The following is a 72,089-nucleotide window of genomic DNA, read 5'->3' as shown; positions in this document are numbered from 1 at the left end:
GACAATGATGAAGGAAGGCTTTGCTCAGAGACAAGTGGCTGAGAAGTCAATCGAGGAGAAGAAACTGACATCTCGAAAGGTTGCTGCTAAGAAGAAATCATTAGATAGGAAAGCGAACAAGGAAGAGAAGAAAGCTGTGGAGACCTGGGAGGCAGAAGCTTGACTCCCGGGAGAGGGCGACATAGGAGAAAATAACCATGTCTCATGTGGAGGAGCTTGACCTCACATCCCTATCAGCCCAAGGAATTTGCAGACCATAAACCTGTTATCCTTACCGGCACTAAGGAAGGGATTCCAGAGTTTAGTCAGGAAACACTCGTCCTCCCCGAAGCTGACTGTTTGCGGGCTATATCTGTCAAGTCCTTCGGCGACCCAGGAAACGTTTTCCTAGATGGGGTTTCCACCGATGGAGTTCGGCAGGTGAAGAGACCGACTTCCCTGGCTGAGCATGCTCAACTTCCCAGGCTCACAAGGTGAAGCTGTAGATAAGAAATAGGTTGAGCACTACACGCCATGAACCTGGACTTCCAACATAAATTTTTCGATAGCACTACATGCACCTTCTCGGTAAGCCGTATTCCATTATACTTCATTTACATTTTCATCCAAATTTTTTTTAGCTTTCTTGTTTATGTGGGGCATCAAAATGCTGATAGATGCATACTATGAGACAGTTTCCCTAGCCAGACAAGAAATAGGTTGAGCACTACACGCCATGAACCTTCATGACAAGGTCAGGAGCGAACTAGACAGGGTCCGACAAATGCACGAGCAAATAGTTGATGGGATGAGGACGAACTCGGAAGTGTCTTATCGGCAACCGAATGTAGCCCAAGCTGACCTAGAGTAGGCTAGAGCAGAAGCGGGAGATCTCAAGGTGAACCCGAAGGCAGAAGAGACCGAACTCGAGGTTGTCCAAGCCCAATTTCGGGAAGCTGTAGATAAGGCCAACACATGCAAAACTTGGGCCATGCTGCGGTGACTGCCTTAGAGGTCTGGTTCAAGTACAATGAAGAATGGCGAGCTTCCTTCTTTTGTCCTCGGAGTTTAAACAAGCCATGGACGGTAACGTCTACTCCTACTTCCAGACTGTTTTCCAAAAATGTCGGGAGCAGTTTGAGGAAGCTGGTCTCCTAGCGATGGACATGGAAAACTTTCTAGAATTTGACAACGCAATTGACTCTCTTCACGACGAGGAAGCCTAGGAAGCAAGGGAGAAAAATGTCGATGATACCGATCCTGAGGACACAAAGAAAATGTATTAGGTTTTTTAATCTGGGTCTCAAGTCCTTCTTTGTCATTGCTTCTATTATCAATAAAATATAATTTCTTCATAGTTGGTACCCTTTTCTCTTGATTTTTCTAAAGTTTACCTGATTGACCAAATTGTATACGAGAAATCTTCTACGTGTTAGGATACAATCGGATCCTCTGGGATGGATGATATAACCCGGGTTAATAACCTTAAAAACTGTAAAAATGCATAAGTGTTAAAAAGTAACTGGACCTTCTAGGTCCTGGCTGATATAACCCAAACAAATAAATTTAAAAACGTAAAAATTTATAAATGTTGAAAATTAACCGGACCTTCTAGGACGAGCTGATATAACACATGCACCTGATCAATGATTGAGTATTCCAATAATATGAAAAAATTTAGAACATTTAGTGGCCATTGATTACAAAAGTAACATGCATGACCCTACCATATAGAACTCTGGGGACCTGGACTTATTACAAAGATGGATCTGAAGATGATTTTTATAATTGAGTCTGGAACCGAAAACTATGTCTCAAATTTGGAATCTTGATATTAGATAAACTACAAGTAATCGACTACAAATGACATCTTTTAGAATTCAAGAACTGGATTTTTCTAGCGAAAAATTAAATATTTTTTATAGCTGAATATATGAAATTATTATTAGTTATTAGTTGCAATAACCAATATTCATATCATTACAAATTATCCAATAATATTTATAATTTTAATTTAATTCATCAAAAATTGCCATACCTAAAAAATTCAACTATACTTTACCTATGCTTAAAACTCATTCTATAGTTTTTTATGTAAAAAAGATTCTAAAATACCATATAATATAATATTTATTCTTCAAATTATTTCAATCATATATTATTTGTCTATTTAAATGTGTTATCCCCGATGCACGCTGTTGAACAAAAGGCAGTAAATTTCACTCTAAAGTATTGTTAACATTAGAATTTGAGTTTAACTTTATTTCAAAAACTAGCTTAATGAGAGTATTGTTCAAATTCATATATTAGATATAAAATTTCATACTTTTTAATTTTTTGCGGAAACTTTTCATGTAACGTATCGTACTTTTACTACTCAAAATTTGCGGAAAAATTAAAAATTTTCTTTTAAACTAAAAGGAATGCGGAAATGAAATCAAATACGATCGTCACTACATCCTTCATCAATAAAAACGTTTGAAATCGACATCACCAATAAAATTTGCTAAAAAGAAACACTTGCTCCAAAAGTCTTGAAATGAAACATAACATCAGAGTATTTTGAACTTGCATAAAAATCGTAAAATAACATGGGCGTAAAAACATAAACTTTGCGGTCCTCGGGTTAGCCTCCCGCTCAGTCCAAGCCTGCCCCTTGGTCGCCACCTCCTGTCTCCTCATCAACATACTCACCTGCATCGATCAAGTCTAGTGAGTCTAAAGACTCAACACGTATAAACTGGAATAACGAGTACTACATAATAAAATCACATTCAACTTTAAAATAGGACATACATAACTTGAACTTGAACTTGCGTATTAAAACTTGAACATACGTACATACATACTTCGACGTGCCATAACTTAAACTTTCATAAACATACTGCATACGTAAACATACATAACTTCATCATTTTGCGTAGAGGATGTTTCAAAGCAAGTGACCCATAACGTAAAAGAGCCTGATCAGACTATACCACAGTACTGGGCTGACAGGGACGTATCCACTGCCGCATACATAAGATCCCCGTTCATAATTTAACGGGCTGGTTGGTCCCCGTTCATAATTTAACGCTTTCCAACCACGATCTAACCCGTTCATAATTTAACGGGCGGATTGGTCCCCGTTCATAATTTAACGCTTTCCAATCCTAACATAATTTGGTCACAAGACATTTAGCATACCTCAAAAACTTAAAATACTTTCTTGCACGTCAACATACTTACTTGGCGTTGAGGGATTCGTTGGACTTTGACTGGGGCCGTTGCTGCAACATACTAACATAAACTTGTATACTTAACTCACATAACTTAACGTAGAAATCATACTTACTCTCGAGCTCGATCATTACTTAGGACGTTCTAAAATTTCCATGACACGACCTTGATAATCCTTGCACTAAATCATGACATCAACCTCAAAACAAACTATAATATTTTTCCCAAAAATAGAAGAACACGGACCCCGTACCTACATCCGTGTAGGGGTCCGTGTAGGTACTGGAAGTAGACACCGAAAGGAAGCAAAGGCACGGACCCCGTGTCAGGGTCCGGGTAAGGGTCCGTGTAGGCACTGGAAAAGACACTAAGTGAAACCCAAAGGCACGGACCCCGTGCCCTCATCCGTGTAGGGGTCCGTGTAGATACTGGAAAAAGACGTCGAGGAGAAAACAAAGGCACGGACCCCGTGTCAGGGTCCGTGTACGGGTCCGTGTACCCACTGTGATCGCGAACCTACGAAAATTCTGAACACCCAATGCTTATCCTTCTAGACTCGATTAGACGGACCAAGCACCGACACCTCGAGACTCATCCTAGCATTCCATAACATAAATCCAAATTGTACAAGCGTTTCAAAACAACAGTGTTCGCTCTACGACACACACGACCCAAAATATGGCAATTGACATCAAACTGTTTCCTACGACTTCTAATTAGCTCGAGTGCCTATCGACATGAAACGTAACCTCAAAAACACTCTTAACATCATTACTAACATACCCGTACGCAGCAACAATCGCCCGTCGATTTCCAACGAAGCCTGCAACTTAAAACTTCAAGAAACGTATCAATAACATAATTTTCTGAAAATTTCAGTTTGCGCAGTCGCACGGAAAATATCATAACTCACTCAATTTTCGTCCAAAAATTTCGAATCATATATCAAATCGAAGGTGTCGAAAAGTTCTACGTTTTTGCCGTTGAAAGTTTTCCCAAAATATGAACAGAAAAATCGCAGTATTTGAAAAGACAGCAAAAACGAGTTTTAGATCTAAAATTTTACCCTCGAAATTGATCCGATCTATAATCTGCTCAAACTACTAACGTGATACATAACTTTTACGCATAAAAACAATGCAATACAATATATGACTTGATCGACACAGCAAGAACAGATTATACGTGCCTTTTGATGATAAACTTTACCGAAACGGCGATACCGATGCGGGAACGGAGCGAGGCTTGATCCGGGACGAACGTGGCACTAAATTCTTGCAATAAAACTCACGAAAATTGCTGGGAGACTCGAAGAGAAGGGGACGGCTGCTGAATGCTATGGAACCCTAGGTTTCTCTCTTTTTAAAATAATAAAAAAAATCTGATTTTTAAAGCTTGTGTGTGTGTTGTGTGTTTTAGTGTGTGTAAAAATGTGTAAGTGTGTGTTAGTGTGTTTAACGTGTGTGTGGGTCATTAATTAGGAGATAATTTTGCTAAATCAACTAATAAAAATGCTAATAAAAGTTTGACCCACACAAATTTATCAATTAAATTGATACACTCCACTAAACTCTCCTTTTAACCAAAATACATGTACCACCCACTTTAAAAGATTTAAACTCCTAAAATTATTAAGTAACTAATTTAGGCTTTAAAATACTAACTCTTTACAAACTAATTTAAAATGTCTCAAACTCAACTTAAAAATAAAATACCACATTTTTAATTGCTAAAAATCGTCACCGGTCTTTTCCTCGATCCCGCCTCGAATAATCGCCTGAACATAAAACTCAAGAAAAACGTTTAAACATGAATCAACTAAACATATTATAATTTGAAACAATGCAAATTCACAAATCATGAATTAAAACTCAATTTAATGAAATAAACATGCATTAAAATCATTTAATAAAATACATAAAGAATTTAATAACTTGCACGCACGTGGTTCATGTAGACCTCAAATTTTCGGGACGTCACAATCTATCCCCCTTAATTTGAATTTCGTCCCCGAAATTCGCTTATCCTCGATAATCCAAAAATTAGATTCTTAATTCTAGTATCCCAACGATCCACGCTACCGCTGCGCTACTCTGAATAAAATTAAGTCTTATGTTGTCCTTACGTCTCTTCAATCCTAATTAAATTACCTACCAAAAACCTCGTTTACGAATCACAACTTAAAACGACTTATGGCGTCTTAGTTTTACTTTTCTATGAACTCGAATTCTGACTTTTCTCACAATTCCCAATATTAGGATTAGAGGTTCAAACTTATCGTATCTTACTTTCTCATATCATACCCCTAATGCTCATCGAACTATTACATACGCATTTATTCAGTCCAACCTAAGAGGTCTTAGCACCAACGGTTACTGATCAACTTCCATCCTCAGCAATACACTTAAAAGTTAAATCTTATCTTAATCCCCATATGTTAATATTGGCCTACAATCCTTGAATCGAATATTTACCTTATGATACAAACTTATATAACTTAGCTATTCACGAGTACATCCCAAATATAAAATTGCTTCCAACCTTTAATTTCGAGTAACATAAATCCGTAAAACCCCAAAATATATAATATCGATCCTCTCCTTAAATAATAAAAACTTTCTAGCATCAATCACAAGCTTAAACTATTTTCTTCACGATTACAATATAGTTAAAGCCTAAGACCCTTGAGCCTTCCTCATTGGAACGAATGTCCCACTTAGACGTATCCCCAATACTCAATTAATTCTAGCGTATAAAACTTAATAAGCTTCCTTTATTAATAATGGACTAACTCTAATGAATCAACTCCACTTATAACCCATAGAATTCTAGAATCCCCATAACAAGCCTTTAGATTTCTTACTCAATAAAAATCTTAATATTCCTTCATTGATAACTCATGTTGAACACCACTAATTCCCTTTTGTTTTTATTTCACCCAAAAATTCCGTATGAACAAATGTCCCCATAAATTTGAAATTCACCCTTACTCAACCCAAATAGTTTTGGATAACATAATTCCAACACACATATTCACTTACTCCCAAGTTTCTTAATAACTTACAAAAATTTCTCAAGACAAGATGTCTACCTCAATTCTTACATTAGCATATCGATTAACCTAACCATCAAACATACCCAACTTTCTAGAAAATCAAATTCCAACAAAGGTACAAGCTTAACTGTTACAATCAAGACTAAAACTTATGACACATCGACTTAAGTTCCCAAAAAAAATTTCGCTAACTCAATGTCTACTCTTATGACTTAGCTAAACGATCAACTTTACCTCAAATCATTATCATCCTGAATTTTAAATTTGCCGCACATTAATTTCACTAGCGCTTAACTTTTCGAGCCCAATGTCGATTCATCTTACAATCCCCTTGATTACCATTTCTTATAATATTATAACTCAGATACTTCAAGGTTCTAATGATCCCTTCGAGCTTAAATCGTCGAAAATTCCTATCATTTAAACCATTCAATTCTCACTTACTGCTAAACTAGTCCCCCAAATTCCTTAAAATTGTAGCATCAATTCATTATTTCCTCAAAATTATCCAGTTTGTCCTAAATTTCGGAAATTCCACATTTACCCATAAGTTCTTGGTGTTCCTAATTCTATGGTGTAAGTTCCTCGCAACATAAAATTCAAAAATTTTAAGCTTATTAGACCCAAATTCAATTCTCATAGCCTCGAAATTTATTGATTTAACCCAAGTGTTTCTCAAAAATTCGAATTTAATCCCCAAAATTTTCTGAATTTGCAATTTGACCCTTAAAGTTCTCGAACTTACATTTTTGGCCATACAACTCTTCAAAATTTGCATTTCCGGTCCCCAATAAAATCTTCGATTTTAGTCTCATTAAACCTTAAAATCCTCGAAACTCGGAATTTAATCCCAAACGATAACTTCGAAACTATTCCCTTAGGATTTTTATCTTTGCACTTAGGTCCTGGAACTATGGGTCATTACCACTAGGTCCTTAAAATTCTCAATTCGTGCAATTAAATCCTTAAATCCAACTAGGGGGAGCATGCATCCTAAATAAATTCTATTCTTGTATACTTCCAAATATCGTCGTAGTCTCAAATAAATAAATCCTTACATGGAGTTCTCAAAAAGCAACTCAGCTAGCAACCACAAACCATCAGTAATTTCTTAGAAAATCTACAAGTCCCAAAAGCATTCGTATTTTTCAAGTTTAACTTATTACTCACTAGTCTAACATCAGTACTACTATCCAAAAATTAATATAGAAAAATCATTTACAACTTTTTCTAAGGCCCAAAAGCAAAATTCTTACTCATGTCCAATTCCACCACACCAGCGTGCAAGAAAATTAAATAGTTTTTCATTTCATGTCGTAACATGCATAAAAATTTTAAAGATCCATTCTCAACTCATAACGACATGCAAACCCGTACTCCAAAACGTATGTCATATAAACATACAGGTGATAGAATTAAAACATGCACATGCCGAAATCATGACTTCATGCTTACTACTTAAAAGACTTTAAAACTTTAAAACTTACAGACTTGAGGTGTGACTTCGAGAGCTTCTTGCGACTGGCAGTAGGCATAACCCTTTACAAGAACCTGGCTCTGATACCAACTGTAACGTACCGTACTTTTACTACTCAAAATTTGCGGAAAAATTAAAAATTTTCTTTTAAACTAAAAGGAATGCGGAAATGAAATCAAATACGGTCGTCACTACATCCTTCATCAATAAAAACGTTTGAAATCGACATCACCAATAAAATTTGCTAAAAAGAAACACTTGCTCCAAAAGTCTTGAAATGAAACATAACATCAGAGTATTTTGAACTTGCATAAAAATCGTAAAATAACATGGGCGTAAAAACATAAACTTTGCGGTCCTCGGGTTAGCCTCCCGCTCAGTCCAAGCGTGCCCCTTGGTCGCCACCTCCTGTCTCCTCATCAACATACTCACCTGCATCGATCAAGTCTAGTGAGTCTAAAGACTCAACACGTATAAACTGGAATAACGAGTACTACATAATAAAATCACATTCAACTTTAAAATAGGACATACATAACTTGAACTTGAACTTGCGTATTAAAACTTGAACATACGTACATACATACTTCGACGTGCCATAACTTAAACTTTCATAAACATACTGCATACGTAAACATCTTCATCATTTTGCGTAGAGGATGTTTCAAAGCAAGTGACCCATAACGTAAAAGAGCCTGATCAGACTATACCACAGTACTGGGCTGACAGGGACGTATCCACTGCCGCATACATAAGATCCCCGTTCATAATTTAACGGGCTGGTTGGTCCCCGTTCATAATTTAACGCTTTCCAACCACGATCTAACCCGTTCATAATTTAACGGGCGGATTGGTCCCCGTTCATAATTTAACGCTTTCCAATCCTAACATAATTTGGTCACAAGACATTTAGCATACCTCAAAAACTTAAAATACTTTCTTGCACGTCAACATACTTACTTGGCGTTGAGGGATTCGTTGGACTTTGACTGGGGCCGTTGCTGCAACATACTAACATAAACTTGTATACTTAACTCACATAACTTAACGTAGAAATCATACTTACTCTCGAGCTCGATCATTACTTAAGACGTTCTAAAATTTCCAATGACACGACCTTGATAATCCTTGCACTAAATCATGACATCAACCTCAAAACAAACTATAATATTTTTCCCAAAAATAGAAGAACACGGACCCCGTACCTACATCCGTGTAGGGGTCCGTGTAGGTACTGGAAGTAGACACCGAAAGGAAGCAAAGGCACGGACCCCGTGTCAGGGTCCGGGTAAGGGTCCGTGTAGGCACTGGAAAAGACACTAAGTGAAACCCAAAGGCACGGACCCCGTGCCCTCATCCGTGTAGGGGTCCGTGTAGATACTGGAAAAAGACGTCGAGGAGAAAACAAAGGCACGGACCCCGTGTCAGGGTCCGTGTACGGGTCCGTGTACCCACTGTGATCGCGAACCTACGAAAATTCTGAACACCCAATGCTTATCCTTCTAGACTCGATTAGACGGACCAAGCACCGACACCTCGAGACTCATCCTAGCATTCCATAACATAAATCCAAATTGTACAAGCGTTTCAAAACAACAGTGTTCGCTCTACGACACACACGACCCAAAATATGGCAATTGACATCAAACTGTTTCCTACGACTTCTAATTAGCTCGAGTGCCTATCGACATGAAACGTAACCTCAAAAACACTCTTAACATCATTACTAACATACCCGTACGCAGCAACAATCGCCCGTCGATTTCCAACGAAGCCTGCAACTTAAAACTTCAAGAAACGTATCAATAACATAATTTTCTGAAAATTTCAGTTTGCGCAGTCGCACGGAAAATATCATAACTCACTCAATTTTCGTCCAAAAATTTCGAATCATATATCAAATCGAAGGTGTCGAAAAGTTCTACGTTTTTGCCGTTGAAAGTTTTCCCAAAATATGAACAGAAAAATCGCAGTATTTGAAAAGACAGCAAAAACGAGTTTTAGATCTAAAATTTTACCCTCGAAATTGATCCGATCTATAATCTGCTCAAACTACTAACGTGATACATAACTTTTACGCATAAAAACAATGCAATACAATATATGACTTGATCGACACAGCAAGAACAGATTATACGTGCCTTTTGATGATAAACTTTACCGAAACGGCGATACCGATGCGGGAACGGAGCGAGGCTTGATCCGGGACGAACGTGGCACTAAATTCTTGCAATAAAACTCACGAAAATTGCTGGGAGACTCGAAGAGAAGGGGACGGCTGCTGAATGCTATGGAACCCTAGGTTTCTCTCTTTTTAAAATAATAAAAAAAATCTGATTTTTAAAGCTTGTGTGTGTGTTGTGTGTTTTAGTGTGTGTAAAAACGTGTAAGTGTGTGTTAGTGTGTTTAACGTGTGTGTGGGTCATTAATTAGGAGATAATTTTGCTAAATCAACTAATAAAAATGCTAATAAAAGTTTGACCCACACAAATTTATCAATTAAATTGATACACTCCACTAAACTCTCCTTTTAACCAAAATACATGTACCACCCACTTTAAAAGATTTAAACTCCTAAAATTATTAAGTAACTAATTTAGGCTTTAAAATACTAACTCTTTACAAACTAATTTAAAATGTCCCAAACTCAACTTAAAAATAAAATACCACATTTTTAATTGCTAAAAATCGTCACCGGTCTTTTCCTCGATCCCGCCTCGAATAATCGCCTGAACATAAAACTCAAGAAAAACGTTTAAACATGAATCAACTAAACATATTATAATTTGAAATAATGCAAATTCACAAATCATGAATTAAAACTCAATTTAATGAAATAAACATGCATTAAAATCATTTAATAAAATACATAAAGAATTTAATAACTTGCACGCACGTGGTTCATGTAGACCTCAAATTTTCGGGACGTCACATTTCAAGTATGATAAAAACTATGATTTATATATATGTGTGTGTGCGTATATGTGTATTGATAAATATTTTATTTTTTATGTTATTTAAGTAAAAAAAACCAAAAATTGAAGATAATAAAATCTATCTCACCGTGCCAAAAATTCATCGGCTTGATGATAAGAATATAAATTAACCAAATTACTCATTGGTTATTCGAAACTGGATTCAAGCTTGTTGAATGAGGTTCGTTAAGATAAATGAACCAAGCTCAAACTTTACAATATTTGGCTTGTGAACATATTTGTTGGTAGACTCATGAGTCAGCATTTGGAAGAAAAATAATATTTTTGATGTTTGATTTATAGATTTTACGCTTTAATTATGAAAAATATAGAAAAATATATTTTATTTATTAAAAAATTAAATTTTAATAAGAATATTATATTTTTCTCTAAAATATAATTTAATTTTTAATGGATATTTAAATTTATACTTGTTAAGCTCGTTAGGCACTATAAAGTTCGACTCAATTATAAACAAGTCAAACTCAAACATTCAAAAATTCGTATAGGCTCGATTACTTATCATGACGACATGTACTCTCCCACTTAAGAGGTGGTAGAATTACGAATCCCCAACCCTATATACATGTTAAAAATAAAAATATGTCTCGCCATAAAATATGATAATTTTATTATATTGCAAATTAGTATTTTCTAAACTACCATATACTTTTACCAACTATAACCATTCAATATGATTTGGTTATACGTGAACAAATTACTAAAATATTATTAATTTAATATTTTTTAAAGCATTTTTCGAATTTGTTTTCTTAATAAAGAGTCCTATTTTTGTGAGACGGTCTCACGAATCTTTATCTGTGAGATGAGTCAACTCTACCAATATTCACAATAAAAAGTAATACTTTCAGCATAAAAAGTGATATTTTTACCTTCTCTTTTTTAAGGTTTTAACTATTATTTTTATAAAATGGTTGACTTATTAATTCTTTTCTAAACGTTTCATATGCTGACGACTAAATAGATAGTCCCATAATATATATAATTTTTAAATTTAAAAAACTAATCATTGATTGGCAAGCATAGGCATAACTGGGCTTATATGATAGAAATATTGAAAGATATTTTAATTTTAATTTTTTAAATTAAATAAGTCAGACCCGAGATAATGTAAAAATGTTGAATCTTATTATCAACGGTGTGTCAATTTTTTTATTGTATTTTATAATATCATGATAGATATAACAAAATTTTACCCGACATAAATAACCAGACAAAAACTTGTGTGAGACGGTCTCATGAGTCGTATTTTGTTAGACAAATCTCTTATTTGGGTTATCCATGAAAAATAATACTTTTTATTGTGAATTCGATATGATTGACTCGTTTCACATATAAAGATTCGTGAGATCGTCCCACAAGAGACCTACTTAAATAACTGTTATAATTAATTATCAAAAAATCTCAAAAAAATTCTCTAAAATTTTATATTTTAATATAATCTTTAATTTTTGTAACAAAAATAATATATTATAAAAAAAATATTAAAGCATAGTTTGGTACATGAGATAAGAGAGTGATTGATAAATAATCTTCCTTATCCCATGTTTGATACCTTTTTAATGATAAATAATTTTTTAGAATGATAAAATGTCCCTTCTATTAGGTGTGATAATTTTTATTTAATGATAAAATATACGAAAAATGACTTAATTACCCTCAATTTATAAATGATTTTTATAAATATATGCTTAGAAATTAAAATCAAATAAATATTTTTATTTATTTTTATATATTATATATATGATAATTATATAAATGAATTTGAGATAATTATATAAATAATTTTTATAAATCTCTGTAAAATTATTAGTATCACTCGATTAACCTTAAAAATTGATATTTGACTTGACTCACAAAATCAAGAGCTCAGTTATCATATTATATAATATATAAAATTAGGTAAAAATAAATAAATCATGCAAGCACTATCGGTACATGTACAAATAAAAAATATGAACTTAAGCAACAACTTTGAAATTATAAAATTTATTATGATGATGTTTATTTTATCATTACAATCTAATATATAAATTTAATCACTCTTATCAAAATCATACCAAACATTAGATATAATATCCTACATCTTATTTATCTTTAATTTTATCCTTATATTATATATCACATGTTTATCTTATCATGTATACCAAACTATGTATGAAAAGATAATGTATATGCAGAGGATTACTAGTTGATTAATGATTTAATAAGTGTGGGTTTTATAATTGACTAAAAAATAGAAATATTATAAATTTAAAATGTTTGGCAAAAACTTGTGTGGACGGTCTCACGGGTCATATTTTGTGAGACGGATCTTTATTTGGATAATCCATGAAAAAGTATTATTTTTTATGCTAAGAGTATTACTTTTTATTGTGAATATGAGTAGGGTTGACCCGTCTCACAGATTGTGATCTGTGAGACGATCTCACATGATATCTACTCAAAATGTTTTTATTCCACTAAATGTAATAATAAAAAAAGAAGACATTTGAACAAAAGAAAGGTTTTTTTTTTTTTTACGACAAAGTCGCCATTATAGACCCGCAATTTGGTCACATTTTTCTTTCCGGCAAGAACATTCATCTCTGCGAGAAGAAAATATTACCAGAATCTACTTTCTTGCCGCCGTTTTGCGATCATCCTTCGTGATCTGTAAGAAATTCGTCTGTAGTAATCGATTTGTGGCATAATTTCATTCAATTATTGTTTTTCTTGCCTATGAATTCGTTTATGAATCTCGATCGTTCATGATTTGGTTGTTTAATTCTGTAAAAATAAAAATATTAATTAATCATTTTGAATTTTATTGTACAATTCTTGATTCTTTATTATATCATAAACTGAAAATTTGTGTTATTATTTCTACTTTCTTATTGGTTATAGATTTGGCTTTAGGGTTTGACTTGAGTTTTCCTCCAGTTGACTGTATCGTGATCGAGTTGCCATTAAAAATATTTATGCTGTCTTCTGAGGTATAGGTTGTTTATGCGTCACTATAATGTGATATTTCATTTTTTAGAACTCTTACTTTCTGTGCAGTTGTGTGATCGCTGGCTGATATTTCAGAATTCCTCTTTTCTGTTTACCACTGAAAATTTTAGTTTTGATGTACTTATGCTCCTGTGTTATTTTAAGTTTTGCGGGTTTTTGGAAATTTGAAAACCGATGTACTCCGTTATCATGTTGTTCTTTGTGGTGGAGAATGTTTGAAAGTAGATGATTAGTATATCGATAATTCCTATCTCTACCAGTGAAGAAAGCATCGATTCCCTATCCATTCCTTCATTTTTTGGATTTGAGTTGAATTGACCCTTTGATTTGAGCGTGGCTCTGACTTTATAACAACCTTATAGATGCCCTTACCATTGGTCTCTAGAAAACTCTTGCTTTGGTCTGTTTTCTTCAGAAGCTCCATCAAATTTCTTTCATACCTGGTCAGTGTGTACTGATTGTTTGTGTTTTAATACTCGGCTTCAGTTCTTGTCTGATATATATCAGTTACCTCCCATGGACTGGAGCACATCCAATTGTAGTTGATACATATCTGGCTACATAGATTGGTTATAGGCCTACTTGGTCTCTTTGATTGAGTATTGAAAAATTTCTTCTGGTTTCACTCGACATAGAACCATAGGGTGTATAACATCCTCAGACTATTCCTTTGAGTAATATGCATTTGTTTGAATGTGCTTAATGTTCTTGGGAGTCTTGAATGTTCTGCATTTTGTAAAGGCTCTTTAGGCTTTGTATCAGTTTCTGATAGTTCTCTGTTACACTTATTGTGCAGGACCAATTGTTGCAGCCAAGATATCTCTGTGTTAATTTGAACTGATGTTTTTGTGGATCGCAGAATTTAATCTGGATTCTGTACCTGCGGTCTGTTGAATTCTATGTTTGGTATTGCTGGTCAAGGATAATGCTAAGTTTGCTCTCATGGTAATTTTGGGTTTTCGTGGAAGATCTGTATATATTTCCCATGGGTGTGAAATTACTGTCCGCTTCCGTTGTTTGCACCTTTTTGAGCATTGTTGGGCTTCAGTATTGGACAGACGCGTCCTTGGAAAAGTACAACTCAGATAGCTTGATTGTAAATGATCTTATTAATTCTGAGGATGCAAGCAGTGCCTTGGAGCTACTTTTGGGTTCATACACCACTCTCGTGCTGGTGTCCAGTTTTGCACTAAATTTGTTTATCACAGTAATGGTGGGCCTAAAGGTAACTTCTCCTTATGTGGTTGTATTAATAGTATGGCTTTACAGCTTACTTCTCCTACCTGTTTCTCAAGGAAATAACATACCCTTTGCGAATGAAACTGGCGTATATAAATTTCATTCTGTTAGATCTAAGCTTAGCTGATAGTATTTTTATATGGCATTAAAATATTAGTTAATATGCATGAGGAATATTGTGAAGAGTATCAATTTTTAATTGAAGGTCTTTTTTAACATCAATGAGTTGTGGTTTGGGTCCCTGTTGTGATTGGTAGGGAAAGAATAAGAACATTTACCTTTTTGGCATTTTTCTTCTCCTTTTGTGCAGATGTTATTTTTCTCGGAGCTGTCATCATCTGAACTTCGAAAACTGCTTGAGCGTCTTGTTAATTACATTATTTACAAGGTAAGTTCTTAAGCAACTGACATCACACATTCTCTTCTGCTGCAATTGTACAGACATTAGGTTTACGATTTTATGCCTTGCTTTTGGCCTTTTTTCTATTGGCACACAGTTAAATTTTACTGTGTGATGAGAAGATATTGTGGTCTAAGCTTTATCATATGCATAATCTATGACGAAGTTCACTGCATAACAATGCAGTGTTAAGTGAATGGTATCAGATAGTTGAACCTTTGGAACTTATTATTAATTTAGATTCTCTTGTGACTGTTCTTCAGAAGATTTTCATTTGCTAATTACTTTGTTGTGGAATTGGAAATATAGAAATATAGACTATGCAATATTGTAAAGTAAAAACCAGATTAGTTACTATTTTCCTATAGTGAATTCTACTGTACTTGTTTGTGTGTGTTGAAATGCTGTGCCTAATGTGCTTTTGACAGGGGACATTTCTTCCATTAGTAGTTCCCCCAACAATATTTCAAGCTGGTCTATGGTCAACTTGGTTAGCTGTGCTTTGTTTCTTAAAGGTATTTAGTATTTTCTAAGCCCCGGCAGTTAACTGAGAGGTGATGGCTTATACTTTTTTAAAGTAACATGCATATTATGCAGATGTTTCAAGCAATAGCTAGGGATCGACTTGAACGCTTGAATGCTTCTCCTTCTGCTACTCCAGGGACATATTTCCGTGTGTATTCGGCGTTGTTACTTGTTTTCATTCTTGACGTTCTCTGGTATTTTCTAACGCCTTGCTTCGTGCTTATATCTAAAAATGTACTTTTCATCAAGCAACACGAGGATCGTTCAAGCACTATTATCCTTTAAATGTTTGTCCAGTGTTGAAGAAAATGAAAAACTTACCGACTTACTTTAGCTTATTAACCTGCTTTAAGGTTTATGACTTTTTGGAAGCATCCTGAAAACAAATATCTCGCACTGGCATTAAGGTTGTACATTTTCATGTCGTCTCCAGTGTTGAAGAAAATGAAAAACTTACCCACTTACTTTAGCTTCTTAACCTGCTTTAAGGTTTATGACTTATTGAAAGCATCCTGAAAACAAATATCTTGTACTTGGATTAAGGTTTTACCTTTTCATGTCATCTTATTGTCTACCGCTCATTGTGTGGAAAGAAATGTGTGATTTGCTAGTCATCTACCATGGGAATGATACTCTAGTAGTGTCTTTCTCTAGATTGGTTGCACTCCCGTAACTTTGTTTTTAAGGGAGAAAAGTGGTGGGTTCACCTTTCGAGAGTTGCGACAGGGAACCTTTCAGCAAATTCAGTGTCGCCGACAATTTGGTCAGCTGTCTAATAAAGGCCATTGAACTCCTGTACTCAAAACCATTTTTTGGTATTCTTCTAGTCTTTCTTCCCTTTGACCTCGTTTTCTCTAGAAGGGTAATATATTACTGTTGCGCCTGTTAAATTCCCTCCAGCTTGCTGTTTTAACCTCATTGCTACCTTTGCATTTTGTACAATGCCTTGAACCATTGAGCACTTAACATTCTGCATCGTTCTGATTCATTTGCAACATCTACTGTGACTTTTGACCGTGTTATTGTTGCACAATTGCTTACCGTAAGTGTACGGTATCAGGTTTTAGTATTGGATAAAGTACGGATATTGTTCCTATACTTAAAATTATATTAAAAAATAATTAAAACAGGTGAACTTTATTTAAAGAATTTAAGAAGAATTTTTATTATGGACTAACGACTAAAATAAAGTCAAGCGCACAAACAATGAAAAATCAATGGGAGAAAAAATTGAGAGGTGTGAGTTCACTTGGTCTCCACTCTATATAATATTATTGACATCTATATATATTCATAAGTTCAACCCGTTCACTAACCAAGAATTCTTAATTCTTCCTGCTCTCAACCCGTTCACTAACCAAGTGGATGAGCCATCCACGAAATACGACATCTACCTACAACAATTAATCGTTCAACATAAAATGTAACACCACTCCCTCTCAAGATCCAAAATGAGATAATTCCGAAACATTGGTAATCTAATCGTCCACGTCGCCACCCTGAATCTAATCTTTTCCCATACAACTTCTCCTGATTCTTCTGTGTCGTTGAAAATTCTGTTGTTGCGTTCCATCCAAAGCGACCAAAAAACACAGTGAATTATTATGCACCAGAATTCTTTAAACCCCTTTCCTGTGAGAGATCCATGTTCCAAAATAAACATGTCTCTTGATGATGCTGGAAATATCCACTCGAATCCCAAGTGCTGCATTACCTTAACCCAGATGCTCGTTGTGAAAGCACAGTGAAGCAAAATATGATCCTGACTCTCCTCGTTTTTCTTGCACAAGTTACACCACTGTGGGCGCAAAACATGATTAGGCATTCTTCTCTGTAAATTGTCACAAGTTGGCAATTTTCCCAAAGCTACTATCCAAGAGAATACTTTCACTTTTTGTGGGATAGGTACTTTCCAAATGTTATGATAAGAAGGAAAAATAGGGTTAGTACTAATCGGAAAGAATGATGAGTAGAAAGAACTGACAGAGAAAACACCGGATGAGTCTCCTAACCAAACCTTGACATCCCCAGACCCTACACTCAGAGTTACTGAATCTAATACCCCCAAAAGAGCAGTGTATTCTCCCAACTCGATTTCCCGAACATCCCACGAAATGACTTCATTACCTTGAGTACTCGACACCGCGAAGAAATGAGAAACAGGTTTATTTTTGAATGAAGATAGTAAGTAAATTTGGGGAAAAACAATATTGAATGGCAATAAACCCACCCACCTATCTTCCCAAAACCTAATTAGATTCCCCCCCTTAAGCAATGTACCAATGAGTAAATGACAAGTCGAATGGGATCGAGAAATAAACTTCCAAGGGCTTCTGAAAGTCGTGTTCCTTGCCACCTTGACGTCCCAACCATTTTCATGAAATCCATAGATGCTACCCACAACACTTTTCCAAAGAGAGTTTTCTTCCACGGCGCATCTCCACCACCATTTCCCTAACATTAACAATGTATTTTCATATGATCCTATTCAAAATCTCCTCTCTCGAGTAATAAATTTCGAATAAATATAACGATTCAATTATTGATCAATTAATGCAAATAAAAAATAAGCAATTTTTGAATATATAAATCAACGATTCAAAAATGTAGTTTCGACTAAGTTATGTCGTTCTCTAGACAAATGAATTAGTTCATGACAAAATAATATGCAAAACTAGACATGTTTTTCCACATTGAACTAAGGAAATATAATAATAAGTGTGGTTATTTAGGGCGTAAGGCGTACTAAAGCGCTAGGGTGCTCTTGTTTAGGGCGCAAGGCGCACTAAAGCGCTAGAGTACCCTGGAGCGTGACGCGCAAGATGAAACACACGCTTTATCGAATTAAAATGCATTTGGTATAAATTTTAAAATTCAATATATGTAAAGTGATTTATATTATAATATTACATAAATTAAATATTTTTCACAAAGATAGCAAACAATATATATAAAAATTTATTAATAGATAATGTAGCATAAATCATAAGTAGAAAAAACGTTAATCATATAAAATTCATTAGTTAGTCATAAATTCATAGTATATTAAGAAAAAAAACTTCAAATATCTAAATCATATCATCATCTTCCACAACAATAGTGAGTCATGAGTGTAGAAGAAATTAGATCATTGAATGACAAGAACTTACCTTGTGATGGAAAACATATTTGTGTCACAGTTACCCAGTATCATTGGCATATCCTTCTTCAAAATTGTCTGCATCACTCCATGTTTTTTCTATTTTAGTTCTCCTTTTCTTTTTAACAAAAAAAACATTATTTGATTTATAATGATGATACTGTAAGAAGATGAAACATTGTAGATAATCATATTCAATAGAATGACTGACAATAGGGGAAGATTACAACAAAAGTTTGCATAGAGAACATCTAAACTTTCTGATAAAAAAGTCTTGTATAAATGAGTGACGATAGGATTTTTTTCATTAAATAGCTATGGACTTTGCTAATTGAGCTTAAAAATTGGTCGGGCTTGAGTTCATTTTTATTTAACTACAAAACATCATCTCAATTCTTTAAAGCACACGCTTCTTTTGTGCTTATTGGATGTCTCGCGTCTAGGCTGAGGCGCGCTTTAAACGCATTTGTTTCAAGTGCTGAGCCTAGGTTATTACTCAGGCGCACTAGCGCTTTTAATAAATATGATAATAAGAAAAGAATAAGAAAGAATGAAAGATTGAAGCTGAATTAGCGTCTCCGTCTCTGGAATATGCGTTCTTCGCCTTCATTCTTCAAGATCTTTGTCTTCGTTCTTCAAGTTTATCGCTCTCCTCTCGTCTCAGAGTTTGTGCGTGTGTGCGGCTCTCAATAATAACCCCCAAACCTAGGGTTGCATCTCTTTATACTCGAGGAAATCCAAAGAATCCGTATTCTGCACATCGGGGCGCATCGGAGCGCATTGGGAACGTGTGGATGCACGCTTACTTCTGTCCGGGGTGTTGGTGTGGCATCTCGGACGCGCGGGCGCACGTCAAGTTTTGTCCTGAGAAGATGTTTTGTGTCTCAGGAGTGTGGGGGCGCGCTGAAAATGTGCGGGTGCACTCTGGAGCGCGCGGGGGTGCTCTGAAAACGTGTGGTGCACGTGAACTTCTGCCTCGACATTTATATCTTCACTTCTCCTTAGCAACTTGTTCCATTCCTCATCGTCCTTTGCCCCAAATTGCATGTATCACTATTCACTGATATCCCTGCAAACGACACTAAAAACAACCAGAAACACGTAATTCTGCTCTGAAACGATGACGTAAGTACGCATAAAAACAGTGATATAAATGCAATTGTTGCACTTATCAGTTATGCCCTTAATCCTGCAACTGAGAGGTCAAATTTATATTTACTAGTTACACAGTGCGAGCAATTGAAGTATTGTATATATCATATACATTTTTTGATAAGAAATTTTTATATGACTTAAAATAGGATTTAAAATTTCTTGGTTGATAGCCAGATTTTGTAAAAATTTGACTTGTATGATTTTTGGAAAATGGAATATATATATATTTGAAGAAATTGGAGGCTATTTTGGTCCAAATTAGCTTGGCAATCAAGATAGTTGTTAAAAGCCTCTCACACTTAGCAAATAGTGGTAGATCTACCAAAGCGTGCTTTTTAAAGGTCTGGCTCAATCCATGGTCAAACCAGATACTTACCAACTTGAGATGCAATATGTTGGACAGTGGATAATATTTTCTAGTTATGGGTGAAAATTGTAGTGCAGTGCATCTCTTACTTTGCTGTGACTCATGTTGGTAGCTTTTTGTTTTCCTGAATTTAGTGATTCAATGATGAACTGCGAAGTGAAGATATTTAACCACAGTCTCTTGTAACTAATTGAATAAAGCAAAACAATTCTAGCTATTATTTGCATTGTTTAACCACAGTCTCTTGTTCCAGGATATTGCTGTGTCTGACACTATACAGTGTAACCAGTTCATCCATATCTTTGTTATTGTTTTTTGAGCCTTCTAGCATTGGTTTTGAGACATTACAGGTAGCCTTCACTTTTATGGTTGAAATCGTTGAAATATGGAACACTTGATTTTAGCTTACAGTTAAGTTACTTTTATCTGTAGGCTATTGTGGTTCATGGGTTTCAGTTGCTTGAGATATGGCTGCATCACGCTGCAGGAGATGGTGCTAATTGTCGATTATCTAAAATTTTTGATATATCCCCCACGGGTTGGTTGAAAGTGCTTTTTAATTACCTTTTATTTTGGTAATTTGTCTTTCTTTTGATTAAGGATTTTTTAGCATGTCAGTTTATAAGTTCAGACTGACATATAAACTGACATACTTATGAACTGACATGTCCAAATACAAGACAATCTCTGATCGTTGAGCTTGCACTGAACGACATCAATTAGGATTGTGTTTATGCTATTTTTAAGATATTAAAATGCCTCTAGTTGCATGTGTTAACTCAAATGAGATCACACGAGTCCATGTTTCTCTTTTGTTATTGATTTTTGAGAAAAAGTGTATTTTTTCTGTGTGCTCAAGTATGAACTGAATTTATTTTATCATAAATTTTTTTTATTGTCATTTATATTCTGACATTGTGTTGTGCTCTTAGGTTCGTTGGAGGAATGGAAAGGCATGCTCATCCGGAATTTGGGTTTTTTCCTGGACATAATGACTTTGTTAATGGCTCTTGCTCATTATCTGTATATTTGGTGGCTTCATGGCATGGCATTTCATCTTGTAGATGCTATTCTTTGCCTGAATATCCGTGTAAATTTTTCTTTTAAATTTTACCGCAATTAGATCTCCACGTAGTCTATGTATTCAAATTGGTATAGCTGTTATTGATTTGGGTGCTACTTCATTTTTCTACTCCTGTTGTCTGCATTTATATTCTCTTGTATTGGTCTTAGGCCCTTTTAAGTGCAACTGTGAAACGTGTCAGAGGTTTCATAAAACTGCGAATAGCTTTGGGAACCCTTCACGGAGCACTTCCTGATGCAACATCGGAAGATCTTCGAGCATATGATGATGAGTGTGCTATTTGTAGGGTAATTATTATAACCCATGATACTTCTCCTATCTTAGTTATGTCTCTAATGTCCACATATATGATTCATCAATAATTTACAGGAACCAATGGCAAAAGCTAAGAAGCTGCCTTGTGGTCATCTTTTCCATCTTGCATGCTTGAGATCATGGTATGCTTTTAAAGGATGCTACAAAATGCTTATGTCTCATGTGTAACTTTGTGATGTAGCATTTGATTGACTTGTTGATGACAGGTTGGACCAAGGTTTAAGTGAGAGTTATTCATGCCCCACTTGTCGTAAGCCACTTTTTACAGGCAGAGCTGAAAGTGGGATAAATACCAGAACTCCAGACATGTCACGAGACGAGGAGCTTGCTCGTCAAATGAGTACTGGAATTGATAGGCCAAATCCTCCCGGTCATAACATGCACCCTGGAGTCTTTCCAAACCAGTCTCAGAATGCCGAGACTGGTGATTGGAGGTGTGGGTTCTCTTGATTTTTGAGTGATTATCAGCATTATATACGGGTGGTTTTTTCTGGGAAAGAACAGAGTAGCCTATTGTTGATGTAAATGGTAGGTAGACGACGGATAGCATTGTGGTTAGAGATGGGCCGGCCCGCCCTGCCATGTAAAATAGATGGGTTGAGTTTCGCATTTCCCAACCCACCGCCAAAATGGCGGGCCGGCTTATGCATGGTTCTATTTCAGTTGTTTACGCTAGTGTCTGTTTAAATTGAAGGTAATTATTTTCAAGGCTTTTTGTTTCAACCCTTTTTTCCTACCAGTGGGACAGGAATTGGTCCAAGTTGGTTGGGTTTAGACGGAACTAGCCCATCTGGATTTGGCCGAGTTCAGATGGTAATGAGGCAACTTGCAGCTGTAGGAGAAACTTATGCTCAGACTGCCCTTGAAGATGCTACATGGAATTTGTTTCCCCCGAATTCCTCTCAGGCTGGTACGTCCCGGTCAGCCCTTTCTACTGGTTCCGCAAGATATCCTCGAGGTTCTGATGGTTTGCATTTGAGGTCAACGTCACTTGGTACAAATGACAATTTAGTAAACATAATTGCCATGGCCGAGACAGTTAGGGAAGTTCTGCCACACATCCCTGATGACATAATCTTCCAGGTAAAAAGACTTCCAATATTTTGAATTGTTTAAATCGATTTCTTGTGAGTAGTTGACATAGAAATTTAGTTGATGGGAGGACTTTATATATGTTGGGTACGAAATCTACTATTTTAGAAAAAATTACATATTTTAAAGAAACTTGAGTTTGGGAGAACTTCCAGCACTCATGCCTAATGGCTTCATCTCCGAGTTAAATTTGCTACCTTCCCCCAAATATTGAACCTCCATCCTGGTCATTAGGAGAGTCGAGGTTATCATGGAATTTTAACTTCTGTTGATGAAATTTCCACGACTCAGTACACAGTTGATGAAGTATTTCTTGAACAGAAAAAAAAAAACATACGATTTTTTTACATATTGTCCCTGAAACATTTTGGGCTTAGTGATCGAAGATGCAATTGATGAGATAAAACAATAGGAGCCAAGGGATTCTGTCATCAACACCGACTCTTGCAAATTGCTCAGACGCGCGTCCGTTTAGTCGAAACTAAAAATGCTTTATGATACGATGATATGCATCCTAAGTTAGCTTCTCTATGTTGCTTTGTCTCTAAAGTTTATCTAATCTTCAATATTCTGGTCTGGAACATGCACGCAGGATTTGCAGCGGACAAATTCTGCCACAGTGACTGTGAATAATCTTCTGCAAATGTGACATTAGTTTGTTCCTTTACCTCCACAATTTTCTTCTTCAAGGCCTTAGTAATGGGTGAGTTTATCTGGTTTTGCACCAAATATTTTCAAGGTTCATTGTGTTGTATATAGAAAATGGTTTAGTAAAAACTTTGCTCTAAGTACAATCTGTAAACGTTAACTTTTATATGAAAATAAGCAGTTTCAATAAAGGTTAGCCTCTGCTTCACTTGAACTCATCGCGGATCGATACGAAGAAATCAGGCTAATGTTATGATGGAGGATGAATCGAGAAATGTAGAGTTTGGTAACAAATATTTGATTATTATTCACTTGCATCTAACAACAATCTTGTTCTGAAACGAAGAATGAGTCAAAAAATTAAATAGGGGATATTGCCACTAAATAATACATTTTAAGCTGTATTTTGAAGAGTATATATGCATAAATTCAATTAAACTTTTTGTTCTTTAAATGCTAGTCACCATGATCTCTTTTGGGGTGTCAAAATCCGACACGATCCACCAACCCGACACGGTTCAACCCGAAAAAAATAAGATTTAGGTTTCGGTATGGGTTGGACCCGATAGCTGACCCGAAAAAAATGATCGGGTTGGGTTCGAGTTGACTCGAAATTTAAATTTTTTTAAAAATTATATAATTAATAAATATTGCATACATTTTTTATATATTTTATGTTTAAAAAAAAATTTATTGTATATTTATATCATAAATTTTCATAATTTGATACTTATTTTGAACATTTTTTATTTTTTAAATAATTGTTTATTTGATTTAGTAAATATATTTTATTTTTCGATGACTAAACTTTCAAATTTAAATAATAAATACGAGGGAGATTTTGTTATTATGTGTTTAAATTAAAATATTATTATTATTATTTGATTTTTTTTATTTTTTTAAAAAAAATCAAAATCGAGTTATACGAGTTGATCGGGTTGATTCAGGTTCATATTTGGGTTGAGAGTTTTCGAGTTGGCTCGGGTTCGGGTTGAATAGTATTATTGCTCAACTCGATCCAACCCGCTCGAATTGACACTCATTATTTCTCTGCAATCTCAATTATTATTTATACGAAAAATAATTGTTTTCAGAATAAGAATAATTAACAAATAATAATTCTTATGAATTACACATTATGCATTTTTACAACCTTGTCTACTTCTCAACTATTTAATTTTATTTTATTTTATTAATAGGAAACCATAGGTTGTGCATAATTTACCTCGTTCTTTCAACCGCGTTGAAATACATAAGACGAGTTGATAATCTAATCTTTGCAATCGATCACCAAACATATCGGGAAATGTTTAAGCATCTATTGATATTTCGTTTGGATCGATGAATTTTAAACTTACGGATTTCATTTGTATTTTTATTTTTTAGAAAAGTAAGAAATACATATCTAACATTTTCATATATTATTATATGTTATTTCACGTTAATTAAGATATATTTCAAGTTCACTCTATTACAGTGTCATTTGAAATTCTTTCTATTTCGTAAAAAATAATTTATAAACAAGTAAGACAGATTTAATATTTGATCTATTGTTTCAATGTTAAAAATAAAACTATAATCTGATTTCAAATTCATATCTTCAAATACAACTTCAAATTATTCCAACTAACAATTGTGATGCATACATTTATATAGAAACTTATTATAAGGATTATCTATTATTTGATTATTTTTTTTAGAGATCTTAAATATTAAGATTATAAAAACATATCCTTAAAAAATAGAAACATATGTGTGTACAGAAAATTCAAAATGATTAAAAAATATAATGAATTTATATTTTATAGACGGAGCTTTTGCCCGTTTAATTAATTAATTAATGTTTCCCTCCATTTTTATGGATTAATTTTTATTTTTTTTTAAAAAAAATTAATCTTAACCGCCGCGATGGATAACTCAAAAGTGGCAAAGAATAACTGTGTAATCAAAATTAACTGACCAAAAAACTTCGAACTTTCAGAAATTGCTGGAGAAAAATGGCTCTGAAATCCGCAATTTTGCAGAAGAAACTGCGCGAACTCGAATCGGAACTTGCTGATGTGTACCGCATCCCGCTGGATCCACTCCCCGGGCCGCGCCACTGGATCAGCTTCGACGACGTCGCAAAGCGGATCGAATTCCTGAAGAATCTTCTGTCGTATGAAGAAGTCATCTCTCAGCCGCAGAATTCCGACCAACTGCAAGACATCGCGGACAAAATCGCCGCGCTGGAGGCCGCGTTCTATGAGTGGAGTGAATCTCGAACTTCTGCTCCCAGTAATTTCGATGACACGCAGTCGATATGCTCCGACTGCGCTCACACGATTCCGAACGACGGCGCGGACTCGGTGCATGAGTCGGAGACTCCTGTTTCGGCGCCGGAAAATATCGACGGCGAGAAGTGGCCGGAGAAGTGCTTCGAGGAGGCAGAGAAACCCGAAACTGCGAAATCTCGGGAAGAAGCGCGAACAACTTGGGGGAAAATTTGGAATTATTGTGGGATTTTTGGGAGTGGAGTGATTGTTGGGGCGATTTGCACGGTGGAGCTTCCTTCCATTGTTAGCATGATACATGCTGAAGCTTTTCTTCATTCTCCAACGTAAGAAAAAATTGTCGATTATTTTAAGGTATTTTTTTAGTTCAATATTGTATGTAACTTTATATTTATATTTTCTAATTTGTAGTGTACCTGCAATTATTGTGATTATATATCAATATGGGTTTCAATTTGTATTCCAAATACTTTTTTAGGCAAACAATTATCATTTATTATCATCGATGCGACGGTGATAAAATTATAATTATCGTTTCAGGGTAAAATTGGATTAGTTTAATCCCGACCCATTGGTCATCTTTGAATGGAGTCTCACTTTGTTTTGAAGTGGTCTCTTTCGATCTTACGACCGAGTCTGACTCGGGTTCGTCTTCTTTTATCGTGTACAATATATGATATTTTTACCAATGTAGTGTGCGTGTATATATATATATATATACAGTTTTGTTATCCTGCAAACCCACCGTGCACACCTCTGTGAGCACCGATGAGGTGTCACTCACCCATTGGATGAGGTATGCACGGTAGGTGTGCAAGATATCAAAACTATATATATATATATATATATATATATATATATATATAACCACTTGTAGATCCAATATTAATATGAAATGTGTTACTACAAGTCAAGTAAGAGAGTGAGTCTCATATTAGACCGTCTCACGGATCTTAATTTATGAGACGGGTTAACTCTACTCATATTCACAATAAAAATAATACTCTTAGCATAAAAAAAGTAATACTTTTTTATAGATGATCCAAATAAGATATCTGTTTCACAAATTCGACCCGTGAGATCGTCTCACGTAAATTTTTGTCCAAATAAGAAATGTTTGTAGTTATATAAACAGGACAACATGGAATTGGCTGTAGAGCACGTTGCTTTTCTGACTTCCACTGACTTTCACCATATAAATATCTCCAAATTTGAATTTTTTTTTTATTATATTAAGATTATTTTTTACTATGTAAGATATAGATGACTAAATTAAGAGGGTGTGTGAAATGATTCAAAAGTAAGTGATTTTCCATTTTTTATTTTTTAAAAATATAATTTTTAGTGTTTTTTTATCATGTTCTAAAAATCGTCGTCTAGATACTAGCAGTGACTGACTGCTTAAAAAAAATATTAGTCGACCAGCCTAGTTATTTTAAAAAATGTAGTTTTTTAGTGTTTTTTTGTCTCTCTATCGGAATCTGATTGAAGACAAAGTGTTTTGACACAAAATATATGAAGATTTGCCTAGATTATTTAGCCAGACAAATATATTTCATAACATAGTCCAAAAGATAATGAGAAAAAATCCTAGCCTACAGAGATATCAAAGATTATCTGCAGGTCAGGTAGAAAAGTTCTTGGAAAATATTAGCCTAAGAACATAAAGTGACGTCTAATGTATAAGGTTTTTAGAAGAGAATTGACAATTCTTATGGAACTTGCAGAAAATCGGATGAAGATTCAATTAATTCCTTTTGAAGAATAAAAAATGAATCACAAAATTTCAAGTCAGAAATAGCAGGTATCATGTCTTGAATTCATATTGGAGCAGTTCAGATCATGATCAAAGTTAATTGTGAAGAGGGAATAGATTCACCAATTGGTATTGCGATATGTGATAAACTAACGAGTATTCTTCAAAACTCAGTATTGGGAACCATATCAGGAAATCTCTGTGCAAGACAAATTGTAAGAGTAATTTATCTAAATATTACCTACAACCTAGCAGATCGAGACTTCAATCGAATCTTGATGTTGCATCAAAACCTCAAGGACAAAAGACTGATGAAAGAAGGTAATAGACCACATTCTATTACTTATTAAATTTCATATGCTCTATATAATACATATTATTTAGATTTTTTTAATTAGATATGAGTTTATAGAAATCCAGAAATATTGAAAAAGTTGCCCAGACAATCTATTCAGAAAAAATTGAGTTTTTTTTAATATATGAGACATATATCCAAATCCAAGACAACACAATTCTACAAATGAATTAAATCTTATATTGGAAACAAAAAGGCTATCTTTCCAAAGATATATGATTACAAGTTATCGATGAGAAAAAAACACTTGTCCAGAAAATCCAACTGATAAAAAAAAATTTAAAAATATTAAATATTAGATGTCCAGAAAAATATAGGAAAGCAAAAATAATATTTGATATTATAAGACAAAGAAAAAAAAATTCTGGTAATATCATATAATATTGGAACAATAGGATTGGAACTTACCAAAGGATTATGAACATAGGTGAATTGGAAGTTCAAAAAAATGAATTCCAGGAAAAGAATTTGATCAATTGGTTTTTGACTAAAGTTTCTCGATGAACACAAATCTTAGAAACGTTCAGAGAATGAAATGGGACTCATGATAGAAGAAAGGATATGGAAAATTCAATGTCACGAGTCCATTTTCGATATATATTCGAGTACGGATGTTATATGAAGTATGAACAATATAAAGTAGAATATTTAGCCACTTATATTGATTGAAAAGCTGGAATTTGTACAACAAAACATGGAGTTTTTTTTAAAAAAAAAATAGAAGAAGAATTAACTCAAATAGTTGGACGAGATTTCTCAACACGAATCTTGATCTTATGCAAATGGATTAAGAAAACATGAATCTGAATCGGAGGAGTAAGACAAACACCTCGGTACTAGGTAAAAACACTACAGGTTTACTTTCGTGACACAATAACAGACGTGTTGTTAGGAAATAACTTTCTACAAATGTTTAATCATATACACAAGTAGATGAGACCTAGAATACTATTGCTCACAACACCATGTGATCACAGGGTCATGGTCCAGAGACTAAGAGAAACATTTTTCAGAAAAATGTCGATTTAGTTTCACAGTAAGCCTGATGATGAAGGAAAACTTCTAAACCTGGAAATGAAATATTCTAGATGATTTTGGGAAACAATGCTACAATTAAGAGTTGTGAAAAATCTTCAACCAGAAGAAATAGAATTCTTAAAGATAGTTTTACACCAGAAAGATATAGATTTTGAATAAAATTCTCCCTAGAAAATATCGAGAGGATGATTAGAGAAAACTACAATGGAGATACCTGGCATGGTAAGAAAAAACCAACTCAAAGCCACCTTTAAAATAAAGGTAGGCAAGGAATATGAGTTCTTCAGATGCAAGCCCATCCCGATAAACATTTTCGATCAAAAGGATATGCAAATTATTATAAGGAACATTTGAACATTGGTTTAATCAAAGCATGAATATCACATATATCATTCTATATTTTATGGTAAAAAAATCATGGTAAGACAGAAAAATAATACCTACCAGAGATCATTTGATTAGTTGTATATTCAAAACTAAAATGTTCTTTAAATTTGATTGCAAGTTTGAATTATATCAAATTCGGATGAAGAAAGAAAGAAAGAAATTCACAGATTTCTCAATACCACAAGGATATTATATTTTGGAAGTATTACATATGGGGTTAGGTCATGCTCCTCGGATATTACAAGGAAAGATGGATAATATGTTTAAAGATTATTTCATTTTTATGTTTATATATATTGATGATATTTTGATAATATCTAAAAATATGAATGAACATGTTAAACATTTAACGGTTTTCTCTAAAACGTGTAAACAAGAAGAACTGGTCCTATCTCAAAATAAGGCAGTCATTAATTACTACAACAAAGATTTAATTTCTCGGAGTAGAAATTGACGAGTCATGAATAATTATGTTGGAACATATTGAGCAAAAAGTGCAAATTTGTTAGATAAACTCGAAGATATGAAACGATTTCAATTTTTTTAGGAGTTAATAATTTTGTTGTGATGTTTATTAAATATATAGCAAAACATAGAAATTTTTTCATTCTATTACTAAAGAAAAATGCAAGATTCATATAGACAGAAGAATAAGCTAAAGGATTTATCCAACTAAAAGATATTTGAAAAAAATCGTCCAAAATGGTTATTCATCAAGACGAAGATAAGATGATATTATATACAGATGTTAGTGATCATTGGTGCACAACAGTTTTTACGAAACCACAATAGCATGAGAACAAACATGCATATATTGCAATAGATTATTCTCATATGTAGAAGACATAAGATGGAACATCAACGAAAAGGAATTCTATGTGGTAAAAATGGCTGTTGAGAAATGACCATCATTTTATTTGCTAAGAAATTTACTTCGAAAGTTTATAATACATAAGTCAATGCTTCTTGAAAATATAATTGAATATAAATTCGAGAAGATAAGATTATTAAAATGACAAGCTTTATGTCAAAAATATATTTTTGATATTGTTAGTATTAAATATCATTACAATATTATTGTGGATTTCTTAACATGAGATGAAAGCATTAATGTCGATGTCATCATGAAAATGTAGAGACATTTGAGGAAATACCTTAAAATACTTCAAAACGAGTTCAACATGCTTGCCCTAAATATAGAAGTTGTGGGTAGGCTACAACAAACCGATATGATAATTTTCTCTGATCGAATTACAAGATGTTTATATGTTTATACTCAGTTATAATATATAATGTGAAGGCCTATCGTTCAGGCTACTGAGAAGCCACTAGTTTCCTAAATGGGGAGTTTTTGAGTACATGGCTCTATACCTAGAGCAGGAGATTTCAATTACCTTTAGCACAATTGATAAGTTAAGATCATATCTAAATGAGTCGGCTCAAAGAAAATTGAGACTCCGGATTCTGAACTCGATTCATCAAGTCAACCCTTCACCTCGTGAATTGAAGAGAAAGAGATCAACCTTAGACATCAAACTGACAAGGAAAAACTAAGGTTGTTAATAACGAGTTTACAGTTTATCTATTGAGTGGGTTCATGTGAGACCGTCTCACGGATCTTAATCTGTGAGACAGATCAACCCTACTCATATTCATATTCACAATAAAAAGTAATACTCTTAGCATAAAAAGTAATATTTTTTCATGGATGACCCAAATAAGAGATTCGTCTCACGAATACGACCCGTGAAACCGTCTCACACAAGTTTTTGTCTTATCTATTTCACGTATATCAATAGACTTGGGAGAAATTAAAAATAAGAATAAGAATTAACTCAATCACAAATCAAGTTGATATAGCAGGAAAATATCATAGACATGGATGAAACCAAATTCATATCCTAAAGAGGTCAAGATGTGGTATGAATTTGGGCATTTTGCCTTTATACTACATCAATAATCTTCTCAGAAACTTCAGCATACCTAAGTGGATCTAGGAAGCTATTCACGAAATATGGGCAAACAATTATTTTTTGTCCAGTTAAGATATTATGAACTTTACTTTTTTATTGAAGCACCAGAACCAACTGAACAAAAAAATTTCTATTTAAATTTTATCAAAACTCGGTAAATGGATCTTTTCTGTTAAACATCGTGATAGGATAAAAACTGCAAGTTTTGCAGAAGACATGTTTGAAAATAAAATAAATCTTTTGTGGAACAACAAACTATGGCTCATGTTAGAAGATGGTTAGAAAGCATTTGCCCATAATGCTCAGACTATAAAAAGCCAGAATTCGGCAAAGGTTTTCAGCCAAGATATGACTGAAAGCATACAACAGATACAAGTTCAAGAGGTGAAGTACCACACAAGTCACGATTCTCCGGAGACCATATATAAGTAAAAGATTCCCCAACAAAGTTAAAAAATCCATGTGTTTCAACCATTCTATTAGTGAAGGATGAACCACTCAACCACCACAACGTGACAAACCACTAACTAGTGGTACACCAACCAAAAGATGTCGACCACAACTAACAAAGAACTTTACAAGTCTAAAATCTAAGTTTCAAATCTGATGAAGCTTTCATAAATACAAGTCATAAGGAAGTTGAGATTATCAAATATTTCTTCAATTTCTTCTTTCAATAAAATTGTAAAAATTCTCATAATTTATGTTTTTGTAATTACATCTATTATAAGTAGCTAAACAAGTTTCTCCTCTTCTATGAGAACTTACTATGTAATAATATTATGTATATTTGAATAAAAGAACCAAGGTTTTCTAATCCCTCTCATGTATTATTTTCAAATTAAATCTATTTAATATATATCCTAGGGTAGGAAACGATACAATATTGTGTTAAGTGCTTTCTGTTGTGATTGTATAGTTAGGCTGTGAGAAGTAGTATGTAAAATAGGACGGTATTCTGGTCAAATAGCTACAATGTTTAATTTATGTCACAGAAGGCTGATGAGCTAATAATAATAATCTCATATATATGGTATATAAGTTGGAAACATTGCATAGTCCTATACTTTTGGACAAACTTGATAGGGGTAACAATATAACATAATAAAATCTGAAAAAATATATATAAATAAATAAAATAATATATATACATGAATAATATATATACATGAGTAGGTCATTTGTGAGACGGTCTAACGAATCTGTATCTGTTGGACGGGTCAAACCGACCGATATTCACAATAAAAAGTAATACTATTAGCATAAAAAGTAATATTTTTTCATGGATGACCTAAATAAGATATCAGTATCACAAAATACAACCTTTGAGACCGTTTCACACAAATTTTTGTCTATATACATATGAGAAAAGTAAGTCATGTGCAAGCCATGTGCAAAAGTAAAGATATTTTAGTCTTTTAATAATATCATGGAGTAGAAAATAAAATAAAACTTAAGGTAAAGAGTTAAAAACAAGATTTCATGAGCCTAGAGATTAAAAAAGAAATTATGTTTGAAATTAGGATTAATCTTTAAATATTTTGTATATTTTTTAATTTAATTTAATTTAATTTAATAAATATAATATAACTGACACGAGATATATAAACGAATCCATGGTGGACTATCAAGTCAATTTTAACATTTCATTTTCATACTAGAGTCAACCTAATTAAAATCAAACACCCTTATTTTCAAATTATAAAAATATTAAAGTTTTAAATTAATAAAAAAACAAGAAAAGCTATTTTTGCTAAATTTACATATTGATATTACATTTCAATAAATTCTTTATTTTTATATACGTTTTTAAATTTTAACATAAAAATCATTTTTATATTAATATAATATCTAAATTTTTCATATTATTTTTTTAAAAAAAACGCACACTTGAGTATAAAATACAGGAGATTCTCTTAAACGAAGTTCTAACCCTTATCCTTATTAAATTGAATTACCAAATTTGTCCCTGTCATCCTCATTTCCACCACTTTTGACTTTTGTGCTCGCAAAAGCTCCCTTTTCTGCCTTCACCATTTGCGTCAGTTCTCTGGATTGAAGCTGAGAAAAATGAGTAGATGCAAGAGATTTGAGGTTATCGACTACTCCCCGTCATATGTCATCAAAGAAACCTCCATTTTCAGCCCATACAGAAGCATTCTGCTGAATCCCTCGCTTCCCTTCCTTCCCCTTTCTTGAATCTGAGCTTGACCAGGCTTTTGAACTTCTGCATTTCACCCCGAATCCACCCTTGTTTTTGGATGAATTCGACGCTATCACGGATCTGATCCAGATCGAGGAATACCCAGTTTACTCCACAACTCGCCGGGTCACCCGCTGTAAGGAATTTGGGTATGGAACCGAGCGTCATTTGAAGTCGCTCAGCGATCGGGTGTCGGATTTGGAGCTGGGTTTTGACAGGCTCCAGAAGGAGAAGCCGAGGAGGGGGAAGAAGATTGGGGAGAGGAAGTACACGTGGACGGCTGAGATTAAGGGCCCTGAGAAAGATGGGTTGACCGGAAGTATAAGTTGACGGCGGAGATCAAGGACGGGAAGGATGAAAAGCATGGGCTGGAGAAGAACTACAAATGGACTGCTGAGATTAAGGGAAAGGGCCGGGATCACGTGCCGATCGAGAGAACGTACACTTATAAGGTGTCGAGTGGCGGCGGAAGGGGCGAATCGGATAAGGGTGAGAACAAGAGATGCGAGAAAGGGAAAGGGAAGGGTGAAGCTCGGATTGTTGAGATTGAAGATCCCTCCAATCATCGGGCCGTTGTTTTAAGGCAGGTTAGTATGTGGATCTATAGCCATTTTCGATCGACATTTGTTTTTGTTATCTGAATTCGGGGAAAGCAGAGGAAGAAGAAATAGATAGCTTGAAAGATTAGGGTTTATGGGGCTTTTGTTTTTGTGCATATTGTACCTCTGAGCGTTGGCTGGCAAGATTTTTAATGTAACTTTGCAAAGCATGAAAGAGGGTTCTCAAAATAGTTTATTTCTATTTTCACTGCATGATATATGAGGTAATTTTCAGTTTTACTGGCTTATATTTGCTGTATTCTGTGTTATTTTTGCATCTTGTGGCTATAGGCTTTTGCCAAGAGAGTGGAGAAGAGCAGGGGTAAGAGAAGGGTGTTGTCTCCAGAAGATGCGGCGGCGCTGATTCAGATTACTTTCCGAGCTTATCTTATTCGAAGATCTCAGGCTTTGCGTGCGCTTCGAGAGCTGGCTGTTGCCAAGACCAAGCTAAAGGAGATCAGGGCTTTGTTCCACAACTTCACTTATCGTAGACGCCTCGCCCGCGATGCGGAGGAGCGGCAGAGGTTCTCCGAAAAGATCATCGTTCTTCTTCTCACCGTTGATGCCATTGAGGTATCAGAAAGCTGCATGTGGACATTCTTATAAGCATAATGTTTCGTCAAGGGGAGTTATGATCATCCGAAACACCGCAATATTGAAATTACGTCTTAAAACAATACCCTTGTCCCATATCAGTTTGTGTTGGAAACTTGGAAGGATTTATATCGAGCTCTTCTAGTAAATTTGGTTAATCGTTCCTGCAGAACAATTATGAATACGAAAAAGTAGTTTGTGTAGCTAACTGTGTTCTGTCTTGTTTATAATACTTAACCCTTCTATGTATTGTTTGAATTCCATCAGGGTGCTGATCGAACAGTTCGAGCTGCTAAAAGATCTATGGTGGACGAGCTGGAAGCAATGCTGGATGTCGTAGACCCTCAACCACCTGGGAAATCCTTCTCCACGAGGAGGAGACAATTCGATATGCCCGATGGCTCAATGAATAAGGAACTCGCAGCAGGTGTTGCACAAGTGATTCAAATGCTCGATCAAGAGGCGAATGGTTCCGAAACTCTCGAAGAATGATTGTTCCACCGGTTCGTTGTTTAGAATCACTTGGTTTACTTATCCCCCTGTTGTATTTCGTGTATGTTTTTCGATTATTGTTAGTCAATGGCTTAAGATTACCAGTTCAAAAGCTTGGCGAGGTTTCTACTTAACTTTGATCCTAAGAACTGATGTCTTACTTTAACTTTCCTGCTGTTGAGTTGTCTGTCTTTGGAGATTACTATGTTATTTATCCTCATATGTTGTGCCTATTATTTCACTTTAAACTTTTCATTTGTGCATCTGTAAGTAAAACTTCAAAGTGTGATGTATACCTTTGAAACCATCGATTATGAGTTTGATTTGCGAGCTTGAACTTGTACATTCGATGGTAATATTATTTTTAACACTTCAAATCTTAATTTTATTTTAAATTAATATTTTTGAAATCGTCTTACACAAGTTTTTGTCTTGATTCACGTATGTTTATAACTCATCCAACAGTAGGGTCGGTTTAGAAATTGACCAAACGTCCGTGAACAAGGAACAAGTATAGTACAGACGATTAAAAATTTGATGGACGAAATTAATGTATGGATACATTTCTCCATTTTCTTAAAAACAAAAAATACATTGTAAAATTTATATTTTGAAGAGTTGAATTGGAAAATACGATATGCGGTTGATTAATGTGTTTTGTAATGTCAATTATGTTGGTTTATTTATTTATTATAATTTTTTGTGATTAATATTCTAGAATTTAGAAATATAAAATTTCGAGTTACAATACGAAATAATTACATTATAGTTTTTTCGAAACAAGAAAAAAATCAATTGAAAAAATTAACTGTAAGGAAAAATGAGACAAAAGCATCCAACAAATATTGAAAGTGTTAAAAACTAAATAAGAAAAAAACCTAAAATGTGTATTTTTTTAATTTCAAAATCTAATTTACTAAACCAATTACTTTAGTACATTATTTAGGTCGTAATTTGCAGGTGAAATAGATGTCGAGATTTCTGTTTAACTTAAACGATAAAAACATTGTGTGTATCATATATCAATGTTGTTCCAGCTGTTGTAATACTTAGTGACAACACGCAGCGGAATAATATATCTCACAAATAAATAATTTAAATAATAATAAATCCGAGATAATTATTCACAAGTATAAATATTTGTGTGATTCATCATGATAAAATAATACTAGAAAAAAAACTTAAATTTACAAAATCTACAGTAGTGATTCTATGAAAAACTATCTTCCTTAACATGTTAAGGAATCAAATTACATCATAAAACAAATAATCAGACTTAAAATGGCTTTCCATGTTAAATCCATTTAGCTCCGCCTGAATTTGACAGCATATCTCCCTTGAATTTGATCATGTTAGTGTAAATGTTGTTAGAAATGTTGTCATCACGGAGAGGAAACATGAATCATTTTATATGATAAGAGCATAGCATTAATAACAACTACATAAGACCAAGAACATCCGAAGCATAAAAATAATAGGCAAATATAATAACTACAATCAGATCACTTAATACTTTTGTTGGTAGCTTCTGCATATTCTTCTTCACCATTATCATCTTTTGTTCCCGATGGTCCAGCTTCATCAGTTTGTGCACCAACTGTTTGATAGTCTCCTTTTTTTGTCCAGAATGGACATCCACTTCCAATAGAAGTACGTAGTTAGCCAATTGATCTTCATAGTGAATGATCAGTTCTTTGGCTTGAACAATTTGTTCGAGGAAAAATTGAATTTGGGCTTGGAGAAGTGCTGGTGTGATCATTATGATGCCATGTCCTGAGGCCGTGGTGCCAACGTTTGGGGCAACAACACGTGATTCAGATCACATATTAGCTCAAAAAGAGCTCAAAAGAAGTATTCAAAAATAAAATATATCTAAACTAAAATTACGACCAATTGGTAACGATGTTAATATAAATCAAATAAAAACATTCCTCAGCAATGGTGCCAAAAATTTGTTGCTCTATTGCTTACTACAAATATACGTTATCAAGTTTAGTACGTGATTAAGTACGGATATCGTTATCACAGATAGTATATATTCAAAAATATACTAAGTACCGTAATTAGAATAGCCAACTTTATTTAGAAAATTTAATATTATGATTTGATTATTTACTAACAAATAAAATAAATTCCAGCACATAAACAATGAAAATCAGTGAAAGAAAGAATCTAGAAGTACGATTTCACTTGTTCTCCATTATATTTAGTTATTATTGGCATCTATATTCATAAACTCAACTCGTTCACTAACCAAGATTTCTTAATTCTTTTTACTCTCTTTCCCAAATGATAAGTAGAAACTAATCACTGAATATCGATTCCAGTATTCTGATTAAGAATCAAATATAAGATAATATAAATAGCAAAATAATTTTTTCAATGGCTTCAATGGAGTAATAGGTCTCTCGAACTCTATAAACAACAATAATGTATTTTCTATTGTCCTATTTTAAATATCATCTCCCTAGTGCAGATTTCAAATAAATATAATAATTCAAATAGTGATCATGTAATTGAACAAAATAAATCCAAAAAACAAAAAAAACAAAAATAAACAAAGAAAAACAATCAAATATATAAATCCATGATTCAAAAATATAATTTTGATCAAACTATCTCGTCCTCTACACAAATTAATTAGTTCATGACAAAATAATATGAAAAACTAGACATGTTTTTCAACATCAAACTAATCAAATAAAGAACCAAGAGGGGAAGAAGAATGTACGTGTGGGTGTGAACGACTCTCTCTCCTTTTGTTTTTGTTCGTGTGCGGCTGAATGATTTTCCCATAGTTTAGGGCTACGTGTTTTATATTCGAGAAAATCCACATAATCCATTTCCTGCGCGCCACGTCGAGCCGTTGCACGCTAAGGATGCGCGAGTGCACGCCATGTTCTGTATGAGTGTGTTGTGCTTCTCAGCAGCACCGTGGAATCGCAGTGCAGCGTATCAGCTTCTGTCTTGCGTCCTTGTTGCCCTCGCAATGGTTGCGTAAGGATATTGCGCTGTTGCGCATCTACTTCTGTCCAAGATATGCGATAGTGCGGTTGCGCTTGAACTTTTGTGCTGTAACTTTTTTTCCAGTTTAGTACATTCCAAGCCTTTAGAACCACATAATGCACGTATTACCTATATTCCTGCAAATGACACTAAAAACATACAAAAACGCCTAATTCCGTCCAATACTAACATAATTCATATCAAATCCTATAATAAATTAAGTGCAAAAGTTGCACTTATCACAATCCTTTTTGAAGAAGATCACGGCTCAAAATAAGAGCATCTTATAACACCCTCCACCCCATCAAAAATCGTGGGGTCCACATGCCACATACACATTACATTAACACATCTATTCTCCACATTCATTTTAACATTCACACTCATTATTTGTGGGTCTCGCTGTCCATTCATTCATCTTACTCTTATTTTACATTAAATAAATTCAATTTCAAAATTTTTAAAAAATTTAAATTATTATTATTTTATATTAATAATAATTTGTCTTTATATATTCAATACGTAAAATAATTTAATTTTACGAGTGTCATTTACTTAAAATTAAAAATTTATTATAAACCTAAAATAAAACGGTACAACATATAATAATAAATAACACTTGCATAAAAATATTAGAAAATAAATTAAACTTAAGAGAAGATGTAAAATACTAATTGATCGGAGAGTTACATTAACGAAAATGAAAATTACAATGAATGAAAATTATAACAATTGAAAATTAAAATAATCGAAAATTACAATAACTGCAAATTAAATATTCCATTTCCCCCTAATCTCTTGACATAGACGTTCGTGGATGATAAGATGCTCATATGTCATTTGCGAAGTATCCTTCGAAAGGATTGCATATTCCTTTAGTTGAACTTTGCCCATAGCAGCTTTTGCTTTCATCTCCTCTACTTCGAGTTGTTTTTGTTTCATTTCAACTTCAACGTTTTTCATGCTTGTATATTCAGTAAACTTTGCAAACATATTGTCCAAGTTTGTTGTCATACACTCCATGTCCGATCTCATTTTACATTTTCCCTTTCTTTTTGCTGCCTTCTGACCCATTGGACGATTTTCTTCTTCAATTAGGTCTACATGTAGACTCACATCTTGGTTGGATGAGGTGTTGCTTGCTCCCGACTCCGAGGTCCTTGCCTTCTTCGTGCTAACAAGGTGATCAACGGACTGTGGAGTAAACATTGGACGGTCTTTTACGATCCTCCACACATGCTCAAGATTAAATGCGATGCCGTTATTTTCCGCACGATATTTTTCATACGCAAGTCATAGTATATCCTCATCATTGTGGCCGCTACGATATGCACTATAAATACTATTGTAATTTGCATTGAAGCGATATACTTTTTTTGGATGATATTGTGCCAGTGCGATCGTATGACACTTGCACTTCTATTGAGTGTACCTGCGGGACGATTGTCATTGTAGTAGCTTGCAACACGTCCCCAGAAAGCTTCCGCCTTTTGATCATTGTCGATGATTGGGTCATCGCTGATAGTGACAAACGATCTCGCTAAGACCTCGTCTTCAACCTTTCTCCAGGTTGACCGTTTTTTTCTACCCTCAGCGCCAGAATCCACATTCTCCAAATTTACGACTTCAATTGGGGATTCACGGTCGGACAATTGAGTCTCTGGGACGAAAGTCGGAGTGGTCGGTTCATTTTCCGTCGGAGAAATAAATGGCATACTGGTTGCATGTGGATTAGATGGATAGTTTGGTGGATATGGATTATATGGATAATTTGGTGGATATGAATTGTAAGGATAATTTGGTGGATGTAGATTATGTGGATAATTTGGTGGGTATGGAAAATATGGATATTTTGGTGGAATTTCCGAATTTTGGGAAGAAGTATTTTCTTCCGGATTTTTTGAATAACTCACGAAATTTCTAAAAAACCCTCGGTAATTTTCATCCATTTCGGAACAAAGTAGGATTTAAGAAATTTTTGAAAAAAATGATTTTGAGATGATAAAAATAGAAGAGAGAAGATTTTTGGAGTGAAGAATAATAGGTTTTGATGTTTGAAATAATTTGTGTAGTGTGTGAATATTTATAGATGAGTATATTATTTTTTTAATAAACTAGCCGTTAAAACAATTTTTTAATTTTAAAAACAAAAACAACTGTTAGTTCTTTATTTAACATTATTTTTTAATTTATTTTAGTTTTCGATTTTTTTTTAAAACATACAAATTTGAAATTTAAAATAATACATTAAATAACATTAAGTAAGGAAAATTCATCATGTGCGTGGGGCCCGCGTTTAGCGACGAGTTTTAAAAATCCGTCGCAAATAGCAACGGTTTGTACCAAACCGTCGCTAAGTTTCGAATTTTTTTTAAAAAAAAAACACTGACACAGGGGCGTTTATATATATGAACGCCCCACACCCTCTCTCATGTGAGTGGGCGTTATAACGCCCACTCACATTGGAGAGAGGGTGTTAAAGGGGTGTTATATTTAACACCAATGCAGGTGCTCTAAACAAGAGCCATATATAAGAAGGATTGGATCCTAAAGCCGGCGTCTTGTATCCGAATGTTTAAAATATCTAACCTTAAGAACTCTAGCCATCAATGAATTGAGGAAATGCATAGTTCTCCATACTCGCGTCACCACAAGAGCTTTATCAAAAACAATTTGATTATGGAAACCCAAGCTACAATAACACTTTGGCTTACAAAGTCATGCTCATTTCAACTTATGCATTCATTGTTTTCCATTGTTATCATTTCACCCACTGTTTTTATGATCGGACAAGTGATTAATTGAACTGGTCTATTTTAAAATAATGGTTCAACTTGTCAGACCGACTTCACCGGACGGTCGGACAGGAACACTTTTATAATATATAAAACAATATAATAATATATCAAATAACATATTTAAATTTTAAAAAATATTAAATGTGTACATAAATAATAATAAAAATATTTACCAAAATTTAAAATCAAACAAAAACATACATATAATCAAAATATAAAATATAATTACATATATTTTTTTAAAAAAACTTGCAAATAAAATAGACTCTATTACTACTAAAATAATATGTTTAACAAAGTTCAAAATTCAAATAAATCACACCCATACATGTATATAACAAAAAAAATCAATATTTTAAATATAAGATACAATTAAATTCTAAAAAAACTATAAAAAAAATAAAAAAAAATATAGTGAATCGATTTGATCGATTTTGACCGTTAAAATGATCAATTAGTGTGGTTTGCACCGGACCAGTTATCGGTTCCCAGTCAAACCGTCTATTTCGGTCCAGTTTTATTTTGAAAACAATGATTCCACCAAAATTTTGGCACAGAGTTTTTGAATTCCTTGACAGACAAAAACATAAATTATGAAAACATAGCATAACACAGGACGAGATAGCCTGCAACACTGATTTAATGAGCACTTCTCGTCCGCCCATAGAGAAATTTTTTTAGCTCTGGCTATGGATTTTTTTGACAGATTTGCTCGCCTAGATATGAAAAATGGAAGTCATTTATTGCGCAATGAGAATATCGGTAGCCCCAAATATAGCTCATGTTCCTTCACCTGCTGAACCGAAAGCACATGTCGGATATCAACAATTTTTTTTGTCTAAGTAGTCGGAGTAAAGGTAATTAAGTGCGGATTTGTCATAATTGATCACCAGTTGTCTAGAATATTATGTTATGTGTGAAAATGTGTAGATTCTATAATTAATATCTAGGAATATTGTATGTATGTTGATATCTCATTGATGAGCCCACTACCCCTGGCTCATCCCAGTCAAATGGAAAATAGTCTAATCAAGGGCTCAGATATTCTCCTATAAATATCATGTTTGAGTGTTTAATTCATTTATTCAATATATTATTTTTCAGCAGCGCTCTTAGCTGATCTTTCCTCTTATATCCTCAGTCTCTCTTAGGGATGTAAATGAGCCGAGCTGTTCGCGAGTTTTTCGGATCTCGGCTCGTTAAAAAGCTCGTTCGGGCTCGTTCGTTAAGCTTATCGAACCGAGCCCGAGCCTTATTTTGGGCTCGACAATTTTGTTGAGCCGAGCTTGAGATTAATGATGTTCGGCTCGTTAGCTCGTGAACATGTTCGATAATAGGTTCGTGAGCTCAAAATTGAGCTCGGCTCGTTTAGCTGGCTCGTGAGCTCGAGCTCGTTTAAGTGGTTCACGAGCTCGGGTTCGAGCTCGGCTCGTTTAGGTAGATCGTGAGCTCGAATTTGAGATAATTAATTAGTTATAATATTAAAATAATTATGTATGATAAATAATACTAAATTAAAAATTAAAAATCTATACATATTATAAAAGTGTGAATTAAGGTCAAAGTTATTTGTTTTTATTTGCTTTTAGATGAAGTAAACATATATTTTTCACAAAATATTAAATTGAATATGATTTGTTTTATTTTGTAAATCTATAATCTTTTGAATGAGTTATATATGCAAGAAGTTTCTCAGAAAAAAAATTAATATATATAAATTTAATATTTCCAATAATATAGTATGAAATATAAAAAAAAATTATGTTATCTTAATTTTGAATTTTTGTATTAACATATTGCATAAATATGTTATATCATTAAAGAGTTGAACACTTTTTGATAAATATAATAAAATATTAATTAAATCATATTTTGTCAGTTGTCTAGAAGATAGAATAACCAAAATTCATTGATTTTATTTGTTTGTAGATTAAGTTAAAATATTTACAAAAAATAAATGTCATTTGTAGAATACTGAAATAACAAAATTCTTTGATTTTATTTGCTTGATGAAACAAATTTTTTTCTACAAAACACTTAATTGTGTGGAGATTTGTAGATGCATCAAATAGAGAAGAATACACATTTCTTCTCATAAGATTTGCTAATGAAGATGGCGAGAATATTGTTTTTCAAAGAGAAGAAAAATTTGATGACAAAAAAATCGTGAAAGCAATATAAATTGAAAATATAAAAGAAGAAAAAATTTGACGCAATAATTTAATTTAAGGTTTAGAATATATTATGTATATTATTTTTTTATTTTCCATAAATCAATAACACGTGATAAAATAAGTGGTCAACGTTATGTATTATACTTTTTTCTTCTCTCAAATTTAATTTTAATACCTATTGTGATATCAATTTTATATTATATTTTCTCCAATGTCTAATTTATACAAAATTATTATATTTATTACTAATATGTTTTTCAACAATTATTAATTTATTTAGATTGTGCTTGGATAAATTGATTTCAAATTTATGGATTAGAATTATAATTTTATTGTTAACAATGAAACAATATATCAAATCTTGAATCTACACATTACTTATTTACATATTATTATTTATATAAAGTAGAATAAATTTCAAATAACATTATTATTTGGTGGACTTGAACAATATCATAACTAACATGAAATACTACTATATAAACATGAAATGAGTGGATTTGAAGTTTATGATGTAACATATCTAAATAACAAAAATACATTTGAATGTATTGAAATCCATGGATTTGAAATCCTTCCAATCAAGAATAACGTTAGATTTATAACACATAAAATTTTTTAAACAAATATCTTTTACAATCATTTTATAATACATATAGTATAAATTATATTACATTGAATTTCCTACGGATAATGCTAAAGGTACAACTAATATATAGTATTGCGATATTTACAACAATTATATCTTGAGATTTTGTTATTATCTAATGAGATTTTATATTTAATTTATCATGAGATTTTGATAAATTAAATTTCTATTGATTTTTTTGAGTAAATTAATCTCTTCTGATCTCATTTCTTTAAGAACAATTATTGATAATAGAAATGTATTTTCACGTGCGTCGCACGTATCTTTACTTAGTTATATTAAATTACGAAGTAATACATTACCAATAACTTCAGTAATAACACAAGCGAAGTTAAATAATATATTTTACTTCGGATGTTTAAAAACACAGGGCTTCACTATATTTTTTTTATTATATTTTACTTCGGTATATCAATGTTGACGAAGTAAAAAAATAAGAAAAATAATTTCATGCTGAAGTAATAAGATGAACCGCGCAGATTAACAAATGAAACTAAACTATGCTGAACATTTAGCGGCGGTTTGTCATTAAAAACCGTCGCTGATTTAATCAGCGACGGTTTGTCGCTTAAAAACCGTCGCCGATTTAATCAGCGACGGTGTGTCGCTTAAAAACCGTCTTCATCACTTCCGAACGAGCCGAGCCCGAGCTCGAAACCAAAAGCTCGTAACGAGCCCGAGCCTGATACTGTTCGGCTCGGCTCATTTACATCCCTAGTCTCTCTGACTTGAGCGTTGGAGGGGCTACGTCGAGACACCCTCCTAGCCCACTTTTAACGGTCTTATTCGTGATTTCAGGCTCAGGACAATTTCGAAATCTGCGTCTAGACTAGTGACACTTACTGTAATCGGACCCTAAATTTTCCGTAAGTATCATATGTATTTCCCCTTGTATATTATTATACCTAATTTGCATGAGTGATTTAGAATATGTTAGTTTTATTCAATTATATAAATAAATAAAAACAACGGTTGTCTCTTAACTAGAACAAGCCTGTGTGAGCAAAACTATATAATAGACTCTATGATAAAATAAAAAATAAGAAAACTTTATAATTGACTCTTATTTATAAAAACTTCATATTCATATTCTGGTTTAAAAATGTGTGGTAGTCAATGTAATTAATATGCATATAGCCACCGTCTCACTCCGTTAATAGAATAGTAAGATAAACCAACTAAAATAAGAGAAATATTCGGTCTCTCCAAACGTGTTTAAGTTAGATGAAATAGGTGAGTATTTAATCAATAATCAATAATTCGATTTTCTCTGTCAACATTTTTTGGATTGAGTTTACTATAGAGAGTTTGTTATGAGTGGGACTTGGACCTAACTCAACCCTAAAAACTAGCTCAATGGAGAAGATTGTCCAAGATCATATATATAACTTTCAGCGATTTTATTCGACCAATGTGGGATAACTAACACACCCCCTCACGTCCAGGAATGAACATCTGGAACGTGAAATTTACGAATGATCCAATAACTATGTTAAAATTGAGACTTAAACCTAATTCAACCTCACGGCTCTCTGATTTCAGTTTGACAAAAGTTGGTCCTTCGGGTGATCAGACACATGTTTCGACCAGGTTGATGGGCACACATAGATATTGTGCGCCTGAGTACCCAATGACTAGAGCCGCAAAAAGGTTGGAGTATTTGCATGATAAGATGAATCCGCCTATTATATACCGTGATTTGAAGAGCTCAAACATTTTACTTGGGAACGAATATCATCCAAAACGCTCTGATATCATGTTAAGATTGGAACTTGGACCTAACTCAACTCCAAAAGCCAGCTCAAGAGGAGAGGATTGTCCAAGTCTATTATATGCAACTTTCAGAAATTTTATCTAACCAATGTAAGATAACTAACACACCGCCCTTAAACCCAGAAATGAACATCTGGAGCATGAAGTTTACAAATAACTCAACTATAGGCAGAACATGTGGCCTAACTACAAGCAGTCCAACACATAACGATAGAACCTGAACTCTGATACCATGTTAAGATTGAAACTTAGATCTAACTTAACCCCAAAAGCTAGTCAAGAGAGAAGGCCATGTTAAAATTGAAATGTGGATTTAAATTAACCCCAAAAGCTAGCTCAAGAGGGGAGGATTGTCGAAGTCCATATATGCAACTCTCAGGGATTTTATCTAATCGATGTGGAACAACTAACAGAGTTTGTTATGTATGGTTTATCTAACTAATGTGTTTTGCAGGCTATTTGAGAATTTATCTCGTGCTCAAGGAATTATAGCTGGTGCGAGTTCATACGTTGTAAAAAAATATTCGGGTTGAACTTAAATTAAAACAAAAATCGCCACATAATATATACATATATATACACATGTATATATATGTATATGTATATGGACACACATACATACACACCCACTGCTGCCAAAATAGTTATTGTTGTTCTTCTATTTTTATTTTTCTAGTTAGAATTAAAAAAATGGAGTAATCATGAGATTTGAAAATAAATATTTGTTGGAAATTTTAGAGATGATTGGATTTTTCTAGTTACGTAGCTCAAGGAATGAAAGAAAAAAATTATCAAGTTTTTTTTAAATAAAAAGAGCATATATTGACAAAGAGTAGGTCTCATGTGAGACCGTCTCACGGATCTCAATATGTGAGACGGGTCAACCTTGTCCATATTCACAATAAAAAATAATATTCTTAGCATAAAAAGTAATACTTTATCATGGATTATCCAAATAAAAATCCGTCTCACAAAATACGACCCGTGAGACCGTCTCACACAAGTTTTTGCCATTGACAAATAAAGACATACATTAATAACAGTTTATAGATGATCAAAATACTGATTTCAACCAAAATAACTCAACAAAATGAATTAATTTGAAAAAATATTTGATTAATTTGATTTAATAAAGTTGGATTCAATTTTAACCAAAAATGCATCTTTTCTACTATATAAGAAGCGAAGCCAGTCACATAGACTTTTGGATCCTAACTCCGGTTGGCTTGGGCGGCAAGTTTTGTCGGATGACAAGAATCCAGCTGGAATTGAAAGTGACCAAAATAAAAAAAAGGAGCCCACAGTTTAACGTGGTCGACTCATTACTGACACGGTTCACCCGTGGCTTCACGCCAACTATCCCCCTAAAGTCGTAATTCCACGTCTTACCCTTTACAAAGATTTCCTCTGGGGCCCCAAATCTTATTGCACGCTTTTCTTTCCCAATATATAATAATAATAATAATAATATAGTTGAAACACCCTGTGGCTTCGGTTAAGTCGAGGACACTATCTTCACATAATTTAGATGAACAAGATTCACACATATGTGAGTTTAGAAAAAAATTAGTGGACCCCGTGTATGTGTGGCTAAATTTGGACCCTTGATTCTATCATGTAAGTAGTGTCCCTACATGTAGAATGAAATCAACCGATGGGTTCTTTCTTAATAGCATATAATATAATTATAATAATAATAATACACAACATGTGTGTCATAATAATAAAAATAAAATAACTCTTAACAATAATTTCTAGAACGAATTTGTCATACATAGTTTATCTAATATATTTCACCTATCTAATATTAGTGTATATTACTTATCTAATATGGTTCAAGTTATCGCGTTAATCTGAAAGTTTGTCTAATATGTATAAAAAAAATAAAGAGTTAAATAATAATAATAATAAAATGATAGTATAAAAAACTGTCATTTAGTATTAATAATATATAAAATGAGCAAATATTTATATTAGACGGTCTCACATGTTGTATTTTGTGAGACAAATATCTTATTTGGGTCATAAATGAAAAAATATTACTTTTTTATGTTGAGAGTATTACATTTTTATTGTGAATATCAGTAGGGTTGACTCGTCTTACAGATAAAGATTCGTGAGACCGTCTCACAAGAGATATACTCTATAAAATGAAGATACATTTCAATCTTGATAAATTCAAACTTTTTAATTTTCTATAAAATTTTGTTAGTTGATTTTGTTAGTTGGGGTGAAGTTTCTTAAAATGAATTCATGAAAATAAAATATTATTTTAATTTGAAATTTTGATTCGAGATGTACTACAAGTCATCGACTTCACCGACCAATTATTAAGTCAAATATTAATTGGTCAAAACAATATTTACGAAGAAAGTAAATTTACACAAAACTGGCACGTAATTTACATAGCGGTCAAACGAAATCGCGTGCAGTATTGGAACTTTCCAGCGGCGTGCTTTAATTGTCTCCGGTTTTAACTATCCAGTTCCCCGCAGTTTCCTCTCACCTTCGTGCCCACGTGACCACGTCTCCCCCTTCCTCAGTTCCTCCTATTTATACTGCTGCCAAAATGGAATTCCACTTCTTTCCCCTTCCGCTTCGTTTTTCATCACGTGATCTTGCATTTCACCCTGATTCTCAATTTCTACCCATTTTCATCGTTTCCCGTGAAATTCCCTTCTGGGTTTCTGCGCTTTGTTCGAGGAGGAGTTGTTCTTTGGGAAGGTGACGTCATCTCTGCTTTGTGAGCTGGAAATTTGATATTTGAGCTTTGACTGTGTGCGCGATTTTGTGTTTCTTGAAATGCGATTCGTTTTTGTTTGCATTCTTGCATTGCTTTTGGTTTTTATCTGCATTTCCGATTTCTTTATAGCATTTCTTTTCTTGAGCAGGTTGGAAAAATATGATTACAAAATCATGTCTTTCGGGCTTGGTTTATAAATATTTTCTTTTGAATCTTATTGGAAAGGTTTGAACCTCTCGTATGATTTGTGTTCTGAAATTTTTTCCCTTCCCTCTGGTTTAGAAATGCCTCAAGATTCAAATTTTCATCTAATGCATTCCTTAAATCGAAATGTTTGAGAATTATTGCTGCCCATAATTCCTCTTTCGTCTTCCGAAAAAGTTCTGCTTATGTTTGCTGAAAACAATATGGGAGAAAATCTTGGCACTAGTTTCTTCTGGAATAGTTTTTCTCTCTCTTTTATTTAAACCGTGTTTTTGTTTCCTTTTGGTATGGTTTGAAACACTCGATGTGTTTCTCAACATTTTCTTTCAGTATCATGTTTTGAATTTGCCACCTTTTTTGTCCTGCAACTTTAAGTTTGGTTCTTTCCTTTTCTCTAGTTGTGACAAGACAGATTGAATAGGATTCTAATATGTCGGCATTATAGTTGTGTTAGTGTTGTAAGATAAGGTGAATTATTTGATATTTTTCTCCAATTTATACATATGTAGTCTTATTCAGGCATTCAGTTGTCGGCTGGTTCATTGTCGAAATTATTTTGTCATCTTTATATGTTAAGCTGTTACCTAGTGAGCACTACGAAACCGCGATGAAGGGGCCAAAATAATAAATTAGTACATGAAAGTTATTGACCAACTGCTCCACCGATGGACTAATTAATTTGCATCTGTGATCTCTGATGGTGACAACGTTAAAGGGACATCCACCCGATTTTTTTCCTCATAAACTTTCATGAATAACATGGTTTATTGCATTTTTGTTAATTTTGGTGAAGCCGGGTCCATATGTTTAATGATGCCCTTGTTTCTTGGTAGGACCAATAATATGTGGTTGTACACGGTTTTCTTTCCTCTGTATGCTATTGGTTAGGAAAACATAATACAGCTACAAACCACTGTTTGTCAAGTTTTATGAATTAATTATCAGCTCTGTCTACCAGTCTTTGAACTCTGTGAGTGGATCTTCATAGCGTCAGTAGCATTCAAGTGGTCAAATTCTCAGACAATGTTTATTCAAAGTCATTGAATTACTGGATTCTTTCTCTAGTTATTATCCTTCCTTGCATAAAGGAACAAGTTTCTTGACTTGAAAGCCATAAGTTCTTTGGTAACAATATGTGTTAAATCTTTTCATCTTGTTGTCAACTCGTTGTTTATATGATTTTGCTAGTTTCCTGAGATAGATGGGACATCAAAGTTTGATCTGGTGTTCCTTCATTTTTTTGCGTCAGATAGTCTTAGTTTCTGATTCTTAAGGTTTGTTCAAATGTCAATTATCTGCCGCTGATGTGCTAATTTGTCATTTATTTTTTCATTCATGGTTTCCACATGGTCATGGTAGCTCTACAATATTACTGTATTATTATATTACAGTTATTGAATGCATATATTTAAGCACAATGACGGGAAAGAAACATCCATTCAAGTATGTTTTTTGTATCTTTACTTTTAAAATAATTTCTTTTGATCTGGCATGGTACATGTCTCTTTTTTTCCTTCATTTTTTCATGGTTTATTGATTTATATTTTGCTTTTGATTACAAGCTGTTAGTGTCTTGATGCAAACTCATGATGCATAATCACATTTTGTCTGAAAATTCAGTTTTTGAAATTTTGCAGTTCTTTCTGTTCGCTGACAGGAACCTTTGGAACGACTTAGAAGTAATAGAAATGCAAGAGTAAGATTTGACTTACATGTGCTAGATACGTTTAAAATTCATCTATCAATTAATTAACATGCGCTTTGATTATTATTTACCAGGAATCTTCTTCTTGATGGACCGTTTTCCCTCCAGCAGTGATAAATATACTCTGAAAAAGTGGTTCTTTATTGACAAAACTGTTGGTTAAATTGACTTCAATATTTTGCAAATAATCTTATTTGATCTGATTCTACCTGCTAACAAATATTTGGAATTTCATACTTTTGAACCTGAAATCTTTATTCAATGGATCTGAAATCAAATCATACGTCCCCTGTTCTCGCTGATACTGCCCCTATGAGTAACTCTAGATTAGGCATCCACCCAGCTGTACTGCCATACCCAACCAATGGCCCTGCTTTCTCTTCAAATCTATTCCTAACTATCCCGAGGAAAAAGTCGGGAATTCTCGATGATGTCCGGTCAAGCCTATTTGATGCTATGAAATCATCATCTCCAACTCATAATAGGTTAACAAAAGAGTCGAATACAGAGACTACTTTAAGTGACTCTGATCTTGCTTACCGTGACTGGCTGGTAAAATTCCTCGCGCCCTTATGATTTTCCGCTAAAATGCTATCACGATGATGAAAGGAGTGTCGTGTTGTAATCTACTGTTTGGATCTGCAGCTTAAATACCCGTCAGCACTCACTTCATTTGAGCAAATAGCAAACAGTGCAAAAGGAAAGAGAATAGCATTATTCTTGGACTATGACGGGACTTTATCCCCTATAGTGGACAACCCTGATCACGCTTTCATGTCAAATGCGGTACCGTTTTCGTATCCGTCCAGAAGTACAGAATTCTTTACCAATAAAACAGCCTTTGACCCCGTCTCCTTGAGTTGTTTCTGAATCTTGAATGACTTTTTTCCAGATGCGTGCTGCTGTCAGCAATGTGGCCAAGTATTTTCCCACGGCAATTATCAGTGGAAGAAGTCGAGACAAGGTAATAATTGGCTGGTTTTGATTGATTTCTTTTGCACCCTTGTTATAATGTATCAACATTTATGTGAAAAAATCAGTGTTCGAAGTTTTAAATTTCGTGTCTCATTTCATTCATTCAGGTATACGAGTTTGTAGGACTAACTGAACTTAACTATGCCGGAAGTCATGGTATGGATATCATGGGCCCGGTTCGGCCCTTTAGCAGTGATTACAAGAATTGTATTAGGTCTACTGACAAGCAGGTAATGGTTTGAGAAATCCATCTTTCCTGAATTTGTAAACTCAAGCGATTCTGCGCTCATTTATGGACCAATTGTTTACAAGTTTATCTGTGATATAGGGCAAGGAAGTTAATTTATTTCAGCCTGCTAGTGAATTCTTACCTATGATTGAAGAGGTATGCTAGTAACAACTTTGGCATCATTTTCCATTTAATGCATCAGTTCAAGAAAGATGGTTTTTTTTTTATCTGTATTTTGAAATCTCTTTGTTTTGTTGCTAAACCTAGGTTTTTAGATCTCTTGTTGAGATTACTAAAGACATAGTCGGTGCGAAAGTTGAAAACAACAAGTTCTGTGTATCAGTGCACTACCGTAATGTAGATGAGAAGGTATACAATGGGTTTCAAAATTTTAGTCGTTCAATAAAGTGCTTTTTTATCTTATTCTATTGCAACCAATAAAATGTGTTTCTTTTTCTGTGTCGGTTTAACAGAGTTGGACAACAGTTGGTCAATATGTTAACGACGTTCTGAAACAATATCCTCGTTTGCGACTAACACATGGTCGGAAGGTAGTTTTACAAGCCAGCCATATTGTTAATTATCCCGACTCTGTACTTTCCCTATTCCTGAGTGTTTTTTCCCGCTTTCTAGTTTCTTGATGATTCGGATATGATATAGGTTTTAGAAGTCCGACCAGTCCTCGACTGGGACAAGGGTAAAGCAGTTGAATTTCTTCTCGAATCACTCGGTGAGAATCTTTACTATATCCTTAAAACAAGACATTTTATAGTGTTAAAAGGTTTTGTCTCGTGTGAAGCATCTCAAGAAATCAATGCACATAAAACTGCAGGGTTAATGAACTCTGATGAGATTCTGCCAATATACGTTGGAGATGATCGTACCGACGAAGATGCGTTCAAGGTCTGATATATCAAACTCTTGTAAAAGCTTTCTGTAACAACAAAAAAAAACCTCTGAACTAGACTTTTAACAATGTACAGATTTTGAGAGAGGCTAATCGAGGCTATGGTATCATAGTTTCTTCATTGCCTAAGGAGAGCAATGCATTTTACTCTCTCAGGGATCCATCCGAGGTATTACAAGATCTTTTCTTGAATTTCGCGTCAACCTCGACGTTCCTTTTCTCCGCATAGTTTTCTTTAGCACGAAGTTTAAAAGTAAATGTCATGTTTCTTATATGTAAATAATCTCAAGATTGCAATATAAAATGTTTCAGAACTAAGATTTCTCCTTATTTCTTCATCATATGCAGGTCATGGTATTCCTCAAGACCCTGGTGAAATGGAGGAAGCAAAACGTGATATATTGACGTTTGAACACGACGTCGTTCTCGGTGATACGTATACGTAGATGACGGAACAGTTAAATAACAACTTCAAGAGGTTAAGGAGCAGAGGTGCTTATTTCTAAGTACCAAGGATGCCCGTACCCTTTTTCCTCCCTAGTTTGTATTTTGTTCCATATATTTCAAATTTTCGTACCATTGTTGATTTTTAAGGTCCTTCCCAAGGGAAAGCTTCGAGGATTCATATGTTGATTGTTATAATGTAATTAGTCTTTGTCCATTCTTCTTTGGGTTGGTTCCTAGGTACAAACGAATCGAATCGAGCAATAAGAAATATGATATTGTTTTATTAGTTCTAATAATTTTATTTCTTCGTGTGTGATTATAATATCATAATCTCGTGCTGTCTGAATTTGTACAAAATTTATTTCATACTGAAATATTTATCAATTGGAAATGATGATTTTGGTGACGAATATCACAAACTATAACATACATGTGTTTTATATAGGATTCATTGAGTATGACATCTTGTTTCGTTTACAAAACTAAATTTATAAAGAAATATTTTATCTCAAATCTTTTTAACCATACAAAAACATAAACAACATGTTTCCATCGTTATCTGAACAAGATAATTAATGTTGAGTAGTTCTCATGTGAGACCGTCTCACGGATTAAGATCCGTGAGACGGGTCAACTCTACCCATATTCACAATAAAAAATAATATTTTTAGCATAAAAAGTAATACTTTTTCACGGATGGCCCAAATAAGAGATCCGTCTCACAAATATGATCCGTGAGACCGTCTCACACAAGTTTTTGCCATTAATATTTCATAATGATCTTTGTCGAAAATTGCACGAACTTATGACTTATAAGAATCGAACAAATAACATTCGATCTGATATAAATTATAATTATTGGGTTTGAACCTTAATATACAGCATGGACAAATCTAGGAGATATAAATATTGGAAATCAAAACTTAAATAATTCATTTTTCCCAAATAATAAAATAGAAAAAAATAACTGATAAATTATGAATAGTAAATAACAGTATCTATTTATTTATTTGAATTTTAATTATGATTAAGCATGTCTGATAATGATTTGACAAATATTTAGTATTTTTTTACTGTGGTCTATTACAAAAACAAATAAAAAATGTAATTTTGAGATTTTTATGCTTTCATAAATATGAGAATTAATGCATTAAACTTAAATTTATCATATTTATGTATTCTTTTATCTATTTATTGGTTTGAGATAATTACAATTACACTAAAGATAAAAAATATTTTTTTACGCTTAAGTCTGTGTTAATCTCGCTTAAGATTGAAAAGTTTGAAGCTCGACATCCGTGCTTCGGGTGTTTACGTTTTTTAGAACCTTGCTCAAAACTAAAATAATTCATTTTCTCCCAATTAATAAAATAGAAAAAAAAATATAACTGATAAATTATGAATAGTAAATAACATTATTTATTTATTTATTTATTTATCCCATCCGACCTAAAGGAAACAAAAATTAAAAGCCAAAATTTGCCAACCATGCAAATTGCCAAATTGTTTGGATTAAAATAGAAAGAGAGAGTAAAATATAATAATAAATATATATATCTATACTTATTATTTATTAAGGTTGAGCACTTTATAAAAACTGGCAAAGAAGACACTATCTTTTTTTTCCAATTTTATCCTTACAGTTATAGTAATATTATACTTTTGTTTTTTTGTTTTTTTTTATTTCAACACACACTTTTATTTTTATTTCAATCATTCAAATATAAATTTAGTTCCTCCATAATTTGTCAATTTTCACTTTAATCTATCGATAATGATAAAAAATATTGTACACACGTAACGCGTGTGCAGAGTAACTAATATATATATATATATATATATATATATATATATATATATATATATATATATATATATATATATATATATATATCATTGGCGGGGCCCGTGTAAATCGTGTGTTAAGAAGTGGAGCCCACGAACTTGCATGTGATTTCCTTTCAGAAAATCCGAACGTTACACCACCACCACCACTGGCGTGATTACAACCTCATAATTCCCATCAAACTAAAGTGTCTCTTCTAAAGTAGTTATACATACACAATTTTAATAGTAGGTATTTTGTGAGATGGTATTATGAAATTTTATCTGTGAGACGTATCAATAATATCGATACTTTTTAGAATAAAAAATAATATTTTAATGGATGACCCAAATAAGATATCTGTCTCACAATATACAACTCGTGAGACCATCTCACACAAGTTTTTGTTTAATTTTAATATGTGATTATCATTTCAACGATATTCACATGAATATATATATATATATATATATATGTGTGTGTGTATATATATTATTTCCTAATAATATAAGTAGAAATTTAACTAATTTTTATAACTTAACTAAATTAAACCATGACACGTGTATAATAAAAAAAACTTGACCTAAAATAAACTTGCACAAAAAAAAATTTCGATATAACTAGAGGAGATTATATTTTTTATTCTTACAATCAACATTTTTTCAGGTGAGCTTGTCATACAAGACTTGTCCAATGTGATTTATTTGACAAACGTAATTTTCATATTATTATATTAGTTCGAAAGTTTACCCAATATGCATCGAAAGACATCAGTAGTCGGTTTTCTTGTCATAGAAATAACAATAACAATAACAATAAAGCTTATAAATGTTAAACCATGTAAGATAAAATAAATTTGTTCCATTGGTTTTAGGTATGTAGTCTTATTTAGAATAACCCCGCAACATCTGCCGCCTACCGATTGAGTATCGTTCATGGAAACCGGCTATAGCCTGTTTCCCTTTGAGCCAATTTAAAATTCCTATTTCGGACTCTTGTCGTCCACATCTACTAGTTATTGGACCAAATAATGAATTGGTACTTTATATTATTATTTTAAATACATGAAATGCAATCTAGTATTGATTTTGCATGATATAAAGTTTATTTAATTATATATTATTGTTTAGGTATTTTTAAGTTTTATCAAATCTCAAACTATATAAATTTTATTTCTTTACAATAAATATTAATTGCAGTAATATTTTAGGCAAAAACTTGTGTGAGATGGTCTCACGGATTTCTTAGACGTGTCTCTTATTTGGGTCATCTATGAAAAAATATTACTTTTTATGCTAAGAGTATTATTTTTTATTGTGAATATATGATTTACTCATCTCACAGATAAGATTCGTGAGGCTATCTCACAATAGATATATTCATTATTTTAATACGAGAGCGATTGATTAAAGAATATTTTCTTTTAAATACGTGATTTGATGATAAAAGCCAATTTAAAAGAAGAATTTTATGGAGAAGTTAGATACGTTATGATTCATTAATGAATAATTCAAAAATAAATTATAATAAAAGATAATTAATGCAGTGAACACGTTTTTGTTACATAAGTGGCATATTGTTGGAAAACATTATTATTGGAGTCTTAATAATTGTTTTCGCGAGCAAAACAATTGGAATTTGATATTGGAATTGTTGTACGATTTAATATATTTGAGTTGTGTAGTTATATTTAGCTATAATTTTCGGTAAATCTGAAAAAAGTTTGGTCCTACAATTGATATCATAGTTATAGTCACGTGTTCGATTATTATGAATTACAAGAAGTGCGATTATTGAGAAAAATAATTTTAGAGTATAATAATTATATTATTATCTTGAGATAGCGGTGGAGCTAAAGGATGGAATTCTCCATAAATTGTCTAAAATGCAAGCGATTTCTCATATTTAATTTATTTCATTCAAATCTATTATACGAACTACCAGCTAGTAACATAATTATGAATTTATATTATTATATACCTAATTCCTTATATTAATTTTTTTAAAAATTTCAAATGCTATAGATTAAAACAATAATTCCATGTTATCCTTCACTGGTTCGAGGTCGAGTGGCATAGATTTAAAATTTAATATTTAATAACATAAAGAACAGAAATTTTTTTAGACATAGTTTAATAGGAATGATGAAATATTAATTAATTACGCATTTTTTTCTCGACTAATATTTGGTTTAAGTTCTAAAAAAAATTAAACTTATATATCATTATATCATATTGTAGACTTGTAGTTAATCATCATCTCTTCTCACGAACTAAAAAATACTTAATAATGTCATTTTTTTTTATCAAGATTGGAGATTTCTTGACGCAACTTAATTATGTCTACCTATAATAAAGAAAATTTTATGAGATTTTACTTTTTATATATAGATTAGGCATTGAATAAATATAAATTCAAGGAAAAACAATCAAAATGATTATCTAAATTTGCCTAATTTATGTTCTGGTCTTTTAAGTATTTAAATATAGGTTGTGGTCATATAAGTTTTGATTACCTTTTTATTCTTGGTCATTTGTTGCAAAAATAATGAAGTGACAACAAAAAATACAGAAATGATGAAAAGATATCGAGAATTACGGATGTCTGGTACGATGACATCACGTCAATACTCCATTAGACGACTTCTTGAGCAAAATGGCATTAGACATATCTTTCATGTTAGGCGATCTGTCAATACGGTTGCACATGCTCTAGCTTCTTTTGCTATTTTTCTCCCGATCTTTTTGTTTGGAAGAATGGGAGTTTTTCTTATTGGTTAGTAAAACTTGTAAATCCAGACTCTGTCATATCTTAATAAAATTACAAGTTTTCCTCAAAAAAAAAAAGTTTATATGACCAAAACCTATATTTGAAATGATCAAAACATAAAATAGACAAACACAGACGACAACTTTAACAATATCATTCTCTCTCTCTTTTTTTTTTTTTTTTTTTTAGAAAGCAAGTATTATTTGACTGTTTGTTGTCTCTCTGTAAACAAATTTAATGATGGAATTATTTTTATAAGATGAGTAAACCTGGTCTATACCTATAAACCAATGACAATAACACAAAAATACAAACCGTTAAATAAAAAGATTGAATAAAACCAAAAATAAGATTCTCTAAACTTAGATTTTGACTTATTTAAGGGAAAATGCGTCAATTTAGTGAAATCATTTGTATCAAAACTTTCTTCATATCATTAATATAGTGACTAACCATTTTCTTCTTATTCAAATGACACACACAACTCGACGGGCTTAACAAGTAACCGGTAAAGCAAAACGCCCCCATGACAGCCCCACTTTTCTTGAACAAAGGGATTTACGGAATTCAAAGGCACCATTTCACAGCAAAGCACAAGGCCACACAGACACCCAGAGCCTCTACTTACTCTCCCTGCATTTCTTTGCTGTCAAAGTCGAAGCTCACCCTTTGTTATCCTTGTGCCCGTGGCTGCATTTTACTCATTTCTGTGCTTGTTTTCACGTGATAATTAACAGACACTGACCCCACCTTTTTCAAGATTGGAGTTTGGAAACTGCGGCAATTTGTGTTCCGTGATGGGTTCTGTTACTTGGTTGTGTTTGATTTGTGCTGGTTTGGTGGTGCGAGTGTGTTTTGGTGCGGACCCATTCGCTAACTTTGAGTTGGTGCTCTCGTACATCACTGCTTCTCCACTTGGTGTTCCTCAACAGGTGAAATGGTGTTTATTTTTCTGTTTTTGAGTGTAGATTTGGAAATGGGTAACTTTTGTTTGCTCATCTTTTGGGCTTGCCTTGTTTTTTCTGAATGTTTGTGTGAAATGTGAATGGATCAAGAATTGAAAAGTTTGGTTTTGTAGATTCGAGACGAGTTTTGGTACAAATGAAGTTGAGCGCTTTTTTAGATTAGCTTTATCCGATTTTGTATCCCGGAAACCATTTACTCTCGCTGTTGTGTTTAATATTTGTCTGGCCGACGGAGAATTTGGCTTGATAAATGAAAAGTTGGTGGCGGCCCACAAATGTTAAGTTAAGGAGTTCTTATGGTGTTTTGCTCTGAAATATATTTGTAGAGATGAAATTAAGACTTAGCAGATATTGTTGTTTCTAGTTTCATTTGATGATTTTTGGGTTACACTTTTAAGTTCTTGCTTGAAAAGCAAGATAGATTTGGAGATTTTTACTTTGTCCGTTCAATTTCCTTTACTTGAAGCCATATATTGTGTTTAATTAGCTTTGGGTATGTATTTGGTTGTAATTTTGTTCCTCCGGACTCATATTGTCTATTTGTTTCTTCTGAAGTGAGAAAATGATAAATATTTACAGATCAATAGCCTTCTGTGGTAGCGGTTTCCATCTTTATCTTCAATTTTTTTTACATGTGAGGTACGCTTCTGATTCAAGAAGATGAAATTTTTTATGCTGTTAATTTCATTCGCAGGTAATTGCTGTTAATGGGAAGTTCCCAGGTCCTGTTCTTAATGTCACAACCAATTACAACGTTGTGGTAAATGTCAGAAACAAATTGGATGAGAGTCTCCTAATCACATGGTATGTGTGCCACAATGTATGGACCACAATGCTTTATAGATTATAAAGTGAACCAGATTTGAATCTCTAAATTTTGATCCTTCAAGGATCTGATTGCTGTGATTTTGATGATAGGTCGGGAATACAGATGCGGCGTGCTTCATGGCAAGATGGCGTTTTGGGCACTAATTGTCCCATTCCTCCAAAGTGGAATTGGACTTACCAATTTCAAGCCAAGGATCAGATTGGCAGCTTTTTTTACTACCCATCACTTCATCTGCAGAGAGCATCCGGTGGATTTGGTTCATTTATCGTGACAAATCGCGAAATTATTCCTATTCCTTTTTCTGCTCCCGATGGGGATATAATCATCTTTATTGGTGACTGGTATACGCGTAATCACACGGTGTGTATGATATGGTCTGCATGAATTTTATTTTTCGTTTAAGAGTGTAAGGTTTTTAAGAGTGATCATTGCTTGAAATATCAGGCCTTACGGAGAGCACTTGACAAAGGACAAGATTTGGGCATGCCAGATGGAGTTCTTATTAACGGAAAGGGACCTTATAGATACAACACTACCCTTGTCCCTGATGGAATTGATCACGAGACCATTAAAGTGGATCCTGGTTGGTTTCTTAAACAAGTCCTTGGACATCAGTGGCGATTTAATTAATTTTAATTTTGAATCTTGCACTATAATATCTGCCATAATATATTACAAATGACAAGGCTAAATGTTAAGTCTTTTATGAATGTTATTTTGCAACTTATTTTAGAATCTCCTAGACATTAGTGTTATCAATGTTTAGTTTGAGATTCTCTGCGTTCTATCTTGGGAGCTACATTAGTTTTGTTTTGTTTGTTTTTTTAATTTTTATATAATCATCTGCACATTGCAGGAAAAACATATCGACTTCGGGTTCATAATGTTGGAGTCTCTACGTCTTTGAATTTTCGAATTCAGAACCATAATCTGCTTCTGGTTGAAACAGAAGGCTACTACACAACACAGCAGAACTACACTAGCATGGATATCCATGTTGGTCAGTCTTTCAGTTTTTTGGTCAGTATGGATCAAAATGCAAGCAGTGATTATTACATTGTGGCTAGTCCTCGATATGTGAATCAATCACTCTGGCAAAGAGTGACGGGTGTTGCAGTTCTGAGTTATTCCAACTCAAAAGGAAAGGCCTCAGGTCCCCTCCCAGACCCTCCGAATGATGCTTTTGATCCATCATATGCGTTGAACCAGGCCATGTCGATTAGGTGCCCACAATTTTCTCTTCTTTTTTAAGCACATTAAGTTATGTATCTTGTTTGTTTGTGCTCGTAGAGGAATTAAGATTCGTTAAAGGTTGCAACTGGATTAGAAAAAACACATTTATTTCGTATTCATGTTCTAAGGTAACATATGTTTTCTTGGAATTGCTTTAAGCACATGCTAGGAGGCATTAAATCATGTATCTGTCCTAAACAAAAACCCCTTGGGACCCATATATCCTTTGAAGGATATTATACCGGGAGTACTACTCTCGATATAGCCTAAACTAAACCCATGGTGTGCTATACTCTGATAACACTAAAGAAAAGAAAGTTGATTCATTCAAGTTAGTTCAATCTTTTGGAATAAATATTCAAACTTCCTTCTCACGCCAATTTGTGTGAAAAGACTGATGCTACTTCCTAAATGATTTCATATCCCCCATTATGTATTTTATTGTACATTTAATGACCTTGATATCTTGAAATCTGTCTTGGTTTACGTGTCTCTATTTTCTCGTTCATCAGGCAAAATGTAACTGCTAGTGGAGCTCGACCTAATCCACAAGGTTCCTTCCACTATGGTTCAATCAATGTCACTGACTCTTATGTGCTTAAGAGTGTGCCACCACTGATTATTGATGGGAAACTTCGAGCTACATATAACGGGATTTCATTTGCCAATCCCGAAACACCAATACGGCTTGCTGATGAATTCAAGGTGAAGGGTGCCTACAAGCTCGATTTTCCAAGTAAGCCTCGGGACAGAGCACCAAGCCTGGATAGATCTATTATCAATGCTACTTACAAGGGGTTTATCGAGATAGTATTGCAGAACAATGACACTGTTATTCAGACCTTTCACTTGGATGGTTATTCCTTCTTTGTCGTGGGGTAGTGTTCTAATCTGAAGTCTTATGTGTACTTGGAGAATTAATGGATCTTAGGATTTAATTAATGCATGAACATGGATATGCAGGATGGGATTTGGTGAATGGACTGAGAATAATCGAGGTTCATACAACAGATGGGATGCCATATCTCGCTCTACTGTTCAGGTATGCGAAAATAGTTTCCTTTCGATTTTAGTTTTTTGGCTTGCACTCAAGAGCCCCTTGGGCTCCAGTTAGTGTTTGCTTTATTCTTGATTCAACTCCAGTGCAGAATATAATAGCAAATTCTCCCCATACATTTCCATCGGCAGCCAATGGTAGTTTAAACACTGTGAAATCACATGTGGACCCTCAAACTCAAGATTATAATAAACTCAAAAGTATGGAAAACATAATGATCAACATAACCTACAGAGGATGGTCTTTATTTTCATATTTGGATTGTACTATAGGGGGATTTGTGCAAAGTTCACCCAGAAAAGAATGATTGTCACTTTCATATTGGCTATAATTTATGCCTTAGCATCTACATGATTCTGATCGGAAACACCATTCAGCTTTCTACCACATCTGCATTCGTTTATGAACAGGTTTATTCTGGAGGATGGACTGCTGTTTATGTGTCTCTGGACAATGTTGGCGTCTGGAATCTTAGAACTGAGAATCTCGACAGATGGTATCTTGGCCAAGAAACATACATGAGAATCACCAATCCCGAAGATACCAGTAACAAGACAGAACTACCCTTGCCAGACAATGCTCTCTTTTGCGGTGCTCTCAGCAAATTGCAAAAGTATGGAACGGTTAAATTCGAATTAGCCTTAGATCATGGAATCCCCTTAAATCTTTGACACTTAAAGATTTACTGTTCACTTGCAGGCCTCAGAAAGGTTCTGCAGAATCAAAACTTCACTCCTCCACCAAGCTCTATATTTTTCTGCTCGTGGCGTTTTCAACGTTGATTTCTGTTCTGGCTTGAGAATTCTTTTTCCAGTTGGTATCTGTTGTGTTTTAGGATGTCTGAATTGAGCTGGCCCGGTTTACCGAATTTTTTTACGACTTTTCGAGTATTTCGAAACAACCTTCTGTGGTTAGGATTTAGCAGGGGCAAGGGTCGAGGTTAAACATCTTATTGGGATTTGGGATCATGTTTTCAGTGCTGAGTTAGGTTAATTGTGTATTGTTTCATTGTTGGTGGGACTGTATCATTCTTTAGTTATCAAGAACAGTACTTTGCTGATACATTTCATCCATATTTGTTGATTTATTATTTTCTTGGTGACCTCTCCGTTTTATGGTGTTTCATATTTCAAGTTGAATAAGGTATATTTTTGGCATTTGAGTCTGTTTGTTGCATAATGAACTTTACCAAATAACTTTCTAATTTGTTATTATTATTATTTGAGTCGGACCTTTAGCATAGAGTAATTTCATATCTTATTGTAACATGGTTTTGCGAAAATCTCGAAAATATTTTCAAAACATTTGAAAATAAATAGAATAATTACTTTGCTTTGTTTTTTTTATTCTTTATAAATTTCTATTTAGTTTATTTAACATTCTCTTATAAAGTTTAATTTTTTTTTATGGAACGTTAGAAATATTTGTGTTATTATATTACATTTTATACCCAAAAAATGCTTAAAATTTAAAAATAATGCAAACCCCAATTACCCAATGGAAAAGGTTGAGGTACATCGCTCTTGATTGTGATTTTATAAAGATAAAAATTTGTATGAGACGGTCTCATTGATCTTAATTTGTGAGACACATATTTTATTTAGGTCATCCACGAAAAAAATATTATTTTTTGTGCTAAAAATATTATTTTTTATTGTGAATATCGATAAGATTGACCCGTTTCACAAATCAAAATTCGTGAGATCGTCTTACAAAATACTCTTTTATAAGTTGATATGGTAACAAATGGAGGATTTGTGTACTTGGTTTGTTAAGTAATTAATGTTATGTGATAACTTGATCTTGCGATAACAAATTTGACAAATTTCAATGTTTTAATGTAGAATAAATATTCTACAAATTTCATATTATCTAAATCGATGTTTTCATATCGTAACGATCTACTTTAAAAATAATTTTAATCGATCAAACCGAAAAGCAGTTATATTATATAAAATAATAATATAATATAGTAAATAATATATTTTAAATTTTAAATATATTATGGACGTTGTTTTAGTCCATGACACTATTTAAAAAAACTTATTTTTTTTTAAAATTAGTATTTTTATATTTTAATTATTTCAAAATCAAAATTATATTTTTTACATTAAAATATGTGATTAATAATCCAATTTAAAGTTACAATTTTATTTTTGGTTACAAATATATATTGTGAGGGTAAAACGAAGTCTCTCTTATTACTTTTTCTTTTATAATTTTTTCAACTGTTTTTTAAAAAATGTTAATAATAACGTAATTTTTTTGTTACAAATATGTGATTCCGAATAAATAAGAAAAAACGAGAGTAAATTCAATTTTTTCAATATTATAGTTCTTTTTAAAAAAGTATTTTCTAATTCAACAACTCAATTTTACTGAAGTATTCTAGCTACAGAATACTCACGCTGAATTCCACGTTCATATATTTATGCATCAAAAGTTTTGTCAGTGAATTTAGTATTGCGATCACCACCGATCTTGATTACTGAAACTGATTTTCATTTTGAACGCGTCTAAGAAATCTAATCAGTTGGACATAAATATGATCTTTATCATTTAGAAATATAATCCAAGTAAATCTGAAAAATTCATCGGAAATAATAAAAATATATTTCATTCTTCCTAAGCTCATTATATGTGTATGTCCAAATAAATCCATATGCAATAATTTTCATAATTTACTTATCAGTTTCTATCTTTATTTTGAAAAACTACATTTGATCTGTTTATCTAACCGACAAGCAGAACATATATGATTCTTAACAAATTCTATATCAAGCAATCCATCAAATAAGTTCAATTTACACAAATTATTAATCGATCTAAAATTAAGACGATTTATCCTCTTATTCTATAACCACTATTTATCATTATTAACTGCTGCAAAACATGTCGGTGAGACTAAATGATTATATTCCAATCGATTTATATGTTGGAATTTTGATGCTTAATGAATGAAAATTAAGCAAGTAAATCAATGTGTTTGATTTGGAAAAATTCGAACGAAGCTTAATGAACGAATATTGTAATGCCCGGAAATTTAATCCTAGTAATCTATAATTATTGATATATAATTTGATATGATTATGAAAGTATTAATCGGGACACGAAAATAAGACTACATGTGAAATTCGAGAAAGTTGGGCAGAGAGTGTGGCGCCCGAGCGGTGGTTTTGACCGCCCGAGCGCCAATGTTCAACAGGAAAAATGTTCGGGCAGAAGATGCGGCGCCCGGGCGGTAGTTTTTGACCGCCCGAGCGCCAAGATGCAACACGCCGAGTGCTTGGACAGAGGATGCCGCGCTCGAGCGGTAGTGTACCACCGCCCGAGCGCGAGCCATGCAAAAGGAAAATGCTCGGCAGCGTGCGCACGGACGCGTCCCTTCGAAATTTTTCTGACATTTTTTCATTCTTTGGCATTGTTTGATGCTTGTGATCAGTTACAAGTGCCAAGGGACACCCCTATGATTGAAAGATCATCTATCTTACATGGAAAACATTAAATGCATGATTATTTGAAAATCAAAACCATTTTTTTTTATCATAACATCATAAGCATATTCTCCTTCTTCCTTTCTTCAACAAGAGAGAGTTCATCCATTTCTTTGTGAAAGAACTTGAATATTTGAGTGCTCATTATTCAAGTGTTGTAGTTGTATCTTGGGAGAAGATTGCCACAAACTCTAGCACATTGTGAGGGCAAATTCTTCTTAAGGAAAAAGTGTTCAACACTTGCCTCTACAAAGTTATTTCCATTGTTTTCTTCTTGTTTTTCCCTCATATTTGAATACCCAAACAACAAGCTTAAGAAGAATTTCGGATTTTTGATTATTTGCAAGAAGAATCTCAATGGCATCATTATCTACAACACCACATCCAACTATTGCACAAGGAGAAAAACCAGAAAAATTTTCTGGTGCGGATTTCAATAGATGGCAACAAAAGATGCTTTTCTATCTCACAACCTTGAGTTTGTCAAGGTTCTTGAAGGAGGATCCTCCCACCGTTGCTGAAAACGAGACAGACACCAACATGAGGGCCGCTTTGGATGCATGGAACCAAAGTGACTTCTTGTGCAAGAACTACATCCTAAATGGACTTGACAATGCATTATACAATGTGTATTGTCAATTCAAGACCGCCAAAGAACTATGGGATATGCTTGATAAGAAATACAGAGCGGAGGATGCGGGCTTGAAGAAGTTCATTGTTGGTAGATTTCTAGACTTCAAGATGATAGACTCAAAATCTGTGATGAGTCAAGTGCAAGAACTACAACTTATCTTGCACGAGATTCATGCGGAAGGAATGAGTCTAAGTGAGTCTTTCCAAGTTGCTACGTTGATCGAGAAACTCCCTCCGTTGTGGAAGGATTTCAAGAATTACTTGAAGCACAAAAGAAAGGACATGGGATTGGAGGATCTCATTGTGAGATTGAGGATAGAAGAGGACAACAAGAGCACCGAGGCCAAGGCAAGTAAGATGTCACCAAGGGTGAACATTGTTGAATCAAATTCTCAAGGGAAGAAAAGGAAGTTTGAAAAGCAACCACAACAAGGCCAACAACCATCAAACAAGAAGAAGTTCAAAGGCACTTGTTATAACTGCGGAAAACCAAATCACATGGCTAAGGATTGTAGGAAGCCAAAGAAGGGAAATCCTCAAGCCAACGTAGTTCAAGAAAGGTCGGTACCATTTGATTTTTCTGAACTTAATTTGTCTGCAGTTATTTTGGAAACAAATTTGGTGGAAAATCCCAACGAGTGGTGGGTTGATACGGGAGCAACTCGACACATATGCTCCGACAAAGGGATGTTCTCTACATACACTCCATCGACCGGGAGAAAACTACACATGGGGAACTCCGCTACATCTGAGGTGGTGGGCACCGGAAATGTGATACTGAAGATGACATCGGGTTTGCAAGTAACCCTTGTTGATGTACTTCATGTACCGGACATAAGAAAGAACCTCGTGTCGGGGTCTTTGTTGGTCAAACACGGGTTTAGACTAGTATTTGAGTCTAACAAGGTTGTATTGACTAAGAATGGTCATTTTATTGGATAAGGATATCTCGATGAGAACTTTTTCAAGTTGAATGTAATGGCTATACGCCAAAATGTTGTTGAAAGTAATAAAGACAAGAGTTCTATTTACTTGCTTGAGTGTTCTCATTTATGGCATGTTCGTTTAGGACACGTAAATTTTAATACCTTGCATGTTTAATGAAACTTGAATTATTGCCTAAACACAACGTCGATCCAACACACAAATGCGAGATATGTGTTGAAGCAAAAATGACCAAAGCGCCTTACCACTCGATTGAAAGATGTACAACTCCTCTAGAACTAGTACACACCGATCTTGGTGATTTAAAGTTTGTACAACTAGATGAGGAAAAAGATACTACGTGACATTCATTGATGATAATACAAGGTACTATTACGTATATCTTTTGAGGTCAAAAGATGAAGCTCTTGAAGCATTCAAATTTTATAAGACCGAAGTTGAGAATCAACTAGGCAAACAAATAAAGAGAGTTCGAAGCGATAGAGGGGGCGAATACGGAGCACCGTTTAATGAATTCTGCACATCTGTGGGTATAATTCATGAAACAACTGCACTTTATTCACCACAATCGAATGGCATTGCCGAAAGAAAGAATCGAACTCTAAAAGATATGATGAATGCTATGTTGATAAGTTCATGACTACCCCAAAACTTGTGGGGGGAAACAATACTATCGGCTAATCACATCCTGAACAAGATACCCCACAAGAAAAATGACAAATCACCTTATGAATTGTTGAAAGGTCACAAACCTTCCTACAAGTATCTCAAAGTGTGGGGGTGTCTAGCTAAGGTTGAAATACCAAAGCCTAAACAAGAGCGGATTGGACCAAAGACGGTCGACTGCATATTCATCGGATATGCACATAATAGTAGTGCCTATAGGTTTATAGTGCACAAATCTGAAAATGCAGAAATGAATACGAGCATGAAAATTGAGTCAAGAAATGCAGTTTTTTTTGAAAATATATTTCCTTGTAAAGAAAGGAAAGAAAATGGTTCTAGCAAGCGAAAAATTGAGACGGAGCATGAAGGTCAAGTACCTACACATGATCCAACTCTAAATGAAAATGCTACACCATTGGAAGACTCTTCAAAAGAGCAAGAGCCAAGAAGAAGCAAAAGGGCTAGAATCTCAAAGTCCTTTGGTCCAGACTTCCATACTTTTATGTTGGAGAATGAACCAAAGAACATACAAGATGCCCTTGCTAGCCCTGACGCTCCTTATTGGAAAGAAGCCATCAACTCTGAAATGGATTCCATTTTGCAAAACCATACTTGGGAACTAGTGGATCTTCCACCAGGTACCAAGCCATTGGGATGCAAATGGATATTGAAAAAGAAAATGAGAGTTGATGGAAGTATTGAAAAATACAAAGCCAGGCTTGTGGCCAAAGGCTATAGACAAATAGAAGGTCACGATTTCTTCGACACGTATTCACCAGTGTCAAGAATAACATCCATTCGTGTGCTCATTGCTATTGCGGCTTTGCATAACCTTGAGATACATCAAATGGATGTCAAAACGGCATTCTTAAATGGTGAACTTGAAGAAAAAATATATATGGAGCAACCTGAAGGCTTCATAGTTAAAGGACAAGAAAGAAAAGTCTGTCGTTTAGTTAAGTCACTATATGGACTTAAACAAGCGCCCAAGCAGTGGCACGAAAAAATTGACAAGGTAGTATTGTCAAATGGATTTAAGATAAATGAGTGTGACAAATGTGTTTACATTAAAGGCACTCGAAAATCTTATGTGATGGTATGTCTATATGTGGATGACATGCTAATAATGGGGAATAGCCAAGAGTTGATTAAGGGTACAAATAAAATGTTGACAAAACATTTTGATATGAAAGATATGGGTATTGCTGATGTAATTCTAGGGATTAAAATCTTTAGAACTCCAGAAGCAATAGTCCTATCTCAATCTCATTATGTAGAAACAGTGTTAAAGAAGTTTAACGCTTATGACTCTACCCCAGTAAAACGCCTTTAGACGTGAATGTTCATTTGGCGAAGAATCGTGGAGAACCAGTTTTCCAATTGGAATACTCCAAAATTATTGGAAGCCTTATGTACATCACTAACTGTACTAGACCTGACATCGCTTGTGCGGTTAACAAGTTAAGTCGGTTTACAAGTAATCCTAGTGATGCACATTGGAAGGCGTTGACAAGGATGCTTAGATATTTAAAGCACACCTCAGAATATGGACTCAATTACACAAGATATCCTGCAGTACTTGAAGGATACTGTGATGCAAATTAGATTTCTGACACCAATGACTCCAAATCCACTAGTGGCTATGTATTTAGCATTGGTGGAGGAGCAGTCTCTTGGAGGTCAACGAAACAAACTTGCATTACAAGATCTACTATGGAATCAGAGATCATAGCGCTAGATAAAGCTGCATAAGAAGCTGAGTGGCTTCGCAACTTTCTAGAGGACATTCCATGTTGGACAAGTCCAGTGCCAGCAATCATGATACATTGCGACAGTCAGTCGGCAATTGCAAGGGCACAAAACAGTATGTACAATGGCAAGTCTCGACACATTCGTCGAAGACATAATACTGTGCGACAGTTGATCTCTAATGGAGTTATATCTGTTGATTATATTAAATCAAAGGATAACTTAGCGGATCCGATTACAAAAGCATTAAATAGAGATCAAATGTACTGTCTGTCAAGAGGATTGGGTTTAAAACCGAACAAATAAAGTTTTCATAGTGGCAACCCAACCTTGTAGATTGGAGATCCCAAGATCTTGGTTCAATGGGACAACTAAATTATGAAAACTTGAGGAATCACTCCTCATTCCTAAGACGATGAGTGAAGTTGCCTACAAAGGTAGTGAGGTTAAGTATTGTACTTTTAATGATTCCGTTGCTTGCAAAAGCGGGGTAAGTAGGATACCCTTTTTACAAGGAGATCACCTATGTACGTGTGAGGACGGGCCGCCTCGATGAAATACGTATGAAGCCAAGATGTGTTCCATGGCCAAAACGGACACAACCGATAAAACAAAATGGAAATGGAAGGAAGGTTATCATGTGGGTACAGTTGTCTGGTTTTACATTAACCGCCAAGAAGTTCAAGACATCACGTTCACTTCGTGGCCTAGTAAATCCGATTGTATTCCACTAGGGAAGGTTCAAAGCCAAAAGCCACCTCTCCTAATGAGATAATTTTTCGTATATACTCTCTCTTATGCATCACGAGCATTCATGCATTAATTTCATTCATGTGGGGGATTGTTGGAATTTTGATGCTTAATGAATGAAAATTAAGCAAGTAAATCAATGTGTTTGATTTGGAAAAATTCGAACGAAGCTTAATGAACGAATATTAAGTTCGATTGTTCTGAATAAAACTCGGAAAAGTTCATCATATGTTGAAAGAACATAAATCGAGTAGTCGAAACGTGTAAGGGACGGAAAAGAGAAAAAAAAACTCAGTGAACAGTGCCATGCGCGCGGCGGCGCGCGCGCGCCTGCCGAGGCAGGGGCAGGCGCGCGGCCGCGCGGGCATGCGCGCAGCCGCGCGCGCCTGCCGAGACAGTGGCAGGCGCGCGCCTGCCGAGAGCTCTCGGCAGGCGCTGCCGAGCGCTGCCGAGAGCTGCTCGGCAGCGTGCGCACGGACGCGTCCCTTTGAAATTTTTCTGATATTTTTTCATTCCTTTGGCATTGTTTGATGCTTGTGATCAGTTACAAGTGCCAAGAGACACCCCTATGATTGAAACATCATGTCTCTTACATGGAAAACATTAAATGCATGATTATTTGAAAATCAAAACCATTTTTTTTTATCATAACATCATAAGCATATTCTCCTTTTTCCTTTCTTCAACAAGAGAGAGTTCATCCATTTCTTTGTGAAAGAACTTGAATATTTGAGTGCTCATTATTCAAGTGTTGTAGTTGTATCTTGGGAGAAGATTGCCACAAACTCTAGCACATTGTGAGGGCAAATTCTTCTTAAGGAGAAAGTGTTCAACACTTGCCTCTACAAAGTTATTTCCATTGTTTTCTTCTTGTTTCTCCCTCATATTTGAATACCCAAACAACATTATATACATTACCTTTTCTAATTCCAGTCAATAAAGTCTGATTATCAGCAAGTCTAATTATTCTGTCACTCGTATGAAATCATTTACCACAAAGTTGACTGATGTTGATCAAGTTATAGCATAAATTCTCAACAAGTAGCACATCACATATTAAAATATTTTCGTCATTACTACCAAAGACGATATATTTTCTATCTTTTTCCACCTCTTGCATTTTTTCAAGATTGACTAATGACCGGTTCCAAATTTTGATCAGCTCGACTAACTTCTGATTTTAATGAATCAAATACTGAAGCTCAATCTTTAATCACTCATTTTCTGTCTTAAGCTTAGAAATCTCTACCTTAAAATTTCTTATGCTGTGGAGTTGATTCTTTTCTTCATGAATAATGACATTACATTATTACTCAACTGCTCGGTTGATTTTTTTTCGAGATGGATTGATCAATGGATATAGTATTCGACCCTTGGTCAGTTTTCCAGTCGATTCTGTGAGGCCGGGGGCCGAAAAGGGCAGGGGGTGATCGTCGGTGCCATGAGATTGTACGGACAATGAGCGGCTCCTGGCAGACTTTTAGGTGGAGGGAACATAAATGAACCGATTTCATACCGGAATGAGAGGGATTCCGAGACTGTTCAATGTAATAGACTGTACAGTTGAAGAGGGCTTAAAAGATTTGATATGTACTACTCATATCACGAAGGTGCATTTTTTTTCAGTAGCTCGTCACTTAAGAACTCTAAAGTTAAGCGTGCTTGATTTGAGGCACTTTTGGGATGGGTGACCCCCTGGGAAGTTTTCTAGGGTGCGTGTGAGTGAGGATATAAGTACGCTAAAAAGACTCGTCTTTGTACAGTGAGAACATTCATCGAATCTGGGGCATTACAAATTCACCATCTATTCTCAATTCCAATTCAAATTCCACATGCTTTATGATATGTTATGATATGTGGACACCCAGTTCAAATTCATACTCTCGGGAGTGCCATCATTACTTTCAAGGCTATTTCTTGGTTGCCATATTCTTTAACAAGAGCAGCCAGTTCAATTATAATGTTGTTCACTCTTTCATCAAAGTTTATCATAAAGACTCACCAACATTTATTTTGATACTATCAAACTTTTGTATTGCAAAAAGAGTTTATTCTCCTTGGTTTAATCGTTTCATTCATAATTGGATCAGCTTCTCCCAAATATCCTTAGTAATAAAACACATCTTGATTTTGCTAAAATATTTTTATCCAACATTTTGTAAAAAATATAATTTTCAACACTATCCAAATTTGGCTTTTTCTTGTCTTTG

General features: G+C 33.9%; 5 protein-coding genes across 10 annotated transcripts; 4 read left to right on the top strand and 1 right to left on the bottom strand.

Annotated features, from left to right (window-relative positions):
- Positions 1-13,222: 13,222 nt before the first annotated feature.
- Positions 13,223-23,875, top strand: LOC140841094 (E3 ubiquitin protein ligase RIN2-like). Of its 3 annotated transcripts, none has more exons than XM_073208288.1 (13): positions 13,223-13,381; positions 14,517-14,945; positions 15,270-15,347; positions 15,788-15,874; positions 15,957-16,078; positions 20,799-20,895; positions 20,978-21,083; positions 21,478-21,635; positions 21,779-21,916; positions 21,999-22,066; positions 22,151-22,378; positions 22,685-23,027; positions 23,629-23,875. In XM_073208288.1, exons 2-13 carry the CDS (start codon positions 14,706-14,708, stop codon positions 23,683-23,685), a joined length of 1,722 nt encoding a protein of 573 aa, XP_073064389.1. In that variant the 5' UTR covers positions 13,223-13,381; positions 14,517-14,705; the 3' UTR covers positions 23,686-23,875. The 3 variants fall into 3 exon arrangements, with proteins under 3 accessions (XP_073064389.1, XP_073064391.1, XP_073064390.1); XM_073208290.1 differs by having other exon boundaries at positions 13,234-13,381; positions 14,580-14,945; XM_073208289.1 differs by lacking the exon at positions 13,223-13,381 and adding an exon at positions 13,686-13,701.
- A 9,534-nt stretch (positions 23,876-33,409) lies between these two features.
- Positions 33,410-35,587, top strand: LOC140841093 (BAG family molecular chaperone regulator 7-like). Its single transcript, XM_073208287.1, is given in 5 exon segments — positions 33,410-33,644; positions 33,646-33,978; positions 33,981-34,256; positions 34,560-34,841; positions 35,130-35,587. Coding segments are annotated over 5 exon segments (1,224 nt in total). The 5' UTR covers positions 33,410-33,536; the 3' UTR covers positions 35,355-35,587.
- Positions 35,588-39,131: 3,544 nt separating this feature from the next.
- LOC140842117 (uncharacterized) lies at positions 39,132-40,075 on the bottom strand. The gene is made up of 2 exons (XM_073209930.1): positions 39,793-40,075; positions 39,132-39,577 (listed from the first exon to the last, which is right to left on the bottom strand). The coding sequence occupies exons 1-2, from the start codon at positions 40,073-40,075 to the stop codon at positions 39,132-39,134; spliced, it is 729 nt and encodes a 242-aa protein (XP_073066031.1).
- An 8,244-nt stretch (positions 40,076-48,319) lies between these two features.
- On the top strand, positions 48,320-53,247 carry LOC140841092 (probable trehalose-phosphate phosphatase F). 4 transcript variants are annotated; one of them, XM_073208283.1, is made up of 13 exons: positions 48,320-48,478; positions 50,339-50,397; positions 50,481-50,958; positions 51,052-51,192; positions 51,299-51,370; positions 51,489-51,611; positions 51,710-51,766; positions 51,878-51,979; positions 52,084-52,161; positions 52,271-52,340; positions 52,443-52,513; positions 52,594-52,686; positions 52,866-53,247. In XM_073208283.1, exons 3-13 carry the CDS (start codon positions 50,668-50,670, stop codon positions 52,920-52,922), a joined length of 1,155 nt encoding a protein of 384 aa, XP_073064384.1. In that variant the 5' UTR covers positions 48,320-48,478; positions 50,339-50,397; positions 50,481-50,667; the 3' UTR covers positions 52,923-53,247. The 4 variants fall into 4 exon arrangements, with proteins under 4 accessions (XP_073064384.1, XP_073064386.1, XP_073064385.1 ...); XM_073208285.1 differs by lacking the exon at positions 48,320-48,478 and adding an exon at positions 49,560-49,671; XM_073208284.1 differs by lacking the exon at positions 48,320-48,478 and adding an exon at positions 49,678-49,826.
- A 4,845-nt stretch (positions 53,248-58,092) lies between these two features.
- On the top strand, positions 58,093-62,739 carry LOC140841091 (monocopper oxidase-like protein SKU5). Its single transcript, XM_073208282.1, has 9 exons — positions 58,093-58,490; positions 59,218-59,327; positions 59,442-59,712; positions 59,797-59,935; positions 60,209-60,575; positions 61,098-61,463; positions 61,549-61,627; positions 62,053-62,255; positions 62,342-62,739. The coding sequence occupies exons 1-9, from the start codon at positions 58,356-58,358 to the stop codon at positions 62,439-62,441; spliced, it is 1,770 nt and encodes a 589-aa protein (XP_073064383.1). The 5' UTR covers positions 58,093-58,355; the 3' UTR covers positions 62,442-62,739.
- The last annotated feature ends 9,350 nt before the right edge of the window (positions 62,740-72,089 follow it).

The sequence above is a fragment of the Primulina eburnea genome, chromosome 9, assembly GCF_022965805.1.
Source record: "Primulina eburnea isolate SZY01 chromosome 9, ASM2296580v1, whole genome shotgun sequence".
NCBI classification, from domain to species: domain Eukaryota; kingdom Viridiplantae; phylum Streptophyta; class Magnoliopsida; order Lamiales; family Gesneriaceae; genus Primulina; species Primulina eburnea.
This window is presented reverse-complemented; position numbering and strand designations above follow the sequence as displayed.

What these genes read in the sequence shown, in the direction of transcription:
- LOC140841094 (XM_073208288.1), top strand. Translation starts at nt 14,706, where the DNA reads ATGGGTGTGAAATTACTGTCCGCTTCCGTTGTTTGCACCTTTTTGAGC. An exon ending in TTTTGATATATCCCCCACGG is followed by an intron (nt 21,084 to 21,477) that starts GTTGGTTGAAAG and finishes TTGTGCTCTTAG; the next exon opens with GTTCGTTGGAGGAATGGAAA. An exon ending in CTTGCATGCTTGAGATCATG is followed by an intron (nt 22,067 to 22,150) that starts GTATGCTTTTAA and finishes TGTTGATGACAG; the next exon opens with GTTGGACCAAGGTTTAAGTG.
- LOC140842117 (XM_073209930.1), bottom strand. Translation starts at nt 40,075, where the DNA reads ATGCCATTTATTTCTCCGACGGAAAATGAACCGACCACTCCGACTTTC. An exon ending in CAATGACAATCGTCCCGCAG is followed by an intron (nt 39,578 to 39,792) that starts GTACACTCAATA and finishes GGATCGTAAAAG; the next exon opens with ACCGTCCAATGTTTACTCCA.
- LOC140841092 (XM_073208283.1), top strand. Translation starts at nt 50,668, where the DNA reads ATGGATCTGAAATCAAATCATACGTCCCCTGTTCTCGCTGATACTGCC. An exon ending in TTAGGTCTACTGACAAGCAG is followed by an intron (nt 51,612 to 51,709) that starts GTAATGGTTTGA and finishes TCTGTGATATAG; the next exon opens with GGCAAGGAAGTTAATTTATT. An exon ending in CTCTCAGGGATCCATCCGAG is followed by an intron (nt 52,687 to 52,865) that starts GTATTACAAGAT and finishes CATCATATGCAG; the next exon opens with GTCATGGTATTCCTCAAGAC.
- LOC140841091 (XM_073208282.1), top strand. Translation starts at nt 58,356, where the DNA reads ATGGGTTCTGTTACTTGGTTGTGTTTGATTTGTGCTGGTTTGGTGGTG. An exon ending in CACTTGGTGTTCCTCAACAG is followed by an intron (nt 58,491 to 59,217) that starts GTGAAATGGTGT and finishes TTTCATTCGCAG; the next exon opens with GTAATTGCTGTTAATGGGAA. An exon ending in GCTCTCAGCAAATTGCAAAA is followed by an intron (nt 62,256 to 62,341) that starts GTATGGAACGGT and finishes GTTCACTTGCAG; the next exon opens with GCCTCAGAAAGGTTCTGCAG.